At 40.1% G+C, this 72,089-nt stretch overlaps 2 protein-coding genes and 1 long non-coding RNA gene across 6 annotated transcripts in view; 2 read left to right on the top strand and 1 right to left on the bottom strand.

The window, feature by feature from the left end:
* Positions 1-3,627, top strand: part of coq2 (coenzyme Q2 4-hydroxybenzoate polyprenyltransferase) — a 5,612-nt gene extending 1,985 nt beyond the window's left edge. For all 4 annotated transcript variants that reach the window (XM_079690559.1, XM_079690562.1, XM_079690560.1 and 1 more), the window contains exons 4-8: positions 110-231; positions 1,162-1,247; positions 1,348-1,481; positions 2,501-2,689; positions 2,850-3,627. In XM_079690559.1, coding sequence (XP_079546685.1) covers positions 110-231; positions 1,162-1,247; positions 1,348-1,481; positions 2,501-2,689; positions 2,850-3,005 — 687 coding nt within the window. In that variant the 3' untranslated portion in view covers positions 3,006-3,627. The remainder of the gene's footprint in view (positions 1-109; positions 232-1,161; positions 1,248-1,347; positions 1,482-2,500; positions 2,690-2,849) is intronic.
* Positions 3,628-23,235: 19,608 nt separating this feature from the next.
* On the top strand, positions 23,236-44,521 carry gldc (glycine dehydrogenase (decarboxylating)). Its single transcript, XM_079688898.1, has 25 exons — positions 23,236-23,644; positions 23,819-23,897; positions 26,180-26,315; positions 26,683-26,847; positions 26,959-27,036; positions 27,236-27,383; positions 27,782-27,978; positions 28,102-28,198; positions 28,379-28,484; positions 28,762-28,901; positions 29,316-29,396; positions 29,523-29,620; positions 30,329-30,413; positions 30,507-30,548; positions 30,749-30,891; positions 32,174-32,249; positions 34,348-34,473; positions 34,907-35,056; positions 35,761-35,873; positions 36,108-36,249; positions 36,836-36,947; positions 37,050-37,145; positions 37,573-37,745; positions 37,833-37,913; positions 43,522-44,521. Exons 1-25 carry the CDS (start codon positions 23,357-23,359, stop codon positions 43,660-43,662), a joined length of 3,093 nt encoding a protein of 1,030 aa, XP_079545024.1. The 5' UTR covers positions 23,236-23,356; the 3' UTR covers positions 43,663-44,521.
* On the bottom strand, positions 44,149-68,242 carry LOC307043938. The gene is made up of 2 exons (XR_013809468.1): positions 62,168-68,242; positions 44,149-62,097 (listed from the first exon to the last, which is right to left on the bottom strand). It is a non-coding gene; the product is annotated as an uncharacterized lncRNA (long non-coding RNA).
* Between the last annotated feature and the right edge of the window lie 3,847 nt (positions 68,243-72,089).

The following is a 72,089-nucleotide window of genomic DNA, read 5'->3' as shown; positions in this document are numbered from 1 at the left end:
AGCTGTGTTTTTTACTTATCTGCATTATCGTCACTCCCATAGTCACAGCCAATGACGACCTCCCTACAGTATGTCATGACTGATTAAACGTGATAATGTTTTAATAAAGGTGTCCAGGACGGCCACTCGACCCATTGCATCAGGAGAGATTTCTCAGAGGCAGGCCGTCGTCTTCTTAGGAGGACAGCTTTCTCTGGCACTTTGTGTTCTCTTGTGTCTCAACTATTACAGGTATCAAGTGGTCTCTGTGTTTTCCTTAGATCTTTATATTGTATCATATAATATTATATGATCTGTATATTTTAGTTATCAGTTTAAAGAGAGTAGCAGAGAGGACAGAACGCTGAAGCAAGTGTGTAGGTCAGACAACAAATACTGTCTTCAGACTTTATTTATTGAACTGTCCCATTGGTTATGTTGCCATCTACTTTGACTTTGTTCAACAATTGTAATGGGGTCTTTTACCGACCGGGGGACAAAATCCATATTCCAAACCACGTTCAAATATAGTAGGCTAAAAATTCCAGGATGCTCTAATAATGTGTTTAATCACATGTTTAAGTATGCAAGCTAGCATGCTTTTCTGGCTATTACTATGTACTAAAAGTAAAAGAAAAGTGCAATTTAGAACTAAACTGTACAATTCTGCAGAAACAAAATCAAAAGTGTCAGTAAGAGTCAATGTCTTCCAAAGTTACAGTCTCAGTGCAGAAATCCCTCTTTATGTTACAATCCCTCTACTGCAGGTCAGCAGGAAAACACTTTCTGGAAACACACAGAAGGAATTTAGCACTAAAAAGACTGTAACTATGGAAGGTGTTCACTGGATTTGTATAACCCAGGCTGATGAAGCCTCATATTAGCTTAAGATAAACCTTTTTTACAAAACAAGGACTGTGGATACTGCCCCTAATCACTTTATTGTCCAGTACAGAAGGGATGTTTTCAATGAGCATATCTGTTTCGATTTCCATATAGGCCCCTTTGGTTTTAGAACAGCCTGTTATAACTGAATCAAACTGTTTACCAGCTGCCTTTTTATAGACTTGTGCCCTGCACATGCACAAGAACAAGGGATTTGTGTAAGAATGCTGACTAAAATGGACCTAAATGCAAATGTGTTCATATATTCATCGCTTGACACATATGTACTCTTCCCAGCATAGCCTTGGGTGCTGCCTCGTTGTCCCTAGTCATCTCCTATCCACTGATGAAGAGGATCACTTACTGGCCGCAGTTTGTGTTAGGTATGAGCTGTATAAGACTCTCCTGTGGTGTTTTAAATCTTAATACTTCTTCCCATCAGGCTGAAGTCTGTCTCATGTTCCTAATGTTCTTTCTGTTCAGGCCTCACTTTCAACTGGGGGGCGCTGCTCGGCTGGTCGGCCGTCAAGGGCTTCTGTGATTGGTCTGTGTGCCTCCCGCTGTATTTCTCAGGAGTGATGTGGACGCTGATATATGACACAATATATGCACATCAGGTGAAGTTTACAGTTCCTATTTATGTTTGTATGAAGCGCTTAGTTGACATATATATTGTTAGCCGCTCACATTTAGTAAATAAATAGTTCCAAACTATTTTTCAATCTAGCTTGGTTTGGTGTAAGTTGTCGTATGTTGGCGACATTTGCTGTTGAGATATCTGCCTTTTCTCAAATGTAATAGATCTAGCACTCGGCTTGTGTGTGAGTAAAGCACCATAAAATACATTTAAAAACTAATGAAAATGGTCTCTTTCCAGGAAACATGACTTGGTTACTTCAGATTTTCCACAGACCTTGCACTGAGCAATTTCATGTACCGGTAGAAACTATTTTCTGTCCATGGTATTACTGCTCTTAAAGGTGGGGTAGATCATTTTGGAGAAACCAGCTCGAGTTCGCTAGAATTTGAAAATACACAGCCGGAAAAAATCTGCCACTTCCTTACAGAGCCCCTCCTCCAACACACACAAACGCGCACATGACCAATGAGGGCACGAGATAAGTTTGTGCACAGATGGAAGGCTGACAGGCAGGTAGGCCATCCAGTTATTTTAGCCCGGCCGGCTAAAAGGATTGGTCGTGCTTTTTACAGCGCTACGGCTTCCACGGATTACATTTTTGTATGGATTTTTTGTCAAAGCACTTCAGCAGCATATTCATTGCTATCGGGATGTTAAGAGCATTCCATGGAATATAACAAAAAGTGTATCTTGAGCCGGTTTCTCAAACTTACCTACCCCACCTTTAAGGAAACATGCATTTACTTACTGTATATACATTTCCCTTTACATAGCAACTCACGCCAAAACAATCTAGGTTCATGAATAGCACTATTGGTTACAGAACAAATATGTTATATTTTTGAGTGAGCTGTACCATTGAACCATTGCTTCACTTGCATTGTATTACATTGAATCCAGTCACGTAGGAATAGAACATAAGCTTAATGCCTCATATTTAAAGTAGTGTATCATTGATTGAGACTAAGCTCCCTCTGTTCTTTCTTTGTTAACTAGGATAAGGACGACGACGTCAAGATCGGAGTGAAGTCTACTGCGCTGAGATTCCAGGAGCAGACCAAACCTTGGCTGAGTGGCTTCACGGTGGCCATGTTGTCAGGCCTGGTGGTAGCCGGAGTCAATGCTGAACAGACCCTCCCTTACTATGCAGTTCTGTCCACAGTGGCTGTTCACCTCACGCATCAGGTGAGGAACATGGAGGTGTACAGTGCAGTCTATATGCTGGCTCCAAAAGGGTGGATATGTATTGTACAGAGAGATATGACAAAGCAAAGAACATATAACGAAAGTGTGAAAAATATGGGTTTTCTATTAAAAGGTGATATTTCCTCTCCTCTCTTTTTAGATTTACACATTGGACATTCACAAACCAGAGGACTGCTGGAAGAAATTTGTGTCAAACCGAAACCTTGGATTGTTGCTGTTTTTAGGCATTGTCGCTGGAAATCTGTGGAAAGAAAGAAGAGAGAATTTGCTACAAAATAAGGAGGAAGTCAGATAAGTGACACAAGCAGAACAATTATTCATTTTTATTACATTTTCAGTACTTCACAATGCTTCAGCTCTGTGAGAGAAACATGATGAACTGATTTGAACCCTGACTGTAATATTATTGGTTACTTTTGTTTGACTATTGATTGATAAAACAGTTGTACAGAGAAAAGGGAAGAGAGAGTATGTCAGACGAGCAAATGGGTGGAGTTACATTCATATCCCTGCTGCTGAGGGAAACACCTCTTGGTACATACAAAATATAATTTTTGCTGCTGATTGAAACTCTAGTGGCTGCACACATTTACACAAAATTCAGCTAAATGGAGTGACGATAAACCAGGCAAATCCTTTATTTGTTGTGACTAAATGTGCTTCTTTTTTTCAATAGGCAGTATCAGTTTATAACAAAATCACCATAAATAAATATAAAGTATAAAAGAAACAAACAAAAAAGGTACGATTCCAAATTGTCTGTCAACTATCTGAGTAATGGGCCCGATAGACATATTATATAATATTTTACACTTATCATGTGTATGTTTAATTGGTACTGACCAATCAAAAATGCTGCTAAAAGATCTGTGTGTGAAGAAGTTTAAATAAAAATAAGAAGTATCAGTAATACATAACCGAGTCAGTTGTCAGTCATGTGTTTCTTCCTTTAGAGGGCAGATTGTTTTCACAGTTTGAGAATAATGTTTTTTTAGGTGGCTGGGTTATGCAAAGTGCCTCCATACAAATGTTTTATTAACATCTTTGTTGTTAGAGAGAGGGAACAAACCCGGGTTTAGATTGGTATCGGTGTCAGCAGACACGAGAGGTTTTAGTATTTGACATCAAAGAGTTATTTACCATCCCTTCAATGAACATGGATTTACAGGGAAATGTTAATGTCTTGTTATCCGAGCTCATTACACCTTAAAGCTGCATCAAACAGTTTTCACCACTAGAAAGCAGTACAACAACGCCCACCTCATGAAGTTGTTGCTAACCACTTAGTTTCATTTGAGTCAATCCACTATTGAGAAAGACATCTGGCTTTATTTTCACTTTTGTCATTTTTCATTTTCACTTTGAGTCACTAGTTTTTGTCCAGCGAGTCAGACAGGATCAATCAATCAATCAATCAATGTTTATTTATATAGCCCAATATCACAAATGTTACATTTGTCTCAGTGGACTTCACAGTTTGTACAGAATATCAGTATGACAATACGACACCCTCTGTCCTTAGACCCTCACATCTTACAAGGAAAAACTTCCAGAGAAAACCCACAGTTTAAAGGGAAAAATGGGAGAAACCTCAGGGAGAGCAACAGAGGAGGGATCCCTCTCCCAGGAAGGACAGACGTGCAATAGATGCCGTGTGTAAATTGAAAAGATAATACATTTGCAACATAGGTAGTCCAAATGTTTGGAAATGCATGTGTCTATAATAAGAAGATGAATCCACGAGGATATCCATCCAGGACTTATGATCCAGGACCACAGCAACGACTCAAGATCCAGGACTCGCGATCCATGACACAGGACCGCAGGATCATCCATGACTCTGGATCCCGGCGTATATAGACACCAAAAAGAAAGAAATTTGGGGAAGCTGGGTTAATCGGAACATGAGAGTACACAGGTATAGACAGAGAGAAGGAAGAAGTAAGATGTCCCCCGACAAACTAAGCCTATATCAGCAAAACTAGGGGCTGAATCTAATCAGCCCTAACTATAAGCTTTATCAAAAAGGAAGGTCTTAAGCGCACTCTTAAAAACGGATAGGGTGTCTGCCGTACGAACACAAACTGGAAGCTGATTCCACAAAAGTGGAGCTTGATAAGAAAAGGCTCTGGCTCCCATTGTACTTTTAGAGACTCTAGGAACAACCAACAACCCTGCATTCTTGGAACGCAGTGCCCTAGTAGGACAATAGGGTATAATGAGTTCTTTAAGGTAAGATGGCGCCTGCCCATTAAGGGCTTTGTAGGCGAGAAGAAGAATTTTAAATTCTATCCTGTGTTCTATAGGGAGCCAGTGTAAGGCAGCCAGAACAGGAGTAATGTGGTCCCTTTTCCTAACTCTGGTTAGTACACGAGCTGCAGCATTTTGAATCAGCTGAAGCGACTTGACTGACTTCTTGGTACACCCTGATAATAAGGAGTTACAATAATCCAGCCTTGAAGTAACAAATGCATGGACTAGTTTCTCTGCATCGTTTTGAGGCAAGATATGCCTGATTTTTGCAATGTTACATAGATGGAAGTAGGCGGTCCTTGAAATTGATTTTATGTGGGTGTTAAAGGATAAATCCTGATCAAATATAACACCAAGATTCCTTACAGTCTCACTGGAGGCCAAATTAATGCCATCCATAGTTAGTATATCTTTAGATAATTTGTTTCATAGATTCTTCGGGCCAAGTACAATAACTTCAGTTTTGGTCGTGTTTAACATCAAAAAATGTAAAGTCATCCACGTTTTTAAGTCCTTGAGGCAGTCTTGAATTTTATTTAGACGATTAATTTCATCAGGCTTGATTGATAAATATAGTTGAGTATCATCCGCATAACAATGAAAGTTTACAGAATGATTCCTTATAATATTGCCTAACGGAAGCATATATAGTGTGAACAAAATAATCCCTTGCCGTGCCTTGTTTGATGGACTGCGCTGCCAATTATTTTGCATCAGGGTTTGGTTTTATGTTACACTCAACCAAACAGTATATTGGCAGGTTTCTCAACCCTAAACAATGGATGAATGATGTTCAACGTGGAACACACCTGCAGCTTTCTGTTCCTCTCTGGAGATGCTCACTCACATGGCAGGGTTTAATGACATAGAAAATGACCCCTAATACAGATTTGAATTACAAAAATTATCTTTAGTTTATGCTACCAGAGACCAACCTTGAAATGTTTAAATGTTCAGTATTGTTGCTTTCAGCACTGCAATCTAGTTCATTTTGCAACATTGACTGAAACATAGAAATATGTTATGAAGTCCAGTTACATCCTACTCAAAGACATCTCGAGATAAATAAAATGGTGTGAATAATGTAGCTTTGTTGACATTTCATTGATTATTTCTTCCAAATTCAATAAAAAGTATATAGAGGACAAACAACAAAATACAAGGAGAAGAACAAGAGAAATCGAAGGATCTGACGCGGTTTGAGGGCCTGCCGTCCACCCATTTCTGCTTCTGCTGGTGGTGGTTCCCACGGCTGAAGGCCACTATCCACCTGCTGTTAGAGGCCTACTCCCAACTGTTGGGTGCTACTGTGCGGGGGAGGCCTGGTCTGGAGATACCGCGGAGAAACCGGAGTGTTGCCACACTGCTGCTTGCCTATTTCCTTGCTGCTGTCCTGACGTGGTTTTGCTTCGGGAACATCGTGGATGTTGTTGAGCTGGACTGGGAAAATGGCAAATGTCGTGTTTCTGCTGTGCCTTTTTTTGACTGTGCTGGACAAGGAGAAGTTCGCTAGTCATCCTGAAAATTCTGCTGGATTCGGGTCTGTTCTGCCGCCCGCAGTGGACATCCCCTGTACAGGTTCGGATGGGTTGCACAAACAATTGCTAGTTGCACTGTCGCGGACATTCATTTCGTCAAATGTCTGTCTTTCTCACATGCCTGCCACAATGGTCCTTCAGAATTGTTTTTTGAACTCTAATCTCACTTTTGCGAAGTTTGCTGGTGACTCTAGAACAGCTGACAATGTATGTGTGTTGATTAAGAGGAAAAGGTGCTTGGTATTTTTATTGTTGTTACTATCAAGAAATGTACAGCCAAATCCGGGTCCACCTAGTAGTTTTAGTCAAATAGCTACTCCTGCTGATTTTAGTTCTAGATCGGGGTTAGGTTTAATTCATTTAAATGTGCGCAGTCTGTTACCTAAATTAGATTTTGTCCGTCTTTGGGTGAGTTCAACTGATGCTGATGTCATTGTCTTATCAGAAACGTGGCTAGACAAATCCATCTTGGCCTCTGACATTTACATAAATGGTTACAATGTATATCGCACTGACCGTCCTAAAAAAGGTGGTTAGCCTTGCCATTTATGTGAAAAATAAGTTTTGTGTAACAAATATGGTTTCCAAATCTGTTAGTAAACAACTAGAATTTTTAGCTGTGAATGTCGAAGTAACAAAGGGTCAACAGGTCATGGTGGTGGGTTGCTACAGGGCCCCCTCAGCTGTCAAGGACTCTTTATCTTCATTGGCAAAACTGTTATCTCAACTTTCCTACAAGGAAATAGTACTGCTTGGTGATTTTAATTGGGACTGGTTAACTTCTGTGTCAGAGGATTTTAAAAACCTGTGTACCTCTTTGAACATTACTCAGATTATAGACAGTCCTACTCGCCCAAATATTAAGTCCCCAAATAAATCCTCCTTAATTGATCTCATTTTAACAAATGTTCCATATAAATACTCATCTGTGGGAGTATTTGCTAATGATGTGAGTGACCACTGTGTTGTAGCCACAATTAGGGACACTAAGGTCCAAAACGTTAAACCACGCATCATCACAAAGAGAGATAAAAAACACTTAGTGGAGCAGGGTTTTTTACATGATCTGTTTGATTTTGATTGGGGAAAAATCGATCTGTGTGCTGATGTAGAAATTGCATGGTCTTATTTTTATCTTGGTTTTATGAAAATTATAGATAAACATGCACCTCTGCGTAAATTTAGAGTGAAGGGACGAAACAATCCCTGGTTTTCTGCTGAACTGTCCAGTCTCCTTCATGAGAGAAACAGTGCCTGGGCAAAGGCTAGGAAATCAGGCTCAGAGGTAGAATTGCTACGCTTTAGGCAGCTAAGGAATAGCTTTACTTCACATGTCAAAAGTGCTAAGTCAAAGTACTATTTGTCAGTTACCACAGAAAACCTGAATAATCCTAGGAAATGTTGGAAAGCCATAAAATCGATTTCCACTGGTGATATCCCAAATGAGCTACCTCCGTGCCTCCCCACAGCATCTGGCATTATATCAGACAGGGCTACTATGCTAAATTGCTTTAATAAGCATTTTGTCTCTTGTGGCTCTCTGTTTGATTCTGTCACTGACTGTGCTTATGCCTCTGTGAACGCTCCAGTCCTTGACTCTGAACAATGTGGTCTGGAAAACCCTTTCAGTTTTACTCCTTTAACTGTTGGTATTGTCCATGAAGCTTTATCCAAGTTAGATCCTAGGAAACCGGCTGGCCCGGACAACGTAGAACCTTTCTTTTTAAAGATAGCTGCAGATTTTATTGCTCCACCTCTTACTTCTCTTTTTAACCTCTCCCTCAGCACAAATACAATTCCTAAAGTATGGAAGTCTGCTTATGTCCTGCCTCTACTGAAAGGAGGGGAGGCAACTATTTTAAATAACTATAGGCCAATCTCTAAATTGTCAGTGCTGGCTAAGGTGCTCGAACGACTTGTGAGTGAACAAGTAAAGGAGTTTTTATGTATAAATGATATCCTGTCTAAACATCAGTCAGGCTTCAGGAAGAAACATAGCACCATCACTGCAAAAATGAAAGTGGTAAATGATATTAATAGTATGCTAGATAATAAACAGAGTTGTGCAGCTCTGTTTATTGACCTTTCCAAAGCGTTTGACACCGTTGATCATCGCGTTTTAAAACAGAGGCTACTCAGTATTGGCATATCCAGCCATGCAGTGGGGTGGTTTGTGAACTACCTCTCTGAAAGATCCCAATGTGTTCACTTTGATGGGCTGTCTTCTGAGTGGTTAAACATTGCTAATGGTGTTCCTCAAGGTTCTGTTTTAGGTCCATTTTTATTCTCCATATATATCAACACTTTAGGTGAAAATGTGGATAAAGCTACTTTACATTTCTATGCGGACGATACCGTGATGTACTGTGCAGGTTCCTCCATTCAGGAGGCGGTTGTTAAATTACAGGCTGTTTTTAACATTATTCAGACTCAGCTCTCTGAACTAAAGCTTCTTTTAAATGTGGATAAAACCAAGATAATGCTCTTTTCAAAAGCTAAAAAGACACCAGAGCCTGTTTTAGATATTGTATCAACGCAAGGAACAAAACTTGAAGTTGTTGCCTGTTACAAATACCTTGGTATCTTGCTTGATGACTGTCTCTCTTTTAAACTTCATGTCAATAACCTGCTTAAAAAACTGAGGGTTAGGCTAGGTTTCTTTTTCAGGAATAAGTCCTGTTTCTCACTTGAGGCCAGGAAAAGGCTAGTCACTGTGACCTTTTTACCTGTGCTGGACTATGGTGATCTGATGTATATGAATGCACCTGCCAACTACCTGAGCAAACTAGATGCTGCGTATCATAGTGCTCTGAGATTTGTCACAAATTGTAAAGCACTTACTCATCACTGTACACTGTATACCAAGGCAGGTTTACCATCACTCACTGTACGGAGGCTCAGTCACTGGTACACTTTTATCTATAAAGCTATGTTGGGCAAACTCCCGTATTATATCTGTTCATTGATAAAGCAGAAAGTTGCAAGCAGCTATTGTCTGCGATCGCAGGATATAGTCTTGTTAGATGTGCCAAGAGGAAGGACTGTCTTAGGTAAGACAGCTTTTATGTGCGCAGCTCCACTTGCTTGGAACAGTCTTCAGGCAAAATTGAAATTGAGCATTTTTATTTCTCTGAATGTATTTAAGGCACGTCTAAATGAAATGCTTTCTGACACTCTGGGTATTTGTAAATGTTGAATATGTAAATATGATATCCTCTGTTGTTTGTTTTTTTGTTGTTTTTATGTTTCATGTGGAACTAAATGATGCAGGTCTCCCTTGTAAATGAGATCGATGATTTCAAGGGACCAATCTGTCTAAATAAAGGTTTGAAATGAAATGAAATGACAATGCACTAAGACAAGTATAGGCATGTTCATTCATATATTTTAATGATAGAACAGTTGTATGTCTGGGAGTGTGTTCACATTGCTACATTTCTAAACTTTGTTGAGTTTTAATAAGATAAAGAGCAGCATTATATTAAGAAGTGGAAACAGACCAATGTATGTTATAGACAAAAGTCTCAAACCAGACATATCTCTTAATTCTACTGCAATAACAATACAAGTAACAATCATCTGAGTGTTTATCCATCCTAAACAACTGTATATTTTACTTTGTGTAGATGAGAGTTTTGGTTGCAAGTACCTGTGTATATGATAATCTGCCTTCACTGTTGCTGCCCAGGTCCACATTCCCACAAAGTGACCTAAATGACAACCATGCCACCACAGTGAGAAACTAAAAGTCATGAACAGCGGAAAACGTTTGCATCTGATATAAATCAGCCTACGCAGCCATGAAGCTGTTGTTGCGTTCCATCGACGGGCAAACTCAGACATACGGCTGGAGGCTTCGATGGTGCAGTAATCTCCATCGGATAGTTTGCACCCGTCTGGGGAGTTTTCGGGTTCTTTTTCCCAAAAGCCAAACCCAGCTGCGTTATTGAGGCATTCACTGATCCTCCAGTGAGAATAATATTGGATTCTAAAAACCAGCGCCAGACCCCAAACCCACAGGACACCATAGATAGAGGAGGAGGAATCATAGTAGCTGTGTTTTAGTAAATAGACAACATAAAACTTAACGCACTCCAGCAAAATAATCTGCATCAACTTTAGAAGGACTACACCCAGTGGATTAGGTTGAGCGTGGAGGCTGATCCCTGCCATTAAAGACACAAAGTGTGTGTAGGAGCACAGAGGCCCGCCGAGCAGAGTGGTGAAATTGAGGATGTAGCTGATGAGAGGGAGCAGCATCACACACGCCTTGCTTTTGGATGAGGCATTAAATGTTAGCACTACTCGTTTCTCCTGGAGGTCCATCGACAGCGAAGTGATTCTCTGAGTCAGCAGCATCAACGAGGACACTGCCACAAACAACCTGGAAGGGGAAATTGAATTGTCTGTATGCATTTCATGTTTTTACCCAGAGCAAAGGGCATAATACAGTTTAACAAATGTTCTCCGAGCTTGTTGTGCAAAGAACTAGCCCAAACAGACTCACCTTTAGGTCCATTCATTAGCTGTTTTAAAAACGTTTCATCACCTCACAAATTCTTTGTAAAAGCAGCTGACATTTTCTAACAACATAATTATGTCAAACATTTTTGTCAACTTCATTATCTGTTATCCAGCTGGCAGAAAACTAATGGATTCATTCTGAAATCCATATTTTGTTCCTTTTGCTCTTGATTATATTCAAAGAGGATTTTTTACTTTAACATGCATTGGCCTAAAATATTAAATTACATTGTATTGATATGTTTTTTTGCTTCCAACATTAATGTAATACTCAAGGATCTTTTTTGGAAGGGTATCCATCTATACAACTTGCAATGAAAAGCTATATTAGTTACACAACACAAATATTACGGCACAGCATATATGTTTTAGTAGGATCAGTTAATAGTTGTCTTTGTACGTGTAATGGAATCAGATGAGAATAACAAACATAGAATATTATATATAATATGATAAAGTATATGTCTTGTTTAACATAGAGATGAGCTGATTAGTACCTGATGCTGACAGGCTCATGCAGGTAGTATTCCCTGTACTGTATGAGAAGGTGCCAGAAGGTTTGCCACAACATCTGGACAGCAAACACCCAGGTGTGGACATGGCGGAGATTCACAGAGCACACGAGCAAAATGAAGACAGAGGTGGAGGTGAAGAGAAGCAGGCTGTAGACGCCCATAGTGACAACTGCCAGGACGCATCCTCCGACTGAAACAAACAGGTACCTGCACACACAGAAATCATTTTGTAGTCAGACACTGTTTCAATTGTTGATTTAACATTTGCTTAAAAATAACTATCTGCAGCTTCTACAACATTAACATCTTTCTGCTTTTCTCTGCTTTATACAATTCTAAACTGACGGGCATTCTACTTTTTTTTTACAATATAACCTGACAAACAGATTATTACAGTGTTTCACATTGACCTTTTTGCAATCTCTCTTGTCAATAATTGAAATACAACATTCAAAAACAACTATTGATTTAATGAAGATAAATTAAATATTAACAAATAAAAATCAAAAATACATTCATTTTCACAATGGTGCTGTTATTGCTTTATGTTACAGTTTGAGTGATTATTAAATATTTCATTTGTTTTACAAACCGAACTTCATACATTTAAATGTCAATCCAAATAGATATTAAGATATGGCTTCAATGAAAGATATGGCATGAGATTATTATCCAAGGCTCCTGGAGTATCTGGAATGACTTGAGACATAGTTTGATTTTTATAAAATGTATAAGCAATCAACTTGTAAATACATACCTGTACGTCAAACCCAGATATCCTCGTTTAGCAAGAATATAAAACAAAAATGCGAATGAAAGTGAAAAGCATTGATGCATCAGAAACTGATGTTGTTCCCACAAGCTGCTCATCAAACCCATATCTGAGTCTCTGTGTGAATATGACAGGAGAACAAAGCTGCAGATATTTAACATATGCAGCAGATTGTCCTGTTAAAGAGGTGATATATTAGTTTTATAGACTTAATGTCTTGTCATTCCACCTGAGGCCTGCATGAAGCCATCCCTTTTGTTTACCATGATCACAATGTACTGATAAAAGTGATTCCTTTTGTTGAACGTTATCAGCACTGTGGGATTCAAAAGCCTTTTTATCAGTCCATATTGTAGTTGCCCTAGAGAGAAACCTGTTTCCTTTCCTTCCTCAAATCAAACAAATAGCAACGCAGGAAGTCTGTTTGCATTCCAGTCTGTTTTCAAACAAACTGTCCCACAATCATCATCTCTTACTCAAGAGGGATTTACTGTACGTAATATATTATAGGAACTGGTTAAAAAATTTCAAATACAACAAGCATGAAAGAGTTTCATTTATTGTTTTGACAATTATTGTAAACAAATCAAGCAGTAGAAATATCAAAGAAATAAGGAAAGGTAAGCACCTTGGGTGCCTGGGATTTTTTTTTATCCCAACGGTGAAAGTTGCAGCAATTGCATTATGCAGAATCAACTAATGCCCTGGGGCCTCATTTATAAACGGTGCGTACGCACCGGTACGCACAAAAGATGGCGTACGCCAGTTTCTACGCACTGTTTGCGATTTCTAAAAAAACTAACTTGACGGGAAAATGTGCGGTGCTCCACGCAAACTCTGACCCATCCTTACGCACTAAGCACTAAAACGGGAAAGACGAGAAACTGCGACACCATACCATAAATAAAATGTTACCTCTCATTTATCATATATGAAGAATTCATTTTCAAACATTGATTAAAGCCAATCTAAAAATTATTTAACAGACGCCTGTTTGAGACTCCTCAGTGCACAAAAACATAACTTGGAGAAATAAATAAATAAATACAGAAATGTTTTTGATCACCCCTCAATTATGTTCTCTTGTTAAGAAATGTATTCTCATCATAAATGATGCGGTAAACAGAAGGACAGAATTACTTTAAACTGACGCCGTTTTGCATTTCTATAGGTTGTATAGATATGAGCATGGTTTTATACACTATCATGTTTAATCATGTTTTATGCCGTTCGCCAATACTTGATAAGTCGCTCGTAAAACACAGGAGGTATGAAAGCTAAGAACACTCGGAAAGTGTCGGTGCGTATTTATTTGCTTTGTCCTAAGTAAGCAACCTTCCCACGCCAATCCTACAGCTTTAATTATATCCCTAACTGAAGGTGAATAATTTACAAAAAGGTGCAGTAGTATGTTGTGATCAACCCTCGATAAAAGGAAATGTCGAAACTAGGTTGGCATGTTACATATATTACACAACATTTAGTTTTGAAAAGTGCTGTAAAAACAATAAAGATTGTTATATATATGTTTGTAAATGTTCTAAAGAGCAATACACATGCATGTCTGATGTTCTCTTAGTGTCAACATGATGAGGCAGCTGCAGTCACTGCCAACTATGAATCACGTCTTGAGTTACTGCCAGCCAGAACATAATCCCACGAAACACTGTTCATTTGCCAAGACGCATAGCAATAATGGAAGTGTATGACAACAAACCAAAAACTTTCGCTTTGCCTCTCACTGGATTTAGTGCCCCTGATTACTGATGAAACATTGCAACTGCATAATTTCTTATCTTAAAGGCGGGCTAGGTAATTCACTTCAGAAACACTTTTTGTTATATTCCATGGAATGCTCTTAACATCCCGATAGCAATGAATACATTAAATGCTTTGTCAATAAATATATACAAATATTTCATCTGTGGAAGCCGTGGCGCTGTAAAAAGCAAGTCGAGCTGGTTCTCTTCATTCTTACCTACTTTAATATATTTTTTGTTATTATTTTATCATTTTCTCTAAATTATGTTTCAAAAAGTTTCACAAAATGCATGAGAACTACACAGATTAGTGACCATACAAAAAAATGTATGCGCATAAAAAAAATGAAAACATGTTTCTTACAAAGCCATGCAATAATTTACGTTTTGTTACAACGATAAAGAATTATAATACAACTGCACTATTAACAGAATTTGACATGAATACCTAAAATCTCTTTTTGACATGACACAAAATAGTCTCAGTGATGCAAGAGGAAAAGTCAGATGTCAACAAAGTCATAGAGTGCCGAAGTCCCTCCCCTTCCGGGGGACCTCCATGGGACCTTATTTCGGAAAAAGTATGTATTGAAGTCAATGGAGAGAGAAAGATTATCTTTTGATCCCGTTTGAATTGTGCCACGAATTACACATATGATGTTTGTCAATTTAAAAGATCATTTTGCAAGTAAAAAAAATAAAAATGTGTCGTAAAACTGTGAAGCAACACATTTTTTTTGGTGAAACGCTCAATGAACTACAACTCTGATCTTGCATACGTCACCAACCCCAAGATGGCCGTCACGTTAGCACATTTCACCTCTTTCTTTCAGAATGAAGCGAAAAGTATTAAAAGAGGTGAAAATCACTACAAGTCTGACCATGTTGAGAACTGTACATACACAGAAGGGGAGTTAGTCGGTTCCAGCATGCGGGACCGGCTTTACAAGGTTTCGGTGAGTAGCACGAGTGTAATGTGTAACGTTAATGTCAGCTAGCTAAACTCACTTTACTCTGGGATTTGTAGTCTTTCTAGTTGCATATTTTTCATAGTTTTATATTTCAACAGTTTTAAGACAAACTGTGACTTTTTTGACATGGAAATGATTTTTTAAGATTGACAAACATCATAAGTGTAATTCGTGGCACAATTCAAACGGGATCGAAAGATAAGTTTTCTCTCTCCATTGACTTCAATACATAATTTTTCCGAAATAAGGTCCCATGGGGCGGAAGTAGATGGGCGTGACTTCGCCACTCTATTAGGGTTCAACTTCTAGGAACTAAGAACGTATAAACACAATTTCCAAGCGATCTGATTAAAGGTGGGGTAGGTAAGTTTGAGAAACCGGCTCGAGATACGCTTTTTGTTATATTCCATGGAATGCTCTTAACATCCCTATAGCAATGAATATCTTAAGTGCTTTGACAATAAATCCATACAAAAATATCATCTGTGGAAGCCATAGTACTGTAAAAAGCACGACCAATCATCTGAGCCGGCCCGGCTAAAATAACTGGATGGCCTACCTGCCTGTCAGCCTTCCATCTGTGCACAAACTTATCTCGTGCCCTCATTGGTCATGTGCACGTTCGTGTGTGTTGGAGGAGGGGTTCTGTAAGGAAGTGGCAGATTTTTTCCGGCTGTGTATTGTCAAATTCTAGCGCACTCGAGCTGGTTTCTCCAAAATTGCCTAGCCCACCTTTAATATTTGTAGAGATATTTCAGATTCAAATAGCTAGTATTGCTTAAAAATCGCGTTCCTTATAGTATGCATAGGTGGACATGAAATCTTACCATATGTGCAACACATATAATTAAGTGAACTGAGGATTGTTTTCATGCTTTGCTCTGTGTTTAATGTCTCTCAATGTTAGTCTATTTTTTTATATTTCTTTGCTATTTGATCTTTATGCTCTTATCTGCTGCTGTGACATATAGCGTGTACTTCATCGATTGAAATGTACCGTGATCTAAATTATTCTAAAATATACCACTCCAGCTAAAGGAACAGTACTTGATTAGATGTATCCTTGTCTCACTGCCCCATTATTTTAATTGCTGCCATAAAACTTGTTGCCACTCCATGAAAGCTACAAACACAATGAATATGACACAGTGGTTTTTAACCCTTGAGGACACATTGATTTTTACAAACAGAATAATACCCCTTTCCTAAATGCCCACCATTAGCTAGAAATAAGGATGAAGTTCTCCTATCCTAGTCTCATTTAATTTGAGGAAAAGTTATGACACGTACATAACAGCCAGTTCACAGAGAATCTAGTCTTCACCTGGTTACTCAAGCTAAACGGAAGGCTGCTTTAAAAACAATGAATACCACCCCTTTCAGACGGGGTTTGTTTTCACACACACACTGAAACCTTTACCTGTAAACCTGTATGCCACATCTTGGATCATGTTAGAAAACTACAAAACTCAACAGAAATACATGCAGCTCATTATTTCTCATTGGCTTCTTTTCCTTGTTTTTGACTGCATGATACAAGTTTGATTTGATAAAATAAACGGTTTGGCAGTGCAGATGTTTATTTGCAGTTCTGTAGCCTTTCATTGTTTCGTATGGGCTTAGATATGTCTATAATTATTTGTGTGAACATAACTGTTATGTTCCCTACTGGGCTAGGGGAACCAAAGGGAATTAACAAAATATAAAATGACCGGGCGGGAGAAAAAGGAGAGGGAACTGTCACTGAACTGTCACTGAAGCCACAAAGTGATGTTTTAATGGACAAAAGAAAAAGGGCTCTCCAGCCAACTTGCGAAGCAAACTAAAATAAACAATACACAAAAAGGTAAACTGGAGCACATCTCCTAACAATTCACAAGAACACAGGCCTCACACAGAGACAGAGACATGCTGCACACAATGCATAAAACACATGTTATACTGCTCACAAGCAGCCAACACCGGAGCAACACATGGAACACACACATCACATGGAATACACACATCACCAGAGGTGGGAGTAAGTCCTACATGTGCAAGTCATGAGCAAGTCTCAAGTCATGACTTTCAAGTATCAAGCAAGTCCCAAGTCACTGTGGTGAGAGTCAAGCAAGTCAAGTCAAGTCATTGCTCAGGTCAAGCAAGTCAAGTCATACGAAATTCTGATGAATAAGCCCAGTTTCCGCATTTAAATCAGTTAAAAGACAGTGGTTATGAAAATGCATTTAACCCACACTATGATCTTCATTACATACACAGATAATCATTTGAAATCTAATTTAGACCGATGACAATCATATTAGATTCATATTAACCCTAAAACTGCAGACAATATAGCTAGGACTCAAAAAGTCTGCTCGAAAAGGCAGAATTCCAGGTAAGAAAATCATATATGGCATTTGCAATTACACATATTGAATTTAAATTTCTGTTAACACTAGAACCGCCAACAGCGTCAGCACCTACATAGATATCATTTTCAAATCATTTAATTTGTTCCTCTTCACAATTTCCTTATAAACTAAGCAGGACGATTTAAAACTCACTTAATTGGGTTCGTTTTGAAATGGCTTCAGTTTATCATCATAACAGATCAAAAAGTTCAGATTCAATTTATAATAAATCAAGGAATGATGCACTTCTACAAACAAAAACAACCTAATTAAAACATTTAAACAAACTACTAAAAGTAGATGAACTACATTATTCAAAAGTTTACAGTAACTTCTGATAATCACATTTCGAAAAAACTAAACGTAATATCTCAATACAAAAACAAACGCAAATATTTAATTTTAATTTTAAAGTCCTTTCAAGTCATCTGTCTCAAGCTTAAGTCAAGTCTCAAGTCATGAATACCAAGTCAAAGTCAAGTATTTTATCAATGTTAGTCAAGCAAGTCTCAAGTCCAAAAATATGCGACTCGAGTCAAGTGTTACCTTTTTACTGACGGTATCTCGGCACCGAAACCGTAGTTTTGAATACACACCGGTGGTTTCTGACTTGGCTCGTTGTCAGCCGGTAACCAGCTGCCCAGACATTTAGAGAAAAAGGATGAAAATGGGGCGTTCAGGTGCCGTGGGAAGAACCTCCGTTTATTCACGTTGTTCAGACTAATCAGTTACATTGACACTGTATTGCATACATAAAGACTAGTTACTTTTCCTTTTCTGACCACTTTCTCTATACTTTCGTCTCTCTCTTCATACCTCCACACTTCGCCTTGGCCATCACATTTTACACACACACAGACTCCAAAACCCACAACCCCTTGCGGCTGCTAAGTGACAGGCCAAGCCTGTAACACAAGTCATGTGACTCGATTCATAGTGGCGGCCTGCTTTCGCTTCAAAGCAGCACAGTCTGCTATCAAATGACCAGGGTTATGACAAAAAAAACAAGGTTTTTCTAGCTTGGGACCTGATAGTGGAAAACTGGCACAGGGAACGTTTGTGTCAGGGGCTCTATGGTAAAAATCTTGCTGAGGGGGATCACGCTTTTATGTCTAAGTGCAAACTCATCTGCTAGAGTGGCAGCCTGCTGAAGGGTAGATACTTTTTGCTCATTTAAATGAACTACAGTACACTCTGGTACACAGTTTTTAAATTCCTCCAGCATCATTAGTTCACACATTGAGGTAATGTCATCAGCTTTACAAGCTCTACACCACCTGTCAAAGAGGATTTTCTTCTCCCTCGTGAAGTCCACATACATCTGGCCAGACATTTTCTTCAGGCCGCGGAAACGCGCTCATATGCCCTAAGAATAGCACCTTTCACTTTGTCATACACCATACAATCCTCAACAGAAAGAGAAGAGCAAGCCTCCTGAGCCTTGCCGACTAGCTTGCACTGTACAAGTATGGCCCACACATCTTCTGGCCAGCGCAGAGCAGCAGCAATGCGGTCAAATGCACCAAAGAAGGTCTCCACTTCTGACTCACGAAAGACAGGGACCAGCTGAATGTTGCTACCAACATCAAAAGCAGCAGCAGAACCTGACAATGGTTGTGTACCCAAAGAGGTACCAACTGCCCCTGTCTGCAGCTCTAGCTGACGCATCCTGAAAGCTGTGTCTGCATCTAACTTTCTGATCTCCAGCTCCCTCCTGAGCTGAAAATCTCGCTCACGCTCCTCCTTCTCCCACTGTAGACGAGCTAACCTCACTTTCAACCTGGCATCTAATTTAGAACCAGTATGAGAGGACTCACTCCACACAAGGGAGGGCATACTAAACACACAAACTAACTTTCAACACTCACACTTAAATCACCTCACTCAACAACAGGCAAAATATCTGAGGCTACACAAACATCGACTCTTTCCAATAACAAACTTCCCCAGATCCTGCCTACCACAAACTTACCAACCTATCTTCTGGAGCGTGCTGGGCTTGAGGCGACTTTAAAGGCAAACATCAGCGGCCGAAGCCCTGAAACGCCTGCCCCCAACAGGGACTTGTTCATAAACAATAAGCTAGTAATTTGACTCTAATTGACCTGAACAGGTTCCCTATTCTAAAGTTGCCACCTCTTCACACTTTTTAAATACATTATAGTAAACAACTACTGAAATTAACCTCAACAGGACATGAACAAAGTAGCTCACGTTGAAATATCTGTTTTATTAATTAACCACTAAAGAGAGGTTCAGAGACACATGTACCAAAACATGTCAAGTTTCTTGAAGGCTGAGAACATATGCTATTTGTGATCATACTGTGTGACCTGCTTGTATGTTCTTACACAATAGGTGTACTGTTCTCTTCCATAGTTTTGAGACCCACTGAGATAACTTAGATTAAAGTTAACTATCTAAACACTCAGAGCAGTGTTCGAATTACCCATTTGCTTTCGGGGGAGCCCTATTTATTTGGCAATCATATAGGCAGACCTGAAAGATGTACAGGACTGTCTCAGAAAATTAGAATATTGTGATAAAGTTCTTTATTTTCTGTAATGCAATTAAAAAAACAAAAATGTCATACATTCTGGATTCATTACAAATCAACTGAAATATTGCAAGCCTTTTATTATTTTAATATTGCTGATTTTGGCATACAGCTTAAGAAAACTCAAAAATCCTATCTCAAAAAATTAGAATAGTTCCTCAGACCAAGTAAAAAAAAAAGATTTATAACAGCAAAACACAATCAAACATTTGAAAATGTCCATTAATGCACTCAGTACTTGGTTGGGAATCCTTTTGCACGGATTACTGCATCAATGCGGCGTGGCATGGAGGCAATCAGCCTGTGGCATTGCTGAGGTGTTATGGATGCCCAGGATGCTTCAATAGCGGCCTTTAGCTCATTAGCATTGTTGGGTCTGGTGTCTTTCAGCTTCTTCTTCACAATACCCCACATATTCTCTATGGGGTTCAGGTCAGGGGAATTTGCAGGCCAATCGAGGACAGTAATGCCATGGTCAGTACACCAGTTACTGGTGGTTTTGGCACTGTGGGCAGGTGCCAGATCATGCTGGAAAATGAATTCCTCATCTCCATAGAGCTTTTCAGCAGACGGAAGCATGTAGTGCTCTAAAATCTCTTGGTACACAGCTGCATTTACTCTGGGCTTGATGAAACACAGTGGACCAACACCAGCAGCTGACATGGCTCCCCAAACCATCGCTGACTGTGGGAACTTCACACTGGATTTCAAGCAACTTGGATTTTGCTCCTCTCCAGCCTTTCTCCAGACTCTGGCGCCTTGACTTCCAAATGAAATACAAAACTTGCTTTCGTCTGAAAAGAGGACTTTGGACCACTGTGCAACTGTCCAGTGCTTCTTTTCCTTAGCCCAAGTCAGACGCCTCTTCCGTTGTCTTGAGTTCAGAAGTGGCTTGACCATGGGAATACGGCTATTGTAGCCCATTTCCCGGACACGTCTGTGAACAGTGACTTTTGATACCTGGACTCCAGCTTCAGTCCACTGTCTTTGAAGCTCCCCCAAATTCTGGAAGCGACTCTTCTTCACAATGCTGTTAAGTGATGGTCATCTCTCTTGGTTGTGCAGCGTTTCCTGCCACATTTCCCCCTTCCAACAGACTTTTTGTGGATGTGCTTTGAAACTGCACTCTGTGAACAGCTTGCTCTTTGAGAAATTTCTTTTTGTGTCTTACCCTCCTAATGGAGGGTGTCAATGACGGTCCTCTGGACAGCAGTCAGATCAGCAGTCTTCCCCATACTTGTGATTTAGTTTACTGAACCAAGCTGAGTGTTTTTCAAGGCTCAGGAAACCCTTGCAGGTGTTTCGAGTTAATTAGACGATTCAAGTGATTCGTTGAACACCCTACTAGTATACTTTTTCATGATATTCTAATATTTAGAGATAGGATATTTGAGTTTTCTTAAGCTGTATGCCATAATCAGCAATATTAAAATAATAAAAGGCTTGCAATATTTCAGTTGATTTGTAATGAATCCAGAATGTATGACATTTGTTTTTTAAATTGCATTACAGAAAATAAAGAACTTTATCACAATATTCTAATTTTCTGAGACAGTCCTGTATATGTTTCCTGCATTAGATCAATATTGATTGCCAATAGGCCTACCTTCTACATCTTTTTTTCTCATCTCCGAAATCTCGATCACTTTTTCGTGTGTCTGGCTCTTATGGTGCTCATAAATCTTTTTCCGCAGGTTATTCTGTTGATCACAACTGATTTTTTCCCTGAATCCATTCTTGTGAAAGGTGCACAAAGGTGGTTTTGTTTGCGAGCGGCAAGGAAATCAATATACTTTTTGCCTCTTTGCAAATCTCACATCTACATTTTTTATTTTTTTTGAAAAGCCATGGATACCTTTCATTCCATTCACTCCATATGTTCTGTGTCCAGTTAAAAGGCAGGTCATGGGCATCGTCAGGTTCGCTAGTGCAGGTGGCGCAGGCAGCTGTGGCCGTTGTTGAAGCCTCTTCAGGCTCCGCATCGGCAGGGCTCTCCCTCGGTGTGGTCGTGTGGAGCTGTCAAACTCGACCCTAACGCCGCTTACAGCCGGCCAACTAAAAGTTGTTCCGTTCACGTTGTCATTTTTAGACTCCTTCGCTTCTTTGCTTGTGAATCCAAAAGCTGCGAGGCTTGGCTGTTTTCGTTTCGCCATATTTTTATTACAAAGCCAGAGTTAAAAAAAATATCAGTATGAAAATATCAAATACCGCTCCAGCATCGCATGCCGTAACCATAGCAACGTAATTAGCGTAAAGAATGCAGCGCCGCCACGTACAGATGGCAACACCCAGAAATATTCACAAATATAAAACAAATATTCAGAAACTGTAATGAACAATGACAATTATTTATTTCAAAAACTTTTACTTACAGAATCTCAACATTTCTAATCTGTGTGACACAAATATGCACGATTATTTTGGGCTCCCCCTATTTATCTCAAAGTCGGCCTTCAGGGGAGCTCCCTCCCTCTTCGGGGGAGCCAAGCTCCCCCTGGCTCCCCCCCATTTCGAACAGTGACTCAGAGTCCTTTAGCTCACCTGAGCCTAGTTCACCTGAGCCTAAAGTCTGACTGGAGAGGAATCTTCCACCTTGTTTTTGAAAAAGCTCCTTATATCAGATAGCGTAGCTCGCTAGCACCAGAAGCAACAACAACGATCTCTGGTACCGGTGCGCGCTCTCTCTCTCGCTCACGCACGCACACAAAATGTCTCGTTCCACACACACACAGAGCCGAGCTTGAATGAAACATAGAGACCCAGACGCACTTGTACTGTTATGTACTGTAGAATATTATTTTCAAATCATTAATATTTGAATTTATGATTATTTTTTTGTCATAGGTATTTTTCCTCCTGGGTTACACTGGGTTAATCCAAGATGCTTTGTGAATTGTCAAACCTGAATTCAGAGCTGCTTACTTGCAGTCAATATGCATTTTTGGGTAGTTTTATGTAAATAAGAAGCCCTCTGGAGGGTCTCCTCTCATATAGGCCTACTTGCAGCCCTCACATATTATCACTGAGCACACCTTGAGGAAGACTAATGTCTGCGAAGGCTCAGCTTGGACTTTGAAATTGCAACTTTCTCCTGAAATATCTGGTGGAGTCATACAACTTTCTCCTCTCTTGCTCAGTGGGCACGTGAGAAAGTTTAGCAGCTGTTTAACCGGGGCTCGTCACTGCGTCACGCAGCGTCTGCGCTCTGATTGGTCCGCTCTTGTGTAACTGTGCAGTGGTATAAACTCTCCAGTTTGAACTGGGAGTTGGCAGTGTCTCCTGCAGGCTTTGCATCCGTCTCAATAGGGGGAAAGAAAAGGCTCGACCAGTTTCTGCACACTTGCCTTGCGAAGTGATTTAAAGATGCAGAGCTGCGCCAAGTCTTGGGGGATCTTCTTAGCCAAGTCGGTGAATCCCAGCGCACCGTGCAGGCATCTGAGTGACAAGAGCCGCGTGGTTTGGAAACTTCGGTGCAGGGTCCCAAACAGCAGGGCATGCCTCCCGACAGCAGCCCGGGGTCTGAGGACCTCTGCGGCCGTCTCCTCCAGGCAGATCGAGAGACTCTTACCCAGGCATGATGACTTTGCAGAGAGGCATATTGGTCCAGGTGAGAGGGAGAAGAGAGAAATGCTGGATGCTCTGGGACTCGAGGTAAGATTTGGGCTACACATTCATCCCGAAAGCTTGCACAAAAACATGATTTCATTTTCATTAAAACAACATTCTAATGCTAAAGCATTTTCTTTGTGCATTGTATTGATATACTTCTGTTTTCATAGCCATGTTTTGCGCGTTTTTATTGATTATATCATGTTTTTCTCGCAGTCGATCACCCAGCTGATCGAAAACACAGTTCCATCTTCCATCCGAATCAAGCGGACTATGAAAATGGATGATCCAATCTGTAAGTTTACCTTCATTTGAATGTATTATGTATCTCTGTCATCATAACGGTGAAAGGCTGCTGGTTAAACCTCGACACATTTGTGCCAAACCCGATTTAAAATGCTTCATATCATCTAAATGCATGTAAAAACAGTGTGTCTACATCTGTTTTGCATGGGGAGGTTTTTCCACATAAAACGGGCAGTTTGGTGAAGCCAAGTGAGTGGCAGGAATGTAGGCTGCACTTATTGTGTGCCGTGGAGCGCTCGTCCCTGTTAAGTCTTCCTTTGAACATATTTGGAGTTGTTTTTGCGAAACTCGGCGAGCGGCACCAATCTCCTGTTGGGAAGCCGATGCTCATAGGATGGCAACTGGAGTGTAAACTTTAGCCTTGAAGCTCCGGTCCCAAGTCCAGTTCAATCTGGTTATAGCGTTCACATTACATCACAGCCGAGGGGGTTCCAAATAAGGTGACTTTTGCATAAGGATTCGCCTGGATGTGGTTTTTTTTAATTTATTTTTCTCGTATGCAATACAAACTGGATACACAGTCTTTTCCCAGTAAACCGAGTTTCGTTATTTCCCCTTTTTAAGAACACAAGCTAGAAACTGAGAACGAGGCGGTTCTATCACAGGGGACGTTTGAAGATGTTAAGCAGTGATTTTTAATGAAAAGTAAATTAGCTCTAGTAGCATATCAAATTAGCTTCTGGTAGTTGAGAGCCTTTGTGGAAGCTGAATACATTATGAAGGACTACGTGCCTATTATGCATTTCCAAAACGGGATATATTCCTCCTTTGAGGGAGGTTTATGTTAATTTGCTGAACTGGCGCTGTCATTGTGTGTTGTGCAATAGAAAATAATTTAGAGATTGTCTGTAGGCCTACGGATGAAATCAACCTCTCAGTATTTCTCATGATATATCACATTCAAAACAAACAAGTTGATGTGCTATGTAATGAATGTTGTTCCATTTATATTGGTTTACATGAGACTACTACTAATATGGAAGACACACTCTGCCCTTATTATACCGAACTAAATGTATTTGCTTTATAATCACGGTTTATTTGAAACAAACACAATTTTAAGCAACTTTACATTATTAATTGTAAAACACATTTTTTAGATAGATGTTTCAGTTGATCAATTGTACATAGCCTATTCATTTTTCCGGCTATGTAAAATTGCCTTTTTACATATTCTATCTAATGTAACCTTTTGTGTGATAGTCCACAACAAATAAATGCTGACATTACTCACTTGCAGGACTGCATCCATACACTTGCCACATTGATTTGACAATAGACATCATTTGTCAGCTTTACACCAAAAGTACACATTTAGAAACTGTTGTTGTGAAAGTACAGAAGTTAAAAATCCTCACCTACTCTCTATATCACCTCATACATAATACTTTCATAATACAACAAGTCCTACTGAAGGAACAAAGTGGAGGCAGAACTGGTTTTCTGCTTGTTCAGCTTTGGAGGGCTTCAGTTTGCAAAGCCAGCGAGGGATTCTCTCCCCAACAATAGTCCTCCTGGATGTGCAGGCTTTTTTGCTGCCCTGTAGAACTCTGGGATCATTGGAAAGCAGTCCTCTATACTGAAAGTCACAAACACAAAATCCACACTCCCCATGAACCTGTAGATAATGGTTAATCATTATTTTGGATTGCGCAATATTGTTAGGAAGAAGCTGTAAATATTGACTTGTATAATGGCTACAGTCCCTCTCACCACCAGCAAATACTCAAAGGTGTCTTTCTTTCCTCCTAAAACGGGAGTAGTTAGGGCTCTCGGTTCAGACGGCGGTATTGTCCATTCCTTGGAGTTGCTAAGCAGCCAGGAAGGCCAGAGGAATCTCAGGCTGGTTGTGCATTTGCCGAGCTTCCTCACAGCACCGGGGAATGAAGATAAATAACTTGCCACTGGGAAAGAAAAACCATGGGTGTACTCGATAAAAATGTCTTGAAGGCACATTGTTATCTCTTCGTATGTTTTTATTGTTAGGTTTCTTTTCTGGTGATATATTGAAACTATATATTTAGTTGGAGGTTGACATCTTTATGTCTAGAAACCTATAATATATTAGATAGAAAGAGGAATCACAAAGGAATGTTTGGTTTTGTTTAATATGGTGGATTTGACGAAATGCGCCTGGGTCCCAAGTACCGTAATGCTATCTAATGAGCAGTAGGAAATACACTTTTTAAATTAAATTGACCTATGTTGCCCAATAAATCAGAGATGAAAAGCCAAATAGTGTATTCAAATGACAAATTGCATTTTTTACAGGTGAGAATGAGATTCTGGACACTCTACAGAAGATCGCTTCACAGAACAAAGTATGGAGGTCCTACATCGGCATGGGCTACTACAGCTGCTCTGTACCGCCGCCCATCCAGAGGAATCTCCTTGAGAATTCAGGCTGGTGAGTGAACATCTTCGACGCTCTCCTAGCAGAACACTATGGCTATTTGAAAGGCCAGGGAGCTTGTTTCCACTTAGTGACAACTATTCATGTGTATTCCTAAGGTTTGGTTACTCATTTAAAGCCTAATTGGAGTGCTGCAGAGTAATGTGTCATAATAGGAAGCATGGTGAATCACATGATCTCTAATGTGATTTTTTTTTCTGCTTAACACAATTTTCTTTTGCACAAATCCAAATCAGCCATCCTTGCTCAAGGTTTTTCCAAAATCTTCCCGTTTCGGATGCTTGAATACCACCAACTTTCTGCATTTGTCTTCGTGCCCAGACTCACTTTGTTGTTTTTATTGTGCCTCTCTTGTCCTCAGGGTGACTCAGTACACACCCTACCAACCGGAAGTTGCTCAAGGTCGCCTGGAGTCGCTCCTCAACTACCAGACCATGATCTGTGACATCACAGGCATGCCCGTTGCCAACGCATCCCTGTTGGACGAGGGAACGGCTGCAGCTGAGGCAATGCAGCTGTGCCACAGGTATAAACAAGCTGAACACCAACTATTTGCCAAGAAGCTCAGCTAATGCATGCATTTTTTATGAATAAACATGTATATATCTGACGAGTAAATTGTGTTTAATATTAACAGACAGAACAAAAGAAGAACCTTCTACATTGACCCACGCTGCCATCCACAGACCATTGCAGTGGTGCAGACCAGAGCCAAGTACGTATTACACATGAACAAAATGTATGAGCACTACTTAAATAAATCGATTTGGGTAAACGGGAAACATTAATTTATTCTTGTATGAAAACAGAAAGGCTACTCCAGATAGCTTTCTCTTTTTAGCTGCCCCCTGTTCTACCACTATGTATATGCATATTTCTGAGCACCCCTCTAAGTTTTCACTTTCATCTTTCAGTTACATCGGGGTGAAAACCGTCCTGAAGCTGCCCCATGAAATGGACTTCAGTGCGAAAGATATTAGCGGTGTGCTCTTCCAGTATCCAGACACTGATGGCAGGGTGGAAGACTTCACAGAACTAGTGGACAGGGCGCACAAGGGAGGGGTAAGAGTGCTTTTGCCACAAACATTTTTTTAAATATTATGGATCTGATTTCAAGCTACTCAGCAAGTTGGTGATTATTTTTATTCCAAGAGAAGCATACACTCGAAGAAACTTTCTGTGTCGCTGTAAAAAGGAAGTAATGCAATGCACGACATTGCACTTCCTAGATTCCATTTTGTCAGCAGCACTGCCTAACGTTTTATCTGAAGACACTGTAGTGTTTTTTACACCAAAGAACTGGATTTTTCTGCAACTTTTATAGAAAAGTGGGATGTGTTGATACCACTAAGAAAGATTTGGTGTGACCATTCCTTCACAAAAAGTGCTATTTTCTGTGTATATGCGAGTAGAAACTATATGAATTGACTCTGTTGTAACCTGGTCCTCTCCCTGTGCAGGCTCTGGCATGCTGTGCCACAGATCTGTTGGCCCTCTGCGTCCTGCGCCCCCCCGGGGAGTTTGGTGTTGATATTGCACTTGGAAGCTCCCAGAGGTTTGGAGTTCCTCTCTGCTACGGGGGCCCCCACGCTGCCTTCTTCGCTGTTAAAGACAGCCTGATCCGGATGATGCCCGGCAGAATGGTTGGAGTCACTAGGTGAGGAAAGACACTCTTCCATCAAAAGACACATTTTATAGTGAGACGATTATTGTCCAGACAATAAAACTTGAGGAGGAACCTTAATATCTTACTTTCGGAAAAAACCTATTTAATTGACAGGGATGCGGCTGGTAAAGAGGTGTACCGGCTTGCTTTGCAGACCAGAGAGCAGCACATTCGCAGAGACAAAGCAACCAGCAACATCTGCACTGCACAGGTAGGACCACACTCACATTTGGACTTGCTCTTATTATTGAACATAAAGATTAAAAAAAGGTGAGTAATAAGTGTTTTGGAACAGACATTATAGGATACTGTGGGTTTTGTTTTATTTGAAACTTTGTGCTTTTTTCTTTGAAATAACATTTTCATCCCTGTCGTTAACCTGTGACTTTAGGCTCTGCTGGCCAACATGGCTGCGATGTTCGCAGTGTATCACGGTCCTCAGGGACTCAAACACATTGCTGAGAGGACACACAACGCTGCTTTGATCCTAGCTGAAGGTACATTATATATTTGTTGTGATTCAAATCAAGCTTTTATTGATGAAGCACCAGGATAATTTCATACCGAAAGTATAGTGCCATCCTTGTAACTGTAAGTTATTAATTTGTGGCGAGGTGCATCATTTTCACAGATCAGACACTTGGTGGATACATTATACAATGATAGACCAATAATAAGGAACATATAAATAATGGATAAACACACATTTATCCTGGTATTTATGCATCCAAAAAATGCACATGTGTAACTGTTTACCCTCACCCTTTGTTTCAGGTCTGAAGAGAGCGGGACACCGGCTGCACAGCGAAATGTTCTTCGACACTCTAAAGATTACCTGCAGTGTTGCAGCCAAAGACGTCTTTGAGAGAGCTGCGCAGAGGGAGATAAACCTGAGAGTCTTCACTGATGGAGTGGTGAGAACAACCTTGAAACCGTGTGCACTGTTTTTTACTGGGTGGACATCTTTTTTGGATAGTATTTATAAACAATGTTTTGCAGTAGCTGTAGCACCGAAGTGCAGCGCCACAAATTAATACAACTACATGAAACCTCCCCCAAAAAGTGATGATACAACCAAAAGAGAAAAAAATCAACAACAACATCCATACCTGCAACAAGCTCATACACAAAAAGAAAAAAACAGCTGGCAAAACCAGGAACCTCTTTAACAACATAGAAAACATTTATTTTTTGTGAAAAGTTGGTAAAACTCAATGTTTATAATCCACTTTCCCACAATGACCTAATCTATTTAAAATATATCATAAGACTTTAGGCAGTGGTTGATTTAAATGTAAGCATGCTGTTAAAATGTTTCTCTTTAACAGGTGGGTGTCTCTCTGGATGAGACGGTGACTGAGAGGGACTTGGACGACTTGCTCTGGGTCTTTGGCTGTGAATCTTCAGCTGTATGTTATCCACTTATTTTTATCTTTAATAGTTCTGCCTACAGTTCAATGAGTTCTTGCTTGAGGTTGAATAGGGATTGCTGTTTATAGCTTTAACATTTAAAACCACCTGCTTCAATCTTTCAGGAGCTGATTGCTGAGAAGATGGGTGAGCGGGTGAAGGGGATCTTGGGAAGTCCTTTCAAGAGAACGAGCAAGTATCTGACGCACCAGGTCTTTAACAGGTTGGTATTCTCGGTTAAATTGAAACCCCATAGCACATAATATAACACTATGTCAATGATAACAAACTGCATTTATGTCTTTATGACCTGCTGGGCTCATAATCATCATTTCTATTTGATTGTCTGCTTCGAACACAGCTGCACTCTACACCAAATCACCACATTAGATAACAGACAGAAATATAGAGCTCTTTTCATACTTATCGCATTAATGACAACCTCCTGTACTTGTTGCATACTAAAACAAGTATATGTTATAGTAAAAACATTTACATTTTCAAACAAAAGTCATGTAATAAGCCCCTACTGCCTGTAATAAACATGCAGCCGGTCTAAGTCTTTATGCCAAATCCTTCAAGATAATTGAATATTTGAAGAAAACATGTGTGTTTTTAAGCAAATTCAATCTGTAGTAGAAATGGGTTTTTAGCAATACAAGCTTTTGTGGCAACAAGGGCATCTCTCTGGGCTGCTTAAAGTGGGCATACTATCTTTATTAGTGCAATAAATACAGACTGGTAACAGTTCCTAATGTTTTAAGTCATTGACATAATGACTAACATTCTTGAATAAAGCTAGTCAAACTTCCTATTAATGCACTTTCCTTGCAGGTTACTTCTGTCAATTTTGCAAGTATTAAGTGACATACCAACTGTTGGAAGTAAAATGTTCTCAGTTAATTCTCCTTCTGTTTAATCTTGTCCACAGTTATCACTCTGAGACCAACATTGTGAGATACATGAAGCGTTTGGAGAACAAGGACATCTCCCTGGTGCACAGTATGATCCCACTGGTTAGTACCGCCTGATGTCAGACAAAATATTCAGTTTTACATACATGTATGTTATAAAGTGATGTGGTGTTTAATGTTGTTTTTATTCTTCAGGGGTCCTGCACCATGAAGCTCAACAGCTCTTCAGAGCTCATGGTGAGTTTTAGAAGTCACATAATGTCACGTAGATATCTTAAAAACTAACATGAGGTAGTTTGTCAGGAAAGTCTGATCCCATGGTCACCCTATTTGGTGTTTCCCAAAGTCATTTCTCATGGCCTTCCTCCTTTAGGCTTATCATAAAGTTGTTTTAGGAAGGGCTTGCCCCCCGCTCACTGCTGTCCTCTCTTCTTTAGCCCATCACCTGGAGGGAGTTTGCCAACCTCCACCCCTTCGTGCCTCTGGATCAGGCTGAAGGCTATCAGAAGCTCTTCAAACAGCTGGAGAGGGACCTCTGTGAGGTGACAGGATACGACAACATCTCCTTCCAGCCAAACAGGTATGTATGACCAAACATTTGCAGCACAACTATGCAAATACAAGTATCAACAACACCAACTCATCAAGCATTAGTCCCTGATGTCTATTAGTGTCTCTGCTTGTAGCTTACAAAAGTGAACGGGCAGTTCTCAAGAAACCTTTTAAGCTACATAATTTAAAGGGATGGTTCAGATATTTTGACTTTAATAGTCAAGTACCTAATAAAACCCCACTTCAGTGTATGATCTACAGTAGATGTTGGTCGGATGGAAAGGGGCAGCAGTAAAATGTATTATTGCCACTTAATAAATCAGTATCGGTTTAATTGGCTCGATTAAGAATGTTTTCACTGATCAACCTTTCCTTTGGACAGCCCTTTCCTACGGGGAACTGACGCTGTTATAATCCATGTGCTCGCTTTTAAGCCACCAGACTCCATTGGCAAGGCACATGTTTACAACAGATGACACAGTATTTGTTGTTTTGTTTTTATTGTGGGACTTTGGTGTATAAACGCTTGGTTAAGAATCATGAAAATCATGCAAAAGTTGGTTGCCTTGGTGAGAGCATACATTGATTATACCAGCCTTAGTTCCCCGTCGGTTTAGGGTTCTCTTAAGGTGGCTAAAATAAGTACTTTGCTTTGCTACCGTGCCCATACTCTTGTCTGGTTCTTTTAATGGGGGCTGTGCTGTGCATCATCTACTTAAGATAATACACCCACCATGGATATAGTGAACCACACTTATCCCTTTAACACATTTAAGTCATTTCCTGTTAAAAGTGTACATTTTACCCTTCCATTAAAATATAACTCCTGAAGTGATGAGAATTACTCTATCAGACTGTATTTTGTATTGTAACAAGTCTTGGGACTTATAACTATGGGTTATAGTATTTGAATGCATAATTTACACAATAGTCGCAATTTTTCAAATATTTCTACATCCATTACTTGACAAAGAGTGATATAACATTTACCGAAAGTCTCCCTGAGGGCAGGAAAGTGAAAATGAGATCTTATTGGAATAGAGAAACCTTGAGTTAACCTCTGTATCTAAGACTTGGGAGCTGGTTTCAGACTTTAGTCAGTATCCAGTAGTCAAATGCTATCAGCACTTTATCAGCAGAAGAGGGTTTATGAATGACACACCATGCTACATTGGCCTGCAGAATTATCAAACAGCTTTGCATCCCATCTGTTTCTCCCCTTTTGGTAATGTCTGTAGACTGCTCTTTGAACTGTGCGTGTATGTGAAGGTGTGTAGTACATATCCATGGTGTGTTTCCTTGTCTTCCAGTGGGGCTCAGGGAGAATATGCTGGCCTGGCTGCCATAAAAGCCTACCTGAACTCAAAGGGGGAGCGTTCAAGAAGTGTAAGTGTGCTGCCTGAGTGGACTGCACTCATACTATAAAACTGTCAGAATAAATAAGTGTTGTGCGTAGGTTAATTAGGATATATTAGCACTGGAGGCTTTTATATAATTCTGCTACCTTATAACAAAATTGATTGATTTAATTAAGCTTCAATATCCAGATGATCTGCACTCCAAGGAATTGATACACATTAACATTACAAGCAAAGCCATATTCAGCATCCCGCAGCAATTTACAAAATATCTATCTACCTAGAAATTATTATTATTAGTCGGACAGTGGGGAAATGTACATTGTTACAGCAAAACAAAGGCTTGCAATAATACAAAATAAGAAAATGACACATTAGTTATACTAGTTAAGAAAAAAGACAAATAAGTAGTTAGGTATATGCTTGCAAATGTAGGTAAATTAAAGGTAAAGGTCTTTCAAAGCTTGAGCAAACTAAAGCAAGCAGCCGGTTATCTTAGTTTATGTTAATGCAAATAAATTAGTGATATCAGTCTGATCATTAAACTCGAAGGGACAGGAATATTCTATTAAAGGTGGGCTAGGTAATTCACTTCAGAAACACTTTTTGTTATATTCCATGGAATGCTCTTACATCCCGATAGCAATGAATACATTAAATGCTTTGACAATAAATACATAAAAAAATGTCATCTGTGGAAGCCGTAGCGCTGTAAAAAGCACGACCAATCATTTTAGCCGGCCCGGCTAAAATAACTGGATGGCCTACCTGCCTGTCAGCCTTCCATCTGTGCACAAACTTATCTCTCGTGCCCTCATTGGTCATGTGCACGTTCGTGTGTGTTGGAGGAGGGGCTCTGTAAGAAAGTCTGAAGGAAGGGGCATTATTTTTCGGCTGCATACTTTCAAATTCTAGTGCACTCGAGCTGGTTTCTCCATTCTTACCTACCCTACCTTTAAGCCTCGATTTGCATGCAAACTTTTTATTCCAAATAACACTAAAAAGCAGAAGATTTAAGTACTTCTAAAGCAATAAAGCAATTATGTCATTGCTATTCTTACATTAATGATCCTTCATTATGACCGTAGTTAGAGCGCTGATACCTCAGATTGATTTATCACCAGTGGTTCCTTTGATCATGCTGACTGAGGTTGATAAAGAGCAAAAGTACATGAGCCACAGGTTGTAAGCCCTATCAAAGTCCCCGACAGTGGTATTGTTCCCATGTTACGACATGTCCCTTTGACACCACAGATTAACATGTTTAAAGTATTCAGAAATTCCTCCAGTATCCAGACTTTCTGATTGGCAGGATCTGGAGGACAGGGAGAGATAAGACACACTCCTCAGATTAAAGACCGGCTGACTGAAGTATATTTTCTTCACTGTAAATTGGTCTTTGTTTTTTAACTGCTCCCTCGTGAGTATGGTACATCTTAGATAGTGGCCTGATCCCTTGTCAAGGTCCAAAGTAACAACCGTTTGAGCAAACAAAGGGGCAGAAAACGCTGTGATCCCACTGGCTAGTTGCTCTCAAGATGCCATATTTGGAGGTTTTAAGACTTTGGGAACTGCGACACACTGGGGTGACATGCTCGGCCTTGTGTTCCCAGTCACTCATTTGTCAATGTTATCAAACCCAAAGGTCTAAGTGCCCCAGTTTCCAGAAGTGTCGCCATAATAAGGGATACAAATCAATTACTGACCTTCTGTCAGTTTACACATAAGTGTCAGTGGTGGGTGTTGGCTAATCAAGCGTTGCAACATTTCCCACACAGCCTTAACCATGAATAGTCCTGCTCTTTTTGTACAAAGAAATTATCATTTTAATATTCATTTTACAGTATTACAACAAAATATGTATTTATTTCCTGTAAATACTTTGGCTTAATCTGATTCACGCTGAATGAGATACATTATAATACTGTTCCTCTCTTGTAATCTTAATATAAGAATGATGTTATCTGCTGCTAGTTGATATTGAAGAGTCATCCTGCAATCATAGCCTGAATATCACTTATCAAAAATCAATGTTTACATACACTGATAAACGCATACGCATTCAGGCTGCAAATGTGTCCCAACTTTATGTCTTGCTAAATGAATTTTTTTTTTTCCACGTCCAGGTGTGTCTGATCCCCAAGTCCGCCCACGGCACCAACCCAGCGAGCGCTCAGATGGCTGGCATGAAGGTCCAGGTGGTGGAGGTGGACAGAGACGGAAACATCGACATGGCACACCTCACAGCTCTGGTGAGAGCCGACTGTTTGCATTGGTGACATCTCATCAAAACATGTTGAGGCTTTTAATTAAAGAAAGTCTAAGACAAGTTTGCGAGGCACCGTTTGTAAATGTCTATGACAGAAAATAAAAGTGATGTTTATGAGTCGCCCAACTTTGCATTAATAGTGTAATGCTAAATTGGTGAAATACCTTTTCACAGGTAGGTATATGAATACTTTTTTTTTGTAACTCAATATGGGTCAACTGTCACACTAACTAGTCAAGTTATGGTTTTGCAATCCTGCATTGGAGTGCTCACTCACTCTGTGGATAGCAAAAATAGTTTATACATCACCATGGCTGTTTGAATTAAAGCAAAAATAATAAACCACCAGGAGATATTGATACGGGTCAACACTATAATATAAGTACCAACGATGTTTCCCCTGTCCTCTCTTCCAGGTGGATAAACACAAGGCGAATCTGGCCGCCATGATGATCACCTACCCTTCCACCTTTGGTGTGTTTGAGGAGAAGATCAGCGACGTATGTGATCTTATTCACAATAACGGAGGCCAGGTGTATCTGGATGGTGCCAACATGAACGCCCAGGTGAGAGAGGAAATATGAAAATATATTTTAGTTTGTTCTTTGGAGTCTACATTTCGTAGAAAGTGAACTATTACTAGTGAAAACTAAAGGCTAATAGAATAGAATCTGTTATCATGCTGTAAATAGATAACCTTTGGACTCTATAATATGCAGATTATGGTTTTCAAGCTAATATCACCTCAACCAATCACTGACAGACATGCAGACCTGCCCCCTTTGAATTGTATAATGCACACTTACTTACTCTTACTGGTCTTTTTTTTCAGATCAAATGAGGATAAATCTAAGATAGCAAGATAACGTTTTTATTAGACCTTCTTTGTGCTTAGTGAATTATGATCAACATAATCAAAAATACATTTCGGGTAGGATAAAAAAAGTTAAACGTAAGCCCTAAATTAGTTTAAATAGTTATTATATTATTATCTGTTGTCAACTAATGTTTCCATAAGAGATAGGATTTAAGGTGCATACTATAGTATCGGTCAATAAAGTTGAGTTAAGACATTTTTTTACATATCCACCATCCTCATTATCAGTCTAAATGTCTACTTACAATTAGCCAAAGGTTGGTAGTAAAAGTAGCATTTGTGTTTTTCTTCTATTCAGTCATTTGACTTGAAAGTGGAAACTGTAACCATTATGGAAGAATTTCTTGGCCATATTGCACACAGTTAATCTTCCTTCCACGCTCTGTTTCCCAGGTGGGCCTGTGTCGTCCTGGAGACTATGGCTCTGACGTGTCTCATCTTAACCTCCACAAGACCTTCTGCATCCCTCATGGTGGAGGAGGACCTGGCATGGGGCCAATTGGAGTGTGAGTCTGAATTTAGATTATAATCCAGATTTACTGGATAAAGTGGAAAATAATACATTGATTTGCGTGTATAATAATGTTCTTACATTTATTCTAGGGTGCTAAATGTACTGTCTACCAGTTCAGTGTTTGTGCCCAAACCTGCATGTTTTATTCTGTGAAAGCAATGAGAGGCTTTGATCACATTTTATTTGTCACAGTCTGTTCTAATGAAATGCATCTCCTCTCTATCAGAAAGTCCCACCTCGCCCCCTTCCTCCCGAGCCACCCGGTGGTTCCCATGTACTCAACGAACAACGAGAGCTCGCTGGGCACCATCAGCGCCGCGCCCTGGGGCTCCAGCGCCATCCTGCCCATCTCCTGGGCCTACATCAAGGTCAGCTCATGAAACCAGAGATGCCATCTTGACAAAACAACTCAAAATGTTTCACAAAGTTTGATCACAGCAAGCAAGAAGGACACGAGACATGAAGTATACAAAAAATGAAGCTAAAGAACACTGACAGAGGGGGGCGGAGAAATATTTGGATGCAAGAACAAATTGGAAAGCTGGAGATATTTTCCTCGAGGCGACAGGCTTAGCAGCATCATCTGACCTCGTTTGGCAAAAGCTTAAACCAAACGCACAGTTATTTATATGTAAATAGTTTAATATTTAATAGTCTTTTATATAAACATGTGTCCCCTCTGTGTAAAGAGATTCTGAAAGTTTCAGGAACAAAGACCTCTCTTTTTGTCCTGATCCATTTATATAAAAACCTGTCTTAAAATGAGCTGATCAGATTTTGGCCACTTTATGATGTTATAACGATTGTTTTGGCTTGTGTAACCATTAGCCAATAACCAACCAAAGTAAACCCTCCTAGAGCACCATTGTGTTCTTTTTAACCAAATATTATATTTTTTAAATCAAACTCTTCATGTGAACAAACACTAACAGCACTCCTGCGTTCTGTGTTTAGATGATGGGATCCAAAGGACTGGTTCATGCTTCAGAGGTGGCCATCCTCAATGCCAACTACATGGCCAAGAGGCTGGAAGAACACTATAAGATCCTCTTCAGAGGCAGCAAAGGTACTACTGGGAGAAGCATGTTCACCTAATCACTGCAAATACATTTTCAAAGAAAAACAAATCTTATGTCACTTTAAAATGTTCCTTCTCGGGTTTGAACAGGTTTTGTAGCCCACGAGTTCATTCTAGATGTGAGGCCATTCAAGAAGACGGCCAATATTGAAGCCGTTGACGTGGCCAAGAGGCTGCAAGATTATGGTAGGCTGAATTATATACAGTCCTTAATTAAAATGTAATTATGTAGAAGCACTTTTTTCTTGACTTTGAATAAACAGGATCATACACTTTCTTTGATTTATTAAAACCAAGAGAAGCTGGTTCTTTATTAGGATCCCCATTAGCACTAGCATGAGCATTGGCTATTCTTCTTGGGTTCCTCACACACACTGTCAAACATACATAAAACAGCTCATCATTTCATAGCAATTTACAATGCTATATGAAGTGAAAACTAAAATGGTCATCCAATTTTAGCCATCATAAGGCCGAACCAAAACATAATTGTACATAAACATACATAGCCACAGGCACAGTTAAATTATACTTTATAATACTGAGATACATGTTTAGCAACCTTTTGAATTGTACATGAGAATTTTCATGAATGTGGTTTTATTTCGTTCAGGTTTCCATGCGCCCACCATGTCCTGGCCGGTGTCTGGGACCCTAATGATCGAGCCCACGGAGTCAGAGGACAAGGCTGAGATGGACCGGTACTGTGACGCGCTGCTCGGTATCCGACAGGAGATCGCAGACATCGAGGAGGGAAGGATGGACTCCCGCATCAACCCGCTCAAGGTACACTGTGGTAGCCTTCATTTGTCTCTTTAGTTTGAGGTGAAAGAGTCCTTCCATCAGCTGACAGAAAGCTCTCTGTGTTTGCAGATGGCCCCTCACTCTCTGGCCTGCATCTCGTCCTCCAACTGGGACAGACCCTACACCAGGGAGCACGCTGCCTTCCCCTTGGTGAGTGCGCTCATTCCTGCAGCTTCATTACACACTCAACTTTCTTAAAGGCCATGTAATGCATCTAACACAGGTGTTTTTTAACATGTAGTTTAGATATCACCAGAATAAAAATAAATAATTTTTTTTAAAGTTTCGTCATAATTAAATGACATATACGTTAAAAACCGATGTTGGTTCCGAAATTTGCCGAGTACGCCCCCGATCACTCCCGAACGAGCGGTGACGTCACACGTGGCAAACATTGCCATTTGATCAAATCAGTCCAAATGGCAAGCAACGCGATAACTTCAGACAGCGACAGCGACAGCGATCATTCAAGCTCAGATTCAGTGGGTTATCTGGATTCAGTTACAGAAGTAGAGAGTGAACCAGCTAGCCTTTCACTTCAAGGCATTTTGCCTTATAAGTACGAGCCTCCTGCCCAGCAATCGAACAACGAGGCAGAAACTTGTGAAAGAGAAGCGGATTCCGCAGCCGGCGAGACTCGAGTCGGCAATACTGAATGGTAAATTCTGTTTTATTTAGTTTGACCTGCACTAAATGTCGATCTTAATTTGTCATCTGTTCCTCACACGTCCGGCAGATATTGTTTTGTTTTTTAATGTTATGTACAATATTCAGGTGTAGGCTACATGTCAATGCTGTGAAAGCATGCCCACTGCAGATGAATGTGTATGCTGCAGAGAGATCTGGCAGGTGATGGAACAAATAGACAGTTTGCAACCTACTGACCAGATAGCAGAGTCCTGCATCGGGTCGGGTATCCGCGGGTACCCGACGGGTGACCCGCAAAAAAGGTGATTTGCGGGTGGTATTTTTTCAAACGCTTTTTTCCGGGTTCACTTCTGGGTAAAACAAAGATGATGCGGGTCCGGTTGCGGGTGTTGCATAATAAATATATTTAAACAATAATAATTTAGTTTAATGTTTAAATCCTCAGACCTCTCCTCCGCGGTACCGAGCATAATCATAACCTCTGCAGTGCATCTATCTGCTGCTGAGCGCACCACATTCTGAATGGCTGAGGTGAAGCTCTCTATAGCGGAGAATACAGCATTTTCAATAACTCTTCCTCAAGAGCAAAATCCAACGTCTGGGAGGCTTTTGGTGTCATCCTAGATGGAGAAAATAAACAACATCCCAGGCTTTTTGAGCCAAATATGCAACTGCGTGTGTTAATAATTGCACGTTGTCACTGCTTATATATATGCGGGTTCGGGTCGGGTTGCGGATCATGTGCCGGCGGGTCGGGTCGGGTTGCGGGACTAATTGGCAATATGTGCGGGTAGCGGGGCGGGTTCGGTACTGCACGTCACGGGTGCGGGGCGGGAGCGGGTCTTGAAAATCAGACCCGTGCAGGACTCTGCCAGATAGAAGACACCGACGAGAAACCAAGGTGCATTATTAGCCACCCAGGCTTTAGAGAAGGCTGTCTCAGTGTTTGGACACTGAAAATAGCGTATCTTCAATACAAACAACAACACAGAGCAGTTGATGGCCCACTACACCAGTAAGTAAATATTGATTGACCCAACTGCCTATTGCAGCTTTGCTTTCATATAATACTTTTAGTCGCTACAGATATGGTACACTTTTAAAGATACCATTAAACTCTTTCAAGCAGTCAAAAACAGCTTGGCTTTTATTTTTTCTGCGTATGCAAGTTCAATGTATGCTTGAGAAAAGAAACAACTACACATGTGAGGAAATATATAAGAGGTCTATGATTCTGTCAAGCAGTCATGTATAACCTCATATTTATTTTGTACAAGTAAAATACAAATATCATGTTATAAGCCAATTTGTAACCATTGCTACATAATAGTAGGCTACTACATAACATTTTATTTTTCTCCAAATATATTTATAATCTGTATACTTTTTTTTCATTAGGAAGTATCGATATACAGCTTATCGACAGTTTGTACGTTGGTGCTGGGGTGTAGGCCTACTCGGCCCAAAAATCAGAGTCCCGCTGCATGTGCTGTAACCGAGATACGGAAGACTTACCCTGAGCCGGGAGGCCGCTATCAGGGATTTCAATGGCCAAATCTGTAATTTGACATAAATCATGCAGCTGAACTGGTTAAAATGGTTTCGCATGATGTAAATAATTTACAAAGTACATCATTTACAATATTATTTTTCCAAAGAAACATGTAAATATAACAACATTTTCCAAATCACAAATTTGTAAGATTGTATTAATTTACTGTTTGATAAATAAAAAAGGGTTCTTTTGTTAATTTTTCACTTGTAACATTTTATCTTTATTGCAGTGTACATTAGTCTATTTTGGTATATGTGCGAGCCCACAAATAATTAAAAGTGGTAAAAATAATAAAGATATTCAGACGTAATTCATTTTTGGCCTTACTTATTTCACTTCAACTTTTATATATTTCAGTCACTAGGCAAGTTCACTGTACTCTGGTGACATTTAGCTCAAGCTGGCATAACACCTGTAGTAACTTAATTCTGACCCGAGTTTTGTGCACAATCTTCCAGCACCCATGATCAATGTTTATAGCAATCAGGAAACATTCACAGCTCACAACTACACATCGCTTCCCCATCATGAATTGTTAGATAAAAAAAGTTTAGCGAGGTCCGGTTACACATATGTTGAGCGAAAATAGCGGAAGGATACAAAACAAACAATCCAGACGAGGCTGGTGTTTGCCACGTGTGACGTCACACAGCTGGGTTAATGGCTGGCAAGCTTTTCGCTACCGGAGCGGAATAACACGGGAAAGTGGCACACATTTCATGTTATTTGGGGGGTATTTATGGAAAGAATCATTGATGTTGATATGTCAAATGAAACAGTGGAAAGTGATGAAGCGATTTATTAACACAGAATAACATTTATTTTGGACATTACATGGACTTTAAGTGCTGACGATAATTTGTTGACTGTGTCGACCTCTAGTGGTCAGCATTGTATATAACAATAGCTTTCAAACCTAGAGGAAAATGTATTTTTTTCTTCATCTATAGGTTGTTTTATTCTGTTAACAGCCTCCAAAAGCTGCAGCATTTTAATCTAGTGTACAAATATTTGATTGAAACTAGTTTAAGTAGTTGAATTATTTTCCAACTTAAAGAGCAACTTGCAGGTTAGAGACACCAGTAAATAAATGTGTAGGAAAATGATGAATACACTAGATTTTCTAAAAAATATACACTACAGTGACATCTGGCGTCGTTTTTGTAAGAAATGTTTACTTCCGCATTTAAAAAAAAAAAAAAAAAAAAAGCCTCCCCACGTGAGACGTAACATGGGGGAGAGCGGCCGGTCTAACGTATGAATAAACATGGATCACAATACTAGTTTTGACACAGAAGAGGTTGAAAATATATATATTCGAATGCATATGATTTATAATTACGAGCCTGCTATGCGTCTAAGAGACCAGGAGCAGCCAAGGATTAGAAAAAATAACGGCCATCGGAGAGGAATAGAGCTTTGGTGTGTGGAGAACCAGTGGAGAACAGAGCAGCTGTCTTGGTGAGTGACCGGCGTTAGCTACAGTTAATGTTAGCTAACGTCAGTGTTACGTCCCAACTAGGGGAAGAGGAATGCAACACACACCAGTATGGAATTGATATTAATTATAAGTGTTTATTTAAAACAGCTGTAAACAAAATAGCAGGCAAACAGCCTGAAACAAACAAAAGGAGCCAAAAGGGCACAGGTTGACAAATAACCAACTAAAGGAGGACTCTAAAAAGGGAGTCTAAAGACATACAGGGAAAATAAATAAATACTATACTAAATAAAGAACAGAACAAAACCTCACTCTAAAAGTGGTACAACTAACACAGAGAATCTATACAACACCACAACTAAATTACAGGCAACCGTCACCGAATCCTAAACTATTCTAAACACTAACTAAGCTACTCTACACTCTAACTAACCACACAAGTTTAACCCCAGAACAGAGAGCAAGTAGCGAGAGGCATCTGTCCACATACAGAGCCTCCAGAATGAGGATTGTCCCCAAGCTTTGTAGTCATCTCCAGCAGGTGTGCGCCGGCTGTGCGCTGCGATTGGAGTGCGTCGGGCCCGGCGTGCTCCAATCGCAATCTTCAGGAGGCGGACCAGGAGATGGGAGCCAATACCGGGAGGGCAACCGCACAGCTCATTTACATAGAACACACAGCTGAAAACACTCAGACGATCAGGAAGGCAGCAGCCGTAACAGTCAGTCACATCACAACATTGTGAAGTTAGCTATGATATATCAGGCTATAACTAAAGTAGCATTGATAATGTAGTAACGTTACTGGCAGGACTGTTGATACTGATCCATAACAGAAACTAACGCGTAAGTATCAGCCGTATCTCGCGTTACCTAATGCAACTCCACACTACGTCTTACGGCGCTGTGTAGCGGAGGGGAGACGCGAGATACGACTGATATACTTGACGATCTGGCGAAGAAAGGTTGTGGAGCCTCCGTTGATATGTCGTTGTAAATGGCTTAATGGAAAGCAGGTGTGTAGTCGGGGAGGGTGCACAGCTAATTGCAGCAGGTGAGTGGAGGTTGAGCCGGGAGCCAGGAGCGACAGCCGCCCACACAAACAACACAGACAGGGGGAAACAAACAAACACAAAGGGAGACGGCTGGAGCAGTACAGCCACCACAGCGTTACCTAATGCAACTCCACACTACGTCTTACGGTGCCGTGTACCGGAGGGGTGAGAGAGAGGAGCGAAGGGGGGGGGAGAGAGATGTAATACGGTTTCCTGATAAATGTTTTGTTTGATAGGCTTCAGCTGTGGAGAGTATGTGCTGCAGAGAGGTGGATGCACCTCGCACAACGCACCCAGAAACGAAAGCTAGCTCCGGTCCTTCTCCTGTTAGGGAAACTGTGGACTCGATGTCCTGACAGGCTGGAGTTTGTGCAACCTGCACAAACACAAGCTCACCATGATTTAAAAATGGTGAAATGCAATGTAAAATGACCGAAAAAATACCAGCTCACTAAATCACAACCGCTCAAACCAACTACAAACTACTACCGCGGAGTGGGCAGAGAAGGAGTCCGAGAAAGTTGCTCCCCCATGTGACGTAATATGACGCGTTTGACGTATGACGTTAAAAAAAGCAGTTTTTAGTAGCAGAGCTCAAAACGGCTCCTTTCCCTCTGAATTCCTGCCCTTATGTCTTGTAAAACATAACAAATCCTGCATTAACTTTTTTTAATTGAAATTTTCAGGCACGGTTAAGCATCAACTTAGCAAAAAAAAAAAGTACCTGCAAGTTGCTCTTTAAAGGTTTATTCAGGTGTTGTTCTGAACTTTTAAATTTTTTCTTTGAACAAACATTAAACCACCCATATGTATTCATTAAATAATATGGGTAAAGAGAAACCTTTGTCGGCACAGATTAATACATTTCTTTTTTATTTCACAGCCCACCTTCACAACCATTTAGTTGGATTGATTTGCTTTTTATTTTTTTTATTTCAATTGAATTAATGTATCTATTTTTAAATGACTTGAAGTGAATCACTTAGTAGTATCGGCATCCCTTATTAAGCCCCATTAAATTATAATTGTTCTCACAATAAACCTTCCCTTCTCCCTTTTCAGCCCTTCATTAGGCCAGAGACCAAATTCTGGCCGAGCATCTCCAGGATTGACGACATCTACGGGGACCAGCACCTCGTGTGCACCTGCCCCCCCATGGAGGCCTACGAGTCCCCGTACGAGGAAAAGAGAGCCTCTTCATAGACGCTCCCAACGTCCGGCTGGAGCTCTCACACCTCACAGACTTTAACACTGGAAGGTATAACGGCTCAACAATAGGCTGTATATTAATATAGTATGTTCCAGGAAATCAGGCAAAAACCAATCAAAACTGTCAGGTTCTCAATGGGACAAAAAACTGGATGGTGCTGCTCTTGCTTGCTTCAAAGTTTGTACATTTGAATATTTCAGTATTTTCCTGGTCCTCTCTTTACATTACTGCCCTATAAATTGAGGTTAATCAACTAAAGCAGAGCAAAAAGTGTCTGAAAATTCTGTAAGACCGCTCTATATCCCTTGTGGATTTCACAATGAAAAAGCATACCGCTTATCACAAATAAGTGTTAAAGTCTGTGAGATAGAGGTTGGGATCTGGCTTCTTTTCTGATCTCAACCCTTTTACAGAGGGTTCCCCCCTACTCGAACTCTTCCAATGGACCAAAGTTGCAATTTACGTTTTTCCGAGTCGCAAAATATGTGCACCCTTGGACACCAAGCCGCTCTGTAACACACTTCTGAATTACTGTATTGTAAGTTAATTACAGATCATTTCTAGACTCCTACTTATTCTAGACTATATATAAGAAACGCCCTTGGTGCCTCAATTCTGTTTTGTAAAATAGCTGCCTTGACTTTCCCTTTTTTCAAATACTATGGTTAAACATAGGAGGTAGTTTATTGTAGTCTTTTGTTAATATGCATCTGTTGTATGAAAAGGTTTTAATGTGTATTGTGATATTTGTTGACCAAGTAGATGGATAGTGGTAATTTTTAATTGAATATTTTCTAATCTAAAATGTTTTGTCTGTAGAAAAAAAGGTGTAATAAACATTGTCTAATTGTTTACATGTTTTGTTTGAAGACTGGTAGGATTAAATACAGCAAAACGACAACGAAGAAACCTGATTTATATTCTCGTTTTAGTCAACACTACCACCCAGTGGTGATTTGTGGAACACTCCTGATAAACTGCATCTCAAAAGGTCGAAAGTTCCTACAAATCAAAGCACTTCGGTCCGTGTACTTTTTATCAGTTTGTTTTTTCGTTTAAACCAAAAGCCAAAAACCGAAAATACCAGCCATTTTTCGTTTTTTCGTTGTTGATTTAAAACGGAAAACCAAAGCCGTTTTCCCGTTTGTGTTGTCTGAATCAAAAGACGGATAACGAGAAAACCTAATATAAAAAAAAGTCTATACGTTTTGTTAGTTTGATTTTTCGTTTGAAGCGAAAATACGAGCCTTTTTTCGTTTTAAATGAAAAAACGGGAAAACCAAAGCCATTTTCTGAATAAAAAAAACGGATAACAAGAAGACCTAATTTAAAAAAAAAACGGTCCGGTTTTGGTAACGACTTGTTTAAATTTTCCGTTTTGTATTGAAGAAAAAAAGTCCGGTGAACCGGAAGTTAAAGGACATATTTCAAAATAAAAGTCACGAGGCTATAATGGCAATGCTGTAAAAATTCAATCCTGGAACCCAGAAGTCTGACGACTCTTGGCCCCCCTGCTTCCGGTGCCCATGCTGACGTGGATACGTTTATTTCTGAATTCACATGCAGATATGAGTTCATAGAGAATACAAGTAAACTTTGCATAACTTTATTTCGCTGACTTCCGGTTTGTACTGTGTCGGCAAATCCAGTGTCCAGCTTGTCGCTGTGTGACAATGTCATGTTTGTTGAATACCTGCAAGATTTACCTGTGACAAATGTCAGCGATGTGAACAGAACTGTCGCCCTACTTTCACCTGCACCCAGCAGCAAGCGGGAGAACAATATCTCATACAGTTCACACAGAAATGGAACCGTTGTTAAGCATTATTTTTTGTCCAACTAGTCTACATTATGAATTTGATGTTTGTCTAAACTGAAGCTGACTGCTGAGTTAGAACAGAAAGACATGCAGGCCATAATCACTAGATGCTCAAAAGAAGAATGTGTTTGTGTAAGGCTTACATGAACTGAATTGAAACACTGTCCATTAGTTGATTAATAAACAAGACATCCAAGTCAAAGTTTTAGGCATTTTCATTTATAGTACGCTGTAAATATGGACTATGAATGAACACATGCAATGTGGAAACACACAAATAGGTTTATTCTCAATACTCATAACATTATCAGACACAATGACTTTACTGAGAGTGAAGATGACATGCACATAGTTACTGTATGGTACTGAAGACAAAATACAAAATGTTGCATTTACCTCTTCCTCTCTCTCGCAAATTGGCCTTGTGCACAACAAAGTGTTCAAGCTCAGGTTTCTAAGTGATCTAATTGGTTACATGGCTTTTAACATGTATTCTGGGTGCAGGGGTTTGATAATTGAGTGTGGTATTTCAATGGCATTATTTAGCAAACAACACCCAGGCTGTCGGTTTTGAATAACGTGTATAATGTACATAAGAGTGTGTAGTTATTTGGTAAATCCAGTTTCCAGCATGTCGCTGTGTGACAACGTCATATTTGTTGCGATACCTACAAGATTTACCTGTGACAAATGTCAGCGATGTGAACAGAAATGTCGACCTACTTTCACCTGCACCCAGTGGGAGAAATGTTCCAAGTTGTACTTGTGAAGTTACGTCTACAATTAAAGGGTGAGTAATTAAGCTTTTATTTCTGTAATGTTAAACTTATTGTTTTTCTTCAACAATTTTGACTACATCGAAAGACAGGAGGGACAGTATGTGCATTCTTAATGAACATACTTTGTATTTTTTATGTGTCAGGGAGGTGTTATGCTACAGGTCCATGAAGACAGGCACAGTGAGTTCAGGATGAAGTGTTGTTACTGTCTGGTTCAACCTGTTCCTGGGGATTCGGCTCATTTTAGACAGGTTAGACACAGCCAATAATAAAACATCAACTTTAATATAACTAGCACAAGGTTACTAGCTACTCCCCAGAAATGGACTGACTGGTCTGTGTGTGCTGCATAGAGGTCACAGTTGTGTTTTGTTCCTGTTCTGTTGTTAAAGAGTCATTTTTCTTCGTTCATAGTATAAAAGTAAATCAATTCATATCAGTCTGTATAAGAAGTTGTAAGTATAGAAAACATTTAGGAAAAAATATATGAATTCTTATTTACTCCTTAAAATAGCACAATGTTGTTACCCTAAAAGAAATGATATAAAGCAAACTGAATACGTTTGTTTCTCTTCTTACAGGTGGGGCTGAAAGACTCGACCCCCGTTGAGCTGGAGCATCATGGCTGCAGGTGTGACGTGTGTTACTCTCCTGCTCCAGCCACACGACTCCCAGTGGGTCCCCAGTACTCAGCTGCACAGAGCAGAGCAGCAGTGGTGCAAACAAAGAACTATGGCAAGTCTGAGAATAATGTCATTGTAATTCAAATACTAAAACTACACACTCATCATGTCTCATACTCACATCATCTCATCATTTCTATATCTTGCTTAAACCCACAGTGTGTAAAACCAGGCCCTGTAGAGAACATGGCTGGGATGTCCGCAGTCCATAGCAGAGAACAATGTCAGAGAAAGTAAAATGAGAGATTAGTAGTTATGTGAAAGTAAGCTATGCACACAGAATAGTTGATGTCTCTGAGAGCTGCTGGATCTGTCTGCCCTCAAAGTGCCAGGGATCTACAAGGACTTCACTGCTGCTTCTGCACCATAGGTATCCCTGTGAGGCGCCACTAGTGGACTCTGCTCTCTGTAAAGTTCAAGCCGGCAGTCCCTTGTCATATGAACATCACCATGACAGCTAGAACTCACACCGCTGCCCACCACCATGCTCCACCACGGCCAGATCTACCACTGTCTGGCTACAAACTACAACCTGCATGTGTTGATTGTTGTTGTGAACATCAACAGCTGCCCTTAAGGGGATAGTTCTGGTCTTTTGAAGTGGGGTAGTATGTGGTATATATCCATAATCAGTGTACTACAGTAGTCGTGTGGAGAAACATACAGGAGCCTCGGCACAGCAGAGCCATGTACTGCTGAGGACGTGGGCAAAAGCAACATTTATTTTATCCACCCAAAAAAGCTATATCAGTTTAAGTGTACGTTATTTAATGCTAAACAATTGCGAGGTGGGCCTTCATTTTTGGGTGGATAAAATAGGTTTTGCTGCTGTGTTTTTAGAAAAATGCGATTATTTGTGGCCTATTACAGCTTTGTGCAATTACCAAGACACAAACTGGTACTTTTGGCACAATTATTAAACTCAAGTTGCCTTTCATCTATTGAACAGATATGCTAAATCATAAGCGCATCGTCTGCTTTACACTAAGTTTGATATTCCAAAATACACTTTTTGCAAATAACTACTCACTCTTATTTAGCCTACATTAGATACGTTATTCAAAACCAACAGCCTGTGTTGTTTGCAAAATACTGCCACTGAAATACCACACTCAATTATCAAGCCCCTGCACCCAGAATGCTATGTTAAAATTAGATCAGTTAGAAACCTGAGCTTGAACACTTTGTTGTGCACAACAATGGAGGCCACTTTTGGAGAGAGAGTTAGAGGAAGAGGTAAATGCAATATACTGTATTATGTCTTCAGTACCATACAGTAACTATGTTCATGTCATCTTCACTCTCAGTAAAGTCATTGTGTCTGATACTGTTATGAGTATTGAGAATAAACCTATTTGTGTGTTTCCACATTGCATGTGTTCATTCATAGTCCATATTTACAGCGTGCTACAAATGAAAATGCCTAAAACTTTGACTTGACTGTCTTGTTTATTAATCAACTAATGGACAGTGTTTCAATTCAGTTCATGTAAGCCTTACACACACAATCCTCTTTTGAGCGTCTAGTGATTATGGCCTGCATGTCTTTCTGTTCTAACTCAGCTGTCAGCTTCTTAGCAGTTTAGACAAACATCACATTCATAATGTAGACTAGTTGGACAAAAATAATGCTTAACAACTGTTCCATTACTGAGTGAAATGTTTTAGGGGTCGACTGTATGATATATTGTTCTCCCGCTTGCTGCTGGGTGCAGGTGAAAGTAGGGTGACAGTTCTGTTCACATCGCTGACATTTGTCACAGGTAAATCTGGCAGGTTTGCAACAAACATGATTTTGTTCAATGGTTGTCACACAGCGACAAGCTGGACACTGGATTTGCCGACACAGTACAAACCGGAAGTCAGCGAAATAAAGTTATGCAGAGCTTGCAGACTTGTATCAATCTCTATAAACGCATATTTGCATGTGAATGCAGAAATAAACATATCCTCGTCAGCATGGGGGCCAATGGTCATCAGACTTCTGGGTCTTTTACAGCATTGCCATTACATCCTCGTGTCTTTTATTTTTGAAATATGTTCTTTAACTTCCGGTCCACCGGAATGCTTTTCTTCATTCTTCAAAACAAAACGGAAAATTGAATGAAGTTATCAAAAACCAAAACCGGACCGTTTTTTTAATTAGGTCTTCTTGTTATCCGTTTTTTGATTCAGAAAACGGCTTTGGTTTCCCGTTTTTTTGTTCTTGATTTAAAACAAAAAAAGGCTGGTATTTTCGTTTTTTGGTTCAAACGAAACATCAAACTAACAAAACGTACACGGACCTTTTTTTAAATTAGGTTTTCTCGTTATCCTTCTTTTGATTCAGACAATAAAAACGGGAAAAAGGCTTCGGTTTTCGGTTTTTCCATTTTAAATAAAAAACGGAAAAAAGCTGGTATTCTCGTTTTTTTGGCTTTTGGCTTAAAAGAAAAATCAAACTGACAAAGTACACGGACCCACTTCCCCTACTCACCCGTGTTTATTAGGTTTTTTATTTTTTTTTATCCCAAATGTAGTTATGTTCAAACTTTATTAAACATATGTTTATCGACTTTTTATGAATCATTGTAGGTAATACCATAATATGAAAATCATAGTAGCCTATATTGTGAAAAATATTAGTCATAGTAAATGAGTTTGTTCATTTATATTGTAGATTTCTGGCAAAGGCAATTCAAAGTGGATTATATATGCATTAACACATGAAAAAATAAATAAATTGAACAAAGATAGAAATTGGTTAAAGAATATTCATTGTAAATACTGCTGAAAAGTTATGTAGGTGAAATTATTAAAAAAAAGTTAAATGTCATCTTGAAAAGCAGCATTAAAGACAAACCGTTTCTAAGCTTCGATTTAAAAGCAAGTTTGTTCCTGGTCTGCGGAGCATGAAAAGTATGTTGAAAATAACAGAAAGAAGGTAATCATGTAGTCAGTTCAAAAAAAAAAAAAAGTTAAGTCATGGTATTATGTTGAAGCTTTTTGAAAAAATCTCATAGTATAGTATGTCAAAAATAGTGAAAAAAAGTGAATAGATACGTTCTCTTATCAACTGCCTCTACGCATAAGCACAACTTTGTCTAAGAACAACTCTCAAGCAACCCAACTGAACAAAAAATATAACTGGCCAAGTGGTTTGTCCTGGAATCACTATAGCAAATTTAACCGCAAAAAAACAACACATTTTGAACATGATAAACTGAAACATTTTAGCTTTACAAAATATGAACAAACAATTGACAATGAAGGTTTCTAATTTCTCTAATTCCCCTCATCGACTCCTATCCTCGTGTTTTAGTCCCGTTAGAGCGGAGAAGTCGAGGAGGGGAAGCAGCAGGCGGTTAGAGAAATGCGAAATCCTCTCCTGAGCAGTCATTTTAAAGAGACGTCCATTAATGATGACAAGAGGCACAGCAGCCCTCTGTGTGATGGACAGATGTGTTCATGATGACTTATGTAGCTTAGCGCAAGTTCAATCAGGAAGACAATATCATCTGGTGTCACACGTTATCTCAATAAGCGATCAGGGGCGTCACGCCCCGGCTAGCAATCATCGCACCTGCTAACCCCTTTAAATCTGCCCTCCCCTCCCTCACAGTTGTCAATGCACAAGCAGTAGCAGGGCTTCGTCCCAGCTCCAGGCATTATTCATCAGCTCCGCAGTCTTGCGGATTAAGCTACAGGCGGCGTTCCCCAGTCGGCTAGCGGTTCCCCAGTCGGCTAGCGGTTCCAGCCGCCCGCCCGGCAAACCCGGACGAGGAAGGAAAAGACAAGGAAATCGGGCTCCACGGAAGTTCCTCCGCCTTAATGGAAATGGGCTACTTCACGCAAACAATGACGCACGCCTTCAGTCTCTCGAGAGGGCATCACTGGCATCAGGGCCGCTCAAATGCGGCGCTTCCGGCTTCACGCGGAACGGGTCCTCATCGCATGCGAAGCTTTACCCATTTCTGGCTTCAACACAACTCCTCTTGCAGGCAGGCAGGGCTTAAGCTACATCCCATTGAAGCTACTTCCTCCTGCGCCTCACCTCTAAAACAGGGGTCAGGGCAGTGGCGTAGCCAGGAATTATTGTGTGGGTGGGCCCGGAGAAATGTAGGTGGGCCAGGGGGAGACTTATTAAGCGTGGGGTCTGAGCTGAAACTTCATTAATGATTTTAATGATTTTTTTAATGCACTAATTGAACATAAGCATAAACTAGCAGTGAAAACAAAAACATAGGCACATCCACATGACTAGGGATGGGTATCGTTAAGGTTTTAACGGTAGGCCTACTACTACTTTTATCGATCCGGTGCTTTAATGGTACTTTTATCGGTTTTTTTGGAGAAAAAAAGAAGGTAAACTAACTAAACAAATTGTGAACAAAACTAAAATTGCTTTTTATTTAAATTAAATACATAATATTTCACATCAAAAGAAACAACAATCGTATACATCGTATTAAATAATCGGATAGAACTGTAAACAGAATAGCTGAAACTTTAACAAAATAAATAACTCAGTTACCTCTAATCATTAGCCCATGTTTGTATCATTGACTTAACTCAGTGTGTTGCTGCTAGCATTCATAACACCTGACGTGGAAACGTTACTCGTGGATGGGGGGGGCTACAGCGCTACCAGAAAGACAGTCGAACCCGGTGCATTTCTCCGTCTGAATGTGGTGCACTTTTGCTAAATGTTTAGACAAATTGCTCGTGTTACCGGCACCCTTACATGCTAAACTCTTATTGCACTTTTGGTAACGAGCATCGAGATGGGTAAAGTTTAACGACACCTCGGAGCGCGTTCTCTCTGCCATCTCCTCCGTGTGTGTGTGTTGCTGCATGTAGCAGCTGCGTGTGTGTAAACTGCCCCGCCCCCTCGCAAGCAGGCGGGGATTGGAAAGATCTAAAATACTAAAAATAATCATAGACGCATTTTGCTGTCTTTTTGCATATTAGAAACGGTGTTGGCGACACTAAAACGGCAATATAATGTTTGTGTAGTATTAATATATATGACATATGTTTTACATGTCTCTCTTGAAGTATTATTTGAATTATTTGAAGGATTAAAGTAACGTGTTATGGCAGGAAAGTTCAATCTGGTATATTCATTTTAATGTCACCTTATATAGAATGTGTGTTAAACTTGTGATTTCTGCATTGAGTGACTTCTGCCTAGCAGATACCAAGAAGAGGCCCCTAGGGTCTCTCTGTTAATTATCAATAGTCCTTGCAATTAACAGGGGAATTCCCGGATACATTTTCAGATATAGGGCAGTTAAAGTCTTGTAGAATTAATGATGTATCTCCTATACATCCTGCAGGCCTTGAGACTTGGGTCACCCAGCAGTAAACAAGATAAACGTCCTTTTGAGCTTATCAATAAAATGTATTCATTCCTAGTAAGCTGACTTTGGGGTGAAGGGAAGCCATTAAGCCACAAGAACAATTAACTTATGTTGGTTGGGTGATTCGGGGACTGTCATGGGACGATGGCATTTGGATATTTACAAATATGGCTTTCATAGAGAAAAACAGGTGACTGTTGTGTGATAAGATACATGATACGATGTTTGTGTGTGTTGAAGATGTTTAGGGGGAATGAGTATGTGTCCTGTCAAAGAGTCCTCTGTCATGACTCCAAATCATTGATTGGGGGATCTGCCTAAGGACACACACACACACACACACACACACACAGTGAAGCAAACGATGGAATCAACAACTGCGGACTTACTACCTGGGATCCCGCCCAGAAGGGAAACCGACCAATGGAACACTACCAACTCACTGTCTAGCTCGCTCAGAAGTGAACTCTGTGTATAAATGTTGTGATCATTTTGAAGATCGGCGCTCTTGTTTCTGACTGGCCGTTCCTGAGACGTGTCTCACACGGTGGTAGAACCTGAGCCCGGACTACTCTGCAGAGTGCTTCGTGATTCGGTGATGTATTTGTATGTTTGCACCATTAAAGCAGATTATTGTTTAACCCTTATCCTGGCTGCTTTGAATTTTTCCTTCTTTTGAGAACCCGCTCATATAGGAACGGCGGGGAGCAGAGATTCTGCCCCAACAAATGGTGTTTCCCCGACGTGATGACGTCATGACGTGGTGACGTCATGAGTAGGGTTTTTGAGAGAAAAATCAGCAGCCAGCGGACGAATGGTCCGGAGAAGAGGCCTAGAATAATCTCTGACAACTAAAACGAGGATCCTACAATTGAAAGGTGAGCAGACGAGCCTGTTTCTATCGAAGGTCTGTAATTGGCTGAACTAAATTTTAGAGTTGTCAGAGACATATTCCGGTGTCATAGTTGTTGCGGTGGAATATACAAATACATATTTTAGATAGGTAGGAAAGTTATATAACATAAAAGTGAATCAACGAGGTATGTAAGACGAAGGTGAAAGGCCCCGTACTTTTTTCAGAAAGGAGACGGCTGAAGACTCGTTGGGGGATGTCCAGTGGCTGTTTTCAGACGCCATCCAGGGACAAATCTGAATAACTATTCTTAGGTTCATAGGAATCGAAGTTGAGTTCTAAGTAAATCCAAAGGAGAGTAACGCAACCTTCAAAAAGCAATTTTGAAGTGACCGGACCTCATTAATCCTTTGTTCTGTGGGGTTGAATCTTTAAAGCCAAACGTCACGATAAAGAGTTCTGTAAGCCTGGGTTACGACTCCATGTCAGCGTCACATCGTTGAAAGACGGTGTTGAAGCGCGCTGAGAGGCTCGCTAAACTTGTTGGAATAAACATCGGACAATAAAAGCTGAATAGACTGTACGGGGTATTTTTTCTGTGAATATTTACTGGTAACAAAGACAGTAAGTCAGATGAATAGATACGAAGTCTGAATATTTACTGGTAACAAAGACAGTAAGTCAGATGAATAGATACAAAGTCATAATGAAGGGAGAATTTGAACGAGAGGAGCGTGAGTTAAGAGCTTACGAGAACAGTGAGTTCAAGCAGAAAAATTGAATAAAAGGATAGCAGAAGTGTTGTTTGTTGAAGGAAGCCCCCCCTTTTTTCCTCGAGAGCAGCAGCAGCCCGGAGTGTCTGCTTGCTTTTTTTTCTCTAGTGATCTGAAGTTGGAGTGAAATACATTGAAAATTAACAGATCAATGTGTGATTTGAAGTGGTAGATTTATTGAAATAAATAAGAAACAATGATTTGCTGCTATTTAAACATAGTCTTTGAGAACTGATTGATACCGTTGCATTGCGTTGTGAATTTTATGATATTTGTCATTAACTAAGGATTGTAATTAATTATACTTCAAGGAAAATTATATTACATACAGTAACCTTAGGGGAAAGTAAAAAGAGATTTACTGAGTATATGAAGTACATTAAAGTTAAGGTTTTATTCAAATGAAATATGATAGGTGGATTTTTCCATCTAGAATACGACATGGAAAGAGGAGAATTTGTTAGAAATGAAATAACGAACTCACTGGAAGAAATATACATTGTAAGGTTATTTAGGAGTTGTTATCATATACAGTTACTCTCAGTTGATGGTTGTTTAAAGTAGATAAGAAACGGAAAACGTAAACGATTCACCACAATGGTGTTTTTAAGTTTATAATGAAGGAGTAGACAGTAAAAAGAAGGTTTTTGTAAATTTGTCAGTCAGAGGGAATCTGTTAATGTTTAAGCATGACAGAGGTCCTGCACGAGGTTTTGCTCCAGCCATCTCACACAGTTTCACAAAGGGGTGATTTGTGAGGGGCTGGAGCGGAGGCAGCTGCAGGGCGCAGAAAGACAGGAGAAATGAGACGGTTTGAAAGAGTAGAGAGAGGGTAAATGTTATATAAAGTTAACTAATATTCGGGAAAAGGTCATATTGTTTTGTGAGTAACATAAAATAAGAATATATTTACTAGATATAAGAACAACAGGCTTATCTAGGTTAACAGAAAATTGCTATTAACCAGTTTCAGCTGCAACTATCCTATCTTTGTTCTGGGGAGAACATACGTTGCATTTACAATTAATATTAAGAAAGTTCACAATTGATACCATTAAAGACCGTTTGGGATTAATAGGACAAGTTTGTCATAAACATTCGTGCTTAGATGGAATAGAAGTGTTGAGAGATGTTCTCAAAAATGGGAGTTTTCACAATGCTTTTAGTTTTTATTGAAACAATTAAGTAATAAGGACAGAAAAATGTTCCGTGATGATTTATTTAGGTTTCAGCTTTAGTAATAATGATTACATTTTTTAATAATTCCTTTAAGTGTTCCAAAAATATATTCATTAACTGTAGTCAGATTACTTGTTTTAAATATATAGCGCTGAATACAGTTAGTTTTGTATTCTGTTACAAATCTAACCATGCTTGTAACACACAACTTAGATAAACAATTTGAAAAAGAATAGAATAACCAAGTAGATAAAAGATGAATCTATAGTGGTTAAGAAAGGTGTCTTTGTTTTGCCTATTAACTTAGAACTGAAGTAAGGAAGAATAGGAAGACTGTTAACATTAATGGGTTTAACATTCACATGTTTCAGCATTCCTGACCATATAGACACTCAGCTGTTTTATTTTGTAACCTGCTGGGGGAGAGATTTACATTGAGTTTTTCTCAGTAGGTGATTTGCTGTGATGCAGCAGCATTGGATAGTTGTGCGCCACCTTTAGGTTGTACTCTGAATCAGTGTGTTGGTGAAAAGTTGCTCATTACAGAAACAGAAGAACTGTGCAAAGAACGCATCTCTGAGGAGGTTTTGACAGTTTGCTTGTGCCTCGTTGTCAAGGCAACAGTGGTGTGAAGAGGTACTGCAGTTTTTGGGGATTTCTGCTGTACAGAGGACAACGTGTGTCTGCATCACATTGATCCAGAGGTCCCTTCCCCCTCAGGACGTCCCAATGTCAGTTTCCTTGGAGCCCACTGACCAGGGCCGGTTCTAGCTTTTTGGGGGCCCTGCCACTGACTACAGCTGAAGAGGACAATGAATCATTGACTGTTCTCAATATGACAAGATCTTGAGACAGGCTGGTCTCAGTCTGTTCAGACTCTGAAGAAATCATGCAATAACTTTACAGCATAACTGTGAAAGAGTTTACCAGAAGGTGGTGTAGAATGATATGCTTAGTGTTTAGGAAGGGAGGCTGATTGTTTAATGATGGTCTGGAATACTGAAAAGATTAAAGTTTAATATCCTTGTTTGGCAAACAAGACATCTGATTATTATGTCACACATGATAATCTTGACATAGTGACTAGCTATTGGTAAACGTGTGGACGTTATACTATTATTATTATTATTATTATCATCATGAACTAAAAATAAATAGGGAAATAGTATCTGGTTAAAGATGAATGGATTTCATATCTTAGAGAGGATTAGTTATATTGTGAATACTTCACAAGGTATTTACTAATGTATTTTGAAGAACACATAACAAAAACACAAGTCCAGTTTTGTTTTGTTTTTGGATTAAATTGTCCATTACCAAAACTGTTCAGCTTAGGTCTAGCTTTAGACTTTCAATCAATCAATGTTTATTTATATAGCCCAATATCACAAATGTTACATTTGTCTCAGTGGACTTCACAGTTTGTACAGAATATCAGTATGACAATACGACACCCTCTGTCCTTAGACCCTCACGTCGTACAAGGAAAAACTTCCAGAGAAAACCCACAGTTTAAAGGGAAAAATGGGAGAAACCTCAGGGAGAGCAACAGAGGAGGGATCCCTCTCCCAGGACGGACAGACGTGCAATAGATGCCGTGTATACATTGAAAAGATAATACATTTGCAACATAGGTAGTCCAAATGTTTGAAAATGCATGTGTGTATAATAGGAAGATGAATCCACGAGTATATCCATCCAGGACTTATGATCCAGGACCACAGCCACGACTCAAGGTCCAAGACTCGCAATCCATGACACAGGACCGCAGGATCATCCATGACTCCGGATCCCGGCGTATATAGACACCAAAAAGAAAGAAATTTGGGGAAGCTGGGTTAATCGGAACATGAGAGTACACAGGTATAGACAGAGAGAAGGAAGAAGTAAGATGTCCCCCGACAAACTAAGCCTATATCAGCAAAACTAGGGGCTGAATCTAATCAGCCCTAACTATAAGCTTTATCAAAAAGGAAGGTCTTAAGCGCACTCTTAAAAACGGATAGGGTGTCTGCCGTCCGAACACAAACTGGAAGCTGATTCCACAAAAGTGGAGCTTGATAAGAAAAGGCTCTGGCTCCCATTGTACTTTTAGAGACTCTAGGAACAACCAACAACCCTGCATTCTTGGAACGCAATGCCCTAGTAGGACAATAGGGTATAATGAGTTCTTTAAGGTAAGATGGCGCCTGCCCATTAAGGGCTTTGTAGGCGAGAAGAAGAATTTTAAATTCTATCCTGTGTTCTATAGGGAGCCAGTGTAAGGCAGCCAGAACAGGAGTAATGTGGTCCCTTTTCCTAACTCTGGTTAGTACACGAGCTGCAGCATTTTGAATCAGCTGAAGCGACTTGACGGACTTCTTGGTACACCCTGATAATAAGGAGTTACAATAATCCAGCCTTGAAGTAACAAATGCATGGACTAGTTTCTCTGCATCGTTTTGAGGCAAGATATGCCTGATTTTTGCAATGTTACGTAGATGGAAGTAGGCGGTCCTTGAAATTGATTTTATGTGGGTGTTAAAGGATAAATCCTGATCAAATATAACACCAAGATTCCTTACAGTCTCACTGGAGGCCAAATTAATGCCATCCATAGTTAATATATCTTTAGATAATTTGTTTCGTAGATTCTTCGGGCCAAGTACAATAACTTCAGTTTTGGTCGTGTTTAACATCAAAAAATGTAAGGTCATCCACGTTTTTAAGTCCTTGAGGCAGTCTTGAATTTTATTTAGATGATTAATTTCATCAGGCTTGATTGATAAATATAGTTGAGTATCATCCGCATAACAATGAAAGTTTACAGAATGATTCCTTATAATATTGCCTAACGGAAGCATATATAGGGTGAACAAAATAGGTCCAAGCACTGAGCCCTGTGGCACTCCATGGCTAACTTTGGTTTGCATGGAAGATTCATCGTTGACACGTACAAACTGAGAGCGTTCAGATAGATAGGACCTAAACCAGCCTAAAGCAGTTCCCTGTATGCCAACTAAGTGCTCTAGTCTTTGCAATAGGATATCATGGTCGATAGTATCAAATGCAGCACTAAGATCGAGCAAGACAAGAATAGAGACAAGTCCCTTGTCAGAGGCAATTAGAATGTCATTTGTGACTTTAACCAGAGCTGTCTCTGTGCTATGTTGTGTTCTAAAGCCAGACTGAAAATCTTCAAATAAATCATACAATCACACAGCTGTTTGCGACTGGTTTCTCAAGAATTTTTGAGAGGAACGGAAGATTAGAAATAGGTCTATAGTTGGCTAAAACCTATGGATCGAGGTTGTGCTTTTTAAGAAGCGGTTTTATCACTGCTACTTTGAATGATTGTGGAACATAGCCTGATAATGAAGACATATTCATAATATTTAATAAAGAAGTGCTAATTAATGGAAAAACTTCTTTTAACAGCTTAGTTGGAATCGGGTCTAAGATACACGTTGATGGTTTAGAAGAGAGAATCATTGAATTTAATTGTTCAAGGTTTATGGCTGAAAAGCATTCTAGTTTACTATCTAGTGTAATATTAGAACTTACGTTTCCGGGAGCTGTTGATAACACTATACTGGTCAAAGGCAAGAGGTCATTGATTTTGTTTCTAAGAGTAACAATTTTATCATTAAAAAAGCACATAAAATCATTACTACTGAGTGCTATGGGAATAGAAGGCTCAGTCGAGCTGTGGCTCTCTGTCAGCCTGGCTACAGTGCTGAAAAGAAATCTTGCATTATTCTTATTCTCATCTATTAATGAAGAGTAGTATGCTGCTCTCGCTTTACGCAGTGCTTTCTTATATTCATTAAGAGTAATATGCCAAATTAAACGAGATTCTTCAAGTTTAGTGGAACGCCATATCCTTTCAAGTTGTCTCGACTTTTGCTTTATTTTGCGGGTTTCGGCATTATGCCATGGAGCTAATCTATGTTTTATTTTCTTCTTTTTCAAAGGAGCAACAGAGTCTAATTTTATTCGCAGCGCATCTGTAGCACTATCAACAACATGATCAATTTGGGGTGGTGTACATTTTGTATAAGTTTCCTCCCCTACATGCAGACATGCTATCGAGTGAAGTATTGGTGGAATCTCTTCCTTAAATTTGGCTATAGCACTAACAGATAGGTTTCTGCTGCAGGAGCTTTTGGCTAATACTTTGTAGTCTAGTAACAGTACTTCAAAAGTTACTAAGAAATGGTCGGATAAAGCAGGATTATGCGGTTCGACTAATAGTTGCTCAATTTCAATACCATAAGTCAGAACAAGGTCAAGAGTGTGATTATAGCAGTGGGTTGGTTTATTTACACTCTGACAGAAACCAACAGAATCTAATATAGAGTTAAATGCAACAGTAAGGCTATTTTTATCATCGTCAACATGAATATTAAAGTCACCTACGATAATTACTTTATCTGTTTTAAGTACCAAAGCTGATAAAAACTCAGAGAATTCTGATAAGAATTCTGAATAAGGACCTGGTGCACGGTACACTGTAACAAATAAGATTGGCTGCAAAGTTTTCCAGGTCAGATGCGTAAGACTGAAAATGAGGCTTTCAAAGGAGGTATAATTAAATTTTTGTTTAGTATTGATAAGTAAACTTGAGTCAAAGATTGCTGCAACTCCACCTCCTCGGCCCGTGCCTCGGGCAATATGATTATTGATATGGCTGGGTGGAGTGGCCTCATTTCTGCTGACATATTCTTCATGTCTCAACCAAGTTTCAGTGAGACAGCATATATCAATATTATAATCTGATATTAAATCATTTACCAATATTGTTTTAGATGCTAGAGATCTTATGTTTAAGAGACCACATTTAATCTTCCTGTTTTGTTGCACTGTAGTAGTTGTTACATTTACTTTTATTAGGTTATTATGTATGACACCTCTATTAGGTTTTACCTTAAATTGTCCTTGGGCAGACACACACACCGTTAATATTGGGTATTTTATTGGGTTCGGGATTCCTATGGATGACTGCCTAGGAGAGAGCGCAGAGAAGCGTGTAAGACTGCGACTCTGCCTCCTGGTCTCAACTCCAGTTTGTCATGGATTAAGTCCACAGAGCCCTGAAATGTTTGCCGAAATGAGATTTGCACCTTCCAAAGTAGGATGAATGCCGTCTCTCTTAATCAGACCAGGTTTTCCCCAGAAGGCTGTCCAATTATTCACGAAGCCCACATTGTTTGCTGGGCACCACCAAGACAACCAGCGCTGAAATGATGACATGCGGCTATACATGTCATCATTGATCAGATTGGGGAGGGGACCAGAGAAGATTACGGTGTCCGACATTGTTTTAGCATAACTACACACCGACGCCACATTAAGTTTGGTGCATTCTGATTGGCGTAAACGAACATCATTACCACCGACGTGAATAACAATCCTACTGTATTTACGTTTATTTTTAGCCAGCAGTCTAAGATGCGCCTCAACGTCGCCCACTCTGGCCCCCGGAATGCATGTGACTGTGGACGCTTCGGTCTCTAAATTCACGTGTCTCATAATAGAGTTACCAATAACCAGAGTTGGCTTCTCAGCGGGTGTCTCGCTGAGTGGGGAATATCTGTTAGATACGTGAACGGGTTGGTGGGGACCTGCGGGTTTCGCGTTATGCCCCTTCTGAACAGTCACCCATTCTCCCTGCTGCTCGGGAGTTGCCGGGGGACGGCTAAGAGGAGCTACTTTTTGCCGGTCCGCACCGGCTAACATGGGCTTTACTGTAGCTGAGTTATTTTCTAAGATGCGGAGCCGGGCTTCTATGGCTATGATTCCCGCCTCCAACCTAACAACTATACTACATTTAAAACATGTATCGGTACCAGTAAAGGAGGTAGGGGAGTAACCAAACATGAGACAGTTAGAGCAGGAAATAGCACCCGAGGGTGGGGAAAGAGCCATGGCTAGCTATCAAGCTAAAGTAGCTACCGTTAGCAAACCCGAAAAGAGTGTAGGCAACTGTGGAGTTACAGTCGCTAAGAGAAGGAGAGTTTTTGAGTGCTTAAGCTGTAGTAACGTGTGATTACAACGTCAGGCAGTTGCCGTGATCAAGAGTTTTAAAACGATAGCTTATTATCTTAACTTAATCGATCAGCAACAGAACAGGCACACGGGATACCCGGAGATGACAACAACAACCGGAAGTTACAACATGCTTACCGCAATAGTGGTCCGTGTAGAAACGGTTGTCCCTTCAAAACGTGACAGTTAGACGGTATTGTTAACCAGTGGAGAAATACCCGGAAGTGCCAAGCAAAAACTTTGATAGTAAAAGAGTATTTAGGCTTAATTTTGTATATCTGACATTTTTAAAATATGTTGGCTATTCACTAGATAGAGAGATGGCATTACTCTCCATTTGTTGAGAACATTTCTGAAGATTAAATATTTGTTTCATTTCTAATATTCCTATTTAAGACGTAATTTTAGAGTAACAAGGCTGATGCTGAAATTGGAAAATATGTTAGTGGTTTGCATGATGGAAAAAAAAAAAAAGGTTTTGTGTGTTCAACCTCCAGTTAGATCTGAAACAGTAATAATGATTGATTTGGCTAAAGCTTAGTTTAACATCCTGATGTAACATGTTCACTTCTAAGGGTAAACAAATTGATTATTGTTATTATTATTTAATTTGGAATATTAATTCAAAAGGCCGTTTTCTGCAGTTTCACTTAAGAATGCCTTGCATGAACATTTGTCAGGTATTGTGTTTGCTAGAGGCGGTATATTAATAAAGTGTATTGATCATTTGTTTGTTAAACATCTGAAGAAAATGGTGCTGCGAACACGAGAAAAACTTTGTTGCATTGGTTGACATCAACACAATGATGTCACTAGTACAACTCCAGCTAGTAGAATATTAAAGTCTCTGCAGAGCACGACACATGGCCAATGAAACTGAGACCAAATGACCTTTGACCCTGACTGACAGTGTGACTTGAGAAAAGCACTATCAATGACTGACTCTGGGGCTGACCGAACTTGACTTTAAAACCTGACAGTGTGACTTGAGAAAAGCACTATGAATGACTGACTCTGGAGCTGACCGAACTTGACTTTAAAACCTGACAGTGTGAGTGTGAATGAAATGTCTGCATGTGATCAGTGTAACTGCATGATTCTAAAACAATAACTAACGAAGCATGTTTTTAGACTAACACATTATTTTGGAGCTCCAAGGGAAACGAGAGGTTTCCTAAAAAATGTTGACATGTTTCTAATATTGATTGAGTTATAACAGGTAGCACAGATGCAGAATCAGTGGTCAAGGGGCTACTGAGAGAGGTAATTCCAGAATGAAAATATCAGAGAAGGTGACCTGTGATAATGAAAACAATTTTGTAATATTTCAACAGGTATTAAAGTAACTGAGGTTTGAAATGTAGAAAGAACATATTACAGCTAAGTTAAAACATAGTAATGTATTGAGATAGAATTTAATTTAGACAATATCTTGTAACTAGCCTGGTAAAGAAGTAAAAGCCATAGACTGTTTAGATCATTATTGGGATGTACATTTAATTAAAATTCATAATAGAAAGACATTTGATGACAGTATGTTGGATGTCTGTATTCATTTTTCAGCTTGATAATATCCAAGCACTGACGGGTAGAAGCAGTATCACCAGGAAATTATTCACTTTGTCAGTATCATGATTTTAGTTGTTTTTAATCCATAACATTAGTGTGTTTCTTTACCAGGGACATTAGCAGTTCATATTATATTTAGATTTTAAATAGGATCTCAAGGATTTCATTTAAAAATAACACAGATGCTTGTCAGACATTCAGAGCTATTGAAATATGTTACTTAGTTCACCTAAAGATGTTGGGGTTTATTTTGTTGACACAGGCCAAGTATTAAGATTCTGAAGCTGCACTGGCAGATAGGAGGTCTGCAACTAATTTAGAAAACCTGTTTACAGACAGCTGTTGTTTTAAGACACCCCACCAACAGGCTCCAAGCAGCCTACCAGTGGTGGGTCAAACACCTGAGGGCCCAGAAGCCCTGAGCGTAGACTTGAGGGGTGGGTATCAGATTTCTCCACACAGGTTGCTGACGCCAAAAGGGGGACCCGAGGAGCAGGAGGCCGACACAGCGGAGTTCGTCTGGCTGAAGGTGGCTCAACCCCAGGTTCTCCGGCCTCTACAGAGTGACCCAGAGGACATCTCATGCCGTCCGCCGAGGAGCAAAGGGGGACATCTGGTACTACTGGAGCCAGTGTGCGGCGAGGAAATCACCGGCTAGGACCATGGAAGACATCAGGACGGACCTGGCTATCATCAACGAGGACATCCCTACAGCAGACGACTCGGAAGCTGTCATCAGCGGACTGGAGGAGAAGGACCTTGCGGACATCCCTACAGCAGACGACTCGGAAGCTGGCGTCAGCGGGCTGGGGGACTTCTCGAGGCAGCAGAGGAGTCTACTTCTCTCTGATCAGATTCATCAGTTCCACCTTTGAAGGAAAGGCCGCATCTCCCCCTCCCTATCAGCTGCTCTTGTTGGCGTATTCCTTTGAGGGGGAGGGGGGCCCTGAGGATTCAACAACACGCAAGGATGCTGCTTTCTGGCACTCAGGTTCGCACTCTGATAGTTCCTTCACTGACATTGAAAGTTGTGTTCTGTTCCCAAAGGTTTAAGGTTGGGGGACGGACACAGTAGCAAAGAATGACAGTAGCTATGTTTCAAATGTCTTATGTGAGTTGGTCTCGTGGGGTGAGACCAAAAGGGGGAATTTAAGAATTATTTGAATTATTTGAAGGATTAAAGTAACGTGTTATGGCAGGAAAGTTCAATCTGGTATATTCATTTTACTGTCACCTTATATAGAATGTGTGTTAAACTTGTGATTTCTGCATTGAGTGACTTCTGCCTAGCAGATACTAAGAAGAGGCCCCTAGGGTCTCTCTGTTAATTATCAATAGTCCTTGCAATTAACAGGGGAATTCCCGGATACATTTTCAGATATAAGGCAGTTAAAGTCTTGTAGAATTAATGATTTATCTCCTACACATCCTGCAGGCCTTGAGACTTGGGTCACCCAGCAGTAAACAAGATAAACGTCCTTTTGAGCTTATCAATAAAATGTATTCATTCCTAGTAAGCTGACTTTGGGGTGAAGGGAAGTTCAGGGAAGCCATTAAGCCACAAGAACAATTCACTTATGTTGGTTGGGTGATTCGGGGACTGACATGGGACGATGGCGTTTGGATATTTACAAATATGGCTTTCATAGAGAAAAACAGGTGACTGTTGTGTGATAAGATACATGATTAGGCCTGTCGCGATAATCGATAAATTGACTTATCGTACGATAAATAAAAATGGACTCGATAACTTTTCTGAGCTCGATAAATGTCCGTTTACATAAAGATTTGACCAGCATTTTAGCCTGGAGCGCTGTGGCTGCCAGGTGCGCTGTGAGGGGCGGGGCTGACACACAGCCAGGTCATGACACTCCGCGTGCACGTGCAGCAGCGTAGCAGCCAAATTAATAATATTTATTTTATTTAACCTTTATTTAACCAGATAAAAAGCATTGAGATAAAATCTCATTTACAATGCTGACCTGGCCAAGAAGGCAGCAACGTTACACATAACACATAACACAAACATATAAAATACAGAGAACATAACTAAGAAAACAAAAGACGAAAAAAGCAGTTACTACATTGTGCACATTAGGACAGTAAGAAAGGCACTACTTATTACTGCAAGAACAGCTGGTGGTAAGGACTTCTGACAACTTCAATTTAAAACAGGCTATAGAGACAAGTGCCGTCAGTTTGAGGCGTGATTGAAGGTCATTCCAAGACCAAGGACCATAATAAAAGAGACTCCTTTTTCAAGCCTCAGTCCGCACAGCAGGAACCTGGAACTGTATCCAGGCACTGGATCTGAGGTTGTAAAAGTCACAAACTGGAGCAAATCTGGCACATATGTAGAGTGGAAGCTTTCATAAAATTGCTTTATACATGAATAAAAACCAATGCTGCATCCTACGCATAGTGAGTGAGGACCATCCAGTTAGGCTATACAGTGTGCAATGAGGAGTCCTATAGGGTGCATTTGATATATAACGCAGTGCAGCATGGTAGAGTGGGTCCAGTTTGGCCAAGACAGTGGGACAGGCAAATCTATAAATGGTGTCACCGTAGTCCAGCTGGGACAGGAATAAGCCAGAAACCAACCTTTTACAGGATGAAATTGAAAAACAACATTTAAGTCTGTAAAGGAAGCCAAGAGTGAATTTCAATTTCTTTGTTAGAACTTCGATATGGTGTTTGAAGTTTAGATTACTGTCCAACCAAAAGCCAAGATATTTGTAGGTATCAACAAACTCAACAGAGACGCCATCAAGGGTGTCAATGGAGAGGCAAGAGGAGGCTGACTTGGGAGCAAAAAGCATTGCTTTGGTTTTCTTACTGTTCAAAAGCAGTTTGGAATCAAGAAGTGCATGCTGCAGCGTGATAAAATCAGATTTTAAATTGGAAACGGCCATATCCAGAGAAGGAGCACATGAATATACAATAGTGTCATCAGCATACATAAGATAGGTAGAAAATTGCATCTGATTACAAATATTGTTTACATATAATAAAAAGAGCAAAGGCCCCAAAATAGAGCCAAGGTGACAGGGTCAGAGACAGTGCTACCTAGGCCTGTCGCGATAATCGATAAATTGACTTATCGTACGATAAATAAAAATGGACTCGATAACTTTTCTGAGCTCGATAAATTGCCGTTTACATAAAGATGTGACCAGCATTTTAGCCTGGAGCGCTGTGGCTGCCAGGCGCGCTGTGAGGGGCGGGGCTGACACACAGCCAGGTCAGGACACTCCGCGTGCACGTGCAGCAGCCAAATTAATAATATAGCGACAAGCGGGAGACAACGTGTGACTTACTCGCGGGGAATTTAAAGTGAAATGGAATTGGTTACAAAACCTAACGACACATCTCGATTCTCCGGTGTGGCTGTATTTTGGATTCAAACCAAATCAACGAGGCGAACCTACGGACTTGAATGAGCCGGGCGGTGTGTCGCATTGGTTTAAAAAAGGTAGCGACAAAAGCAGGCAATACCACGCATTTTAAACCACCTACAGATGTAGCACTGAATTTCGGACTCCAGCTTACAGCTTCCTGCCTACGGCCTGCCAAAGACCAGTATAGAGGAATGTTAAGCCCTCCCACTATTTTCCAAGAGGGCGTTGCCAGATTTTCAATTTCAGGTTTTAACCAGGAGATGGCGCTTCATTCACAAATACAGAGACAAGTTTCATGGACTTTCAGTTGTGTTTTGAAGAGCATTTGAACACATCAATATTTTAGATCAACTAAAGTATATCTAATCTTGTAATTCAATAATATATAGTCTTTATATATTAAATAATCATAATGTAAATGTTTACATTACACTTCTTTATTTGTTATGCTCATACTTTAACCTTTACAATCGTTTGCTTTAATATGCAGTATATGTTTGTTTGCTTCCTCCTGCTCCCTTTCGGACACATACTGTATGATTTATTATTATTATTAATATGAAGATATTATTAAGATAAGATGTTACTTTATTGATTGAACATTTTAGTTTAGAATGTGCTGTCCCACGGTAATTCAGAAGGCTCACAGGTCACATTCCGACCATTATTTAAAACAATAGGTGCTTTCACACCGTCTACAGTTTGATTTGTATAGAGGGAGCTCTGTCAGTTTTCGAATTACCCATTTGCTTTCGGGGAGCCCTATTTTTCAGAGCACATCCTGCTACTAAATATGTCACACGCACGCTCTGTTGACTGGCGCAGCAGCGCGGATGCGATCAATTGCTATAAAAACACTCTTCTACTAATACAGACGGTGTCACTATGCCGGCGGATGTGGCCGTTGTTGAAGCCTCTTCAGGCTCCGCATCGGCAGGCCTCTCCCTCGGTGTGGAGCTGTCAAGCTCGACCCTAACGCCGCTTACAGCCGGCCAACTAAAAGTTGTTTTCCGTTCACGTTGTCATTTTTAGACTCCTTCGCTTCTTTGCTTGTGAATCCAAAAGCTGTTTTCGTTTTGCCATATTTTTTTATTACACAGCCAGAGTTAAAAAAATATCAATATGAACATTTCAAATACCGCGCCGGCATCACCGCCATAACCATAGCAACGTAAGTAAGAATGCAGCGCCGCCACGTACAGATGGCAACACCCAGACATATTCACAAATATGAAACAAATATTCAGAAACTGTAATGAAAAATAACTATTTATTTCAAGAACTGTTATTTACAGAAACTCAACATTTCTAATCTGTGTGACACAAATATGCACGATTGTTTTGGGCTCCCCCTATTTATCTCAAAGTCAGCCTTCAGGGGAGCTCCCTCCCTCTTCGGGGGAGCCAAGCTCCCCCTAGCTCCCCCCCATTTCGAACAGTGTCTGTGGCTGAATGGCCAGCGATTAGGTGCGGCGCATTTATCATAGGTGATCAGAGCTAACTGCCTGCCGTCAGATTTCATTTAAAAAACAGATCTGATTTTAAGACTATTTCTGCGCTCATAAAGAATGATAAGAATAAGAATAATGCGCATTGAACTGGTTTAATTAATTAGTGAGTTTATTTAACACTAGAACCGCCAATCGGGTCAATTTGTGTGATGTGTGTTGTGTGTGTGCAATGTAACTTTTTTTCAATAAAACATTAAAGTCTCCCAGTCTGTGACTTTTCCTGAAAGTGTGTTATGTAGCACCCTATGTTGTTAAAAATTGCATTCTAATAGCGGGATTTGATGGGTTTAGGTAGGCCTATACAAAAACCTCTGGCGGTTCTAGTGTTAAGGTAATTAGGTACAGTAGAAGCCCTTTTTTATCAGTAACGAATTTAGCAGTTTAACATAAAAGTCAACTAACTGAGGGTCACTTTCAATGACAGTGTTGTGTCTAACTGTAAGCTTGTCACTCAGAGTAACCTACCGTTAATTTAGCTGCTGGAGAAGAAAGATCAAGGGGGGAGGGGGGGGGAGAGAGCTGTGGTTGATGGGCCATTAGTTGTGTAAATAAACAGCTGAGAGCTGCCGTTTCATTCAGACTGTTTAAAAAACTGTAACAACGGACTATTTTTCTTAGCGGATGCATGTCAATTTAAATCAATACAACTATTTTTTAAATCAATACATACAACTATTTTTTAAATCAATAAAAACATTTTCTAAATCCATAAAAGCATTTCAATTAATATTGGGAGTCATGTCGTTACTTTGTTGAGAATGTGGCCATGTAATAAGCGGGATAATTTGCAGCGACTTGTTCCTTATGGGGAAAATAACACCCTTCATCCAGATGAGGATCCCTCCGCTACACTTTGGGATCCTGATCGACCGACGAAGCTCCATTTTAAAATATACATATTTTTGGTGAATTACTGAGTTTAGGCACGTTAATAACGTTTTAATGAAGTTGAATACAGTATATTCATATGTGTCAGTGATTTCATGTCAATTCGGCGAACATAAACATAAATGATCGTGGTGAAGATGATGATTAAATTAGGATTAAAAATCGAGAGCCGGGCTGCATTTCCTCCCGTTCGTTTTTTTCGAATAACAATTATTTTGTTAAATAACAACATGGCGATGTTTTGTAAATGATTACATGTCTCTTATTTAGCACAGTAGTATGATATCCGTGACATATGGATCTTAACAAAGTTCCGCTGTACATCCAGCATACTGTATTTCACTTTATTTCACATGAGCTCCAGTGTGGAACCCCACTGCACCCCCTGGTGGATCAATGATCCATTGCAGTTGGCTTCATTATAATTACATTTATCTATCACGGGGGCGGTCTCAAGTCAAGCTGGAGGATTTCCCTTGAGCGAGGGCAGATCACGTACCAATCACGGCCCTCGCTTTTCAAACTGTCTGAAATGAATCGCTACATCTGTAAAACACAACCACCCCATTCCGTTTTCCCAGCTGGGAGCAAACACGGCAGCTGCAGATGGAGAGCCCCCGCCCGACAATGCAAACATGTTGGTGTTCCTTGCTCGAAAACTTAGAAAAACAGATTTGGATATGGCCTGTTGAGGCATCTGGGTCTTTGACAGTGGACTGTACACTTGACTGTTGTTTTAAGGAGGTTTTTTTTGCTTGTGAGATAATGTGTGCTCATATTTATTTATTTATTTATATATATATACTGTATATGAGAGAGAGAGAGCTCTGTTTTCCAGCCTGACTCTATTTAATGTATTGTTTTGGTTGTGTGTGATTTAATTAATTTATTATAATTTAATTAATTGGTTTTATTTATTATATATAATTTATATATTTTAATATTATTTCACATTTCATTTGCAATTTTGAATGTTCAAAAAAAGTTATGTTTGAAAGGATGTACTTGAAATATTATTATATTATCATTATGTCTAAAATGGTCTTAAAACGGTGCCAACAATATTATCGTTTATCGCAATAATTTCCCGAAACATTTATCGTCCAACACAATTAATTATCGTGACAGGCCTATACATGATACGATGTTTGTGTGTGTTGAAGATGTTTAGGGGGAATGAGTATGTGTCCTGTCAAAGAGTCCTCTGTCATGATTTCAAATCATTGATTGGGGGATCTGCCTAAGGGCAGGCAGGCACACACACACACACACACACACACACACACACACACACACACACACACACACACACACACACACACACACACACACACACACACACACACACACACACACACACACACACACACACACACACACACACACACACACACACACACACACACACACACACACACACACACACACACACACACACACACACACACACACACACACACTACCTGGGATCCCGCCCAGAAGGGAAACCGACCAATGGAACACTACCAACTCACTGTCTAGCTCGCTCAGAAGTTAACTCTGTGTATAAATGTTGTGATCATTTTGAAGATCGGCGCTCTTGTTTCTGACTGGCCGTTCCTGAGACGTGTCTCACACGGTGGTAGAACCTGAGCCCGGACTACTCTGCAGAGTGCTTCGTGATTCTGTGATGTATTTGTATGTTTGCACCATTAAAGCAGATTATTGTTTAACCCTTATCCTGGCTGCTTTGAATTTTTCCTTCTTTTGAGAACCCGCTCATATAGGAACGGCGCGGAGCAGAGATTCTGCCCCAACACTCTCCAGTACCGACCGATAACGTCGGAGCCTAATGGTACCACGGTCTTTAATAATTCAGCCCTGGGGCCCGTTTAATACCGGGGCTCGGAACCCATCCCTACACATGACTGGCTCGGCGGCCACAGGTTGTTTATCCTTGACAGTCGCACAGTGGGCACACACTGAGAGAGTCTTTTCATATTCAGCAAATGTGTACACGCTTCACTGCAGACCTCAAGAAGAAAAAATACTTTAATTCACTCACGGCAAAACTTATTTTACTTACTAATTTACTCACGTTAAAAAAATGCACTCCCTATTCCATTGTCATGAAGGTGGAATCTAACTATATCCAGAATAACTTTGATTGGAAACAGGCTATAAACATGTTTATTTCTGCTGTAAAGTTGGGCATTTTAACATGGGGGTCTATGGGAATTGCTCCTTTCTGCATACATCCCCTGTTGGCCACTAGAGGAACTGCAGTTTGTGGCACTTCCTTCTGGGCTTCCCAGCTCTGTGCTATAACGCGCTGATTGGCTGTTGGTGGGCCAGACGTTCATGTGGGTGGGCCCATGAAAAAGGAAAGGTCCGTGATCTTGCGAATCTATCTTGCGAAACAGAAGAGCTAAATAAATGCAACAACCTCCCAAGAAGAGCTCGCATCTCTCCAGTCTTTCCGATAAATGGGTTATTGAACCCGAAGCGTGTTGCTTCTGCCCTGGGAGACGACACAGAGTCATCCCCCCCGTTTCCTCGACTACGGTCTGGGAGCCGACAGGAAGTTCAACACTATGCATTGCTACCTTTAGTTCAGGGTTAAGGTGAGTTCCAGGAAGTGTTGGGTGTAACGTGTTACAGTATGGAGTTTCAGTAACGTATTACTGCGTACGAAGAATGTAATACATTACTAATGCAGTTTGGGTAATTGCTACCCATTACAATGCTCAGTAACTAACGCAGTTTCAAGCTTCAACACAGTGTTCTGAAATGAATGGTGTTTCGTAGGGCTTCTTTTCCTCAATGACCAAGTCACTGCACATTATCCTGTTTATGACATGACCAGATACTAAATAAATTAGGATTGACTCCCAATATTAATTTAATGATATTGACTGAATGATCGTATTTTTTTTTTTTTCTTCTCCACTAAGAAATATTCCGTTTCTCGGTGCACCAACGGCTGGATCTGCGACAACAACATCTTCTCGGCAGCACTGTCCAAATCCGTTCACAGTCTCTGATCCACTAAATCCTTACACATTACAGAGGTGAATTAGGTTAAAAGGTGGAATATCGCGTCATGACGTAACTGTTTACATCGCCGTTTCTCTCCCAATACCGCTGTCGAACAAATATCAATAGAGGATTGCGTCGGGTAGTCTTTAATCATACAAAGCCAGATTCAATCAGAACTACTTCTTCAAATTATATTTTTCTAGAACGCCGTGATGCATCGGTTATCATGTTGTTCAGCGGCATTAACGCCGCTGCAGTGCGCGTGCACCGTAGCTTATTTCATTGTTAACTCACATGCCAGCAGTCGCCGTTAAGCACTCGCTAGCTGTGTCCCAATTCAGTGGCCGCATCCTCCTGAGGATGCATTCGGAGACCGCATACGTCACTTCCGCCAAACGAAGGCTGTCCCAAGTAAAAAAAAAGACAAGACTCCTCCGAATGCGGACCGCAAATGCAGCCTTCTTTCCCCAGATTTAGAGGATACATCTGATGTACACTCCGCGGTGTACCATATCCCAGGATGCAACGGATGACGAATGAGTTTAAAAAATATATATGGCTTGTAACGTCCCATCAAC

This window comes from Notothenia rossii (genome assembly GCF_949606895.1).
Source record: "Notothenia rossii genome assembly, chromosome: 6".
NCBI classification, from domain to species: Eukaryota; Metazoa; Chordata; class Actinopteri; order Perciformes; family Nototheniidae; genus Notothenia; species Notothenia rossii.
This window is presented reverse-complemented; position numbering and strand designations above follow the sequence as displayed.

Bases quoted from the DNA above. Each gene is read 5' to 3' on its own strand.
- gldc (XM_079688898.1), top strand. From the start codon at position 23,357: ATGCAGAGCTGCGCCAAGTCTTGGGGGATCTTCTTAGCCAAGTCGGTG. The intron at 29,397-29,522 runs GTATGTTATCCA...TCAATCTTTCAG, and splicing joins TTGGCTGTGAATCTTCAGCT to GAGCTGATTGCTGAGAAGAT. The intron at 29,621-30,328 runs GTTGGTATTCTC...TCTTGTCCACAG, and splicing joins ACGCACCAGGTCTTTAACAG to TTATCACTCTGAGACCAACA.